Below are 64,322 nucleotides of genomic sequence, written 5' to 3'. Positions count from 1 at the left end.
CCACTTCAGTTAACTTGCTACCACAAAGAGCTGCACAAAGGCATCCTCAGCCTTAGCTCAGCATCCATGTGAGAGACAGATGTAGAACGGCTCCTGCAGGCTGCTTCCATGGGCAGCAGTGCCATGCCTCCTCTGCACCCAACACACCCCCCAACACTTGTCTCCCAGCAGTGCTGAGGGCTTACAGTCAGCACAGCTAACCTAGAGGATTTCCAGCAGATGGGGAGTCCCTCTTCCTCACACCTACTCTGCTCCTGCCTCTCCCTCATCTTTATCATGGTCCTTTGAGGCAGGACCATCCTTTCCCAGCAGCCCTCTGATAAAATGAAATAGTACACAGCAGCTTGAGCACACAGAGATGCTCAGCATCCACAAGGAGCAAGGACTGAAGAGTTACCTTCCAAATCTGGGGCAGGGCAGGACGTGTGTACGGTTTTACAAGCGCAGGGCAATCTGCCCGCAGGCAGAGCTCACAGCAGCTGTCTGCCTGATGCTGTGGTCGACAAAGTCAATTCAGACAGTGGGAGCTGCTGGTCAAGCCCTTCCCTGTGTCTGGATGCAATGTGACAGGCACAGTGCTGTGAGCAGGCATCACTTTATATGTCCTGCCTGAGCCCTCAGGAGAGTAAGGGCAGTGGGGTACCAGGGGACACAAGGCTTATCATCCCTCTCTCCTCCATTTATCCCAGAGGCTCCTTTCACGATTGCTGCCCCTGGAGCCCGAGTCCACGCTGACTGAAGAGGACACGAAGGAGGGGTCCAGCTTTGGTCCTCAGCTGCTCTCCTCCACTCTCCCCTTCCTCCCATCTGCGGCTAGAGCCGCTCGTCCATCCCTCTGGCGCAAGAACCTCGCCAGTCGCAAGTGGGCACTGCCTGGAGAGTGGGCCTGGAAGGCCATGCCCAGGGGTTGCTTCGGGCTGAAACTGGACCGAATCGGGACCTTCAGTGGTTTGGGGTGTTAGCTTTGGAGGGCCTCCGAGGTGAGAGGGCCAAGAGCGTGGGCTCGAGCAAGCGGGCAGGGAAGGAGTTCAGGGCAGAGTGGAGCGCATAGGCAGACAGCGAGGGGATGGGGCAGCGGGGCAGGCTGTGGGGCCACCACCTGCCAGCCGCCGGGGCAAAGGCCGGCACCGGGGACGCCTTGTGCTGCCGGCGCGGTGCTGGGGCCCGGCCGGGGCGAGAGCAGGCGGGCGGGACGCCGCTGGGCGGCTCACCAGGCCCGCTTCTCCGCAGTCGGAGGGCACCCAGCCCCGGGAACCTGCACGGCTCGGCAACCCGCACGGCGCACCGCTGCGCGAAGCCCCGAAGCTCCCGCCCCGAAAACGGGAGGCTGCGGCAGTGAGGAAGCGGCGTGGCGGTACGAGGAGAGCTGCCCGGCTCCGTAGCTGCCCCCCGCGGCCGCTGAACCCCCGCTCCGCCGGCAGCCCCCTCCCTGCTCCCCGTGCCCGAGGACTCGCTCATTAAACAAGCTGTACTCATTTGCCGCGTCCGCGCTCGGCGGTGGCTGCCCCCGGCCGGGGGGCGGGCGGGAGGCGGTGGCAGAGCCCGCCCGGCGCCCCCGGCCCCACGCGCGGGGCCGTGCCGGGCCCTGCCGGCGCCGCCGCCATTCCGCGTGGGGCGTGCGGCACGCGCGGCTGCGGCGCGGTGCGGCCGGGGGGGCGGACACGGGTGAGGTATCGACCGGGCACGGGACACAAGGGCCGCGCTGTTCACCCCGGCCGCACTCTGCCCCCGCCAGAACAAACACCGGGGCCTCCTGTTTGCGCTGAAGCTCTCCCCGAGCCTGCCTCGGTGGGCTGCGGCTGGGGCACCACCGACCCCGGCACGAGCTCGTAGCCCTGCTGCTGTGCCCCGCGAGCCATCACCATGAACTGGCCTTTAAGAAAAGGTTGTAACCTCAGCTGGGTCTAAACTTAGCCCCTCAGCAGCACCGGGAATAGCAGTGGTTTAAGGAGAGTAGGGTTACGTTTGAGCTGCATGACCCCTCTCTTGTCCCCCACCCCAGTACCTGCGTGGTTCCCCCAGCCTGCCCACCCCCTTCCTTATCCTTAAAGCCTTGCTCAGCGGAGCAGCCAGAGGGGCATTATTCCAGCTCCCACCACCCCTACCCGCTCTGACAGTCGAGATTTGCATTCCCACTGGTCCCACACCTTCCTCCGGGATGGGAGATTTGGGATTTGTGCGTGCTCTGGGCGTTGTACCTAAGGCGGGTGTGTCCCGCCGCACCTGCCCCACACGGAGCCGAGGGATGGAGGCGGCAGGGCTCGGTGAGGGAGCCCAGCATGGGGGGCGGGGAAGCGGGCAGCGGCCATGCCAGGAGCGCTTCCTCCTCGCAGGCAGCCAGGGAAGGCGGGCCGAGGCGGCAGACGAGCAGGATTTCCGCCGTCACGTCCCGCGGGCAGCGGCAGCAGTGCCGCAGTGCCTCATTAAGATGGTGCTCACGCTGCCTCCCGTGGCCTGCTGGGGCAGCGTCCGGCCAGGGGCCCCGTCCAGAGCACGCCGGGATAAACCCATCCAGAGGAGGGTCCCAGCCTAGAGATGGGAGAACTCCCAGACAGTACCTCCCGTGCCGGGGGGAATAGGGAGGGATCCGCTGATCCCTCAGGGTGACCCGAGCATCCCTGCAGCCCCTTTGCCCTTGCAGCCATAGAATCATGGAATGTGAAGGGGTTGGAATAGACCTTAAAGATTATCCAGTTCCAACCCCCGTGCCACGTGCACGGACGCCTCCCACTAGAGCAGGTTGCTCAAGGCCTTATCCATCCTTGCTTGGAATACTGCCATGGCTGGGGCATCCACAGCCTCCGTGGGCAACGTGTTACAGTACCTCATCACCCTCACAGTAAAGAACTTCCTAATGTCCTAAATTTCCTCCCTTTCAGTTTGTACCCAACACTCCTTTTCCCATCACTACAGCTCCTGACGAAGAGTCCCTCTCCGGCTTCCCCGTAGGTCCCTTCGGATACTGGATACTACTCAATCCAATTGGGCAGAGGCTGCAGCCGGGGCGGGTGACTACCTGCCCTATGTTACCAGGTGAAAACAGCGCATACCATCCTCCGGAGCAGCAGCGAGCCCGGCGGGACCAGCCCCCGACCTGCTATCACCCTCCCTGCCTCCTCTGGCAGGCGTACAGCCGCCCATCCCCGCTCTGGGGACACCTCCCCGCAAGGACCGGTGCCTTTTTCACCACCGCCATCAACCCCCTTAGGGTGGCTCGACGGGAGGGTGATCGCTACGGAGCCTGTGTTCCCAGAGCGGGGCCTTTGTTAACGGGGGGCGGCGGGGCGGGGGAAACAGGGGGGCTCTTCGGCAGCCGCACCCGCAGCACGGGCGCACGTAGCCCGGTCCGGCCCTCGCGCTGCCATTCGACGGCGTCGCGGCGGGGCGGGCCCCCGCCCTACCCTCACGCGGCTATAAAGGGCGGCGGAGAGGCGCTGCGCCACCTCCTCACTGCGCGCCGGGCGGTTCGGAGGCAGCAGGTAACGGGCGGGGCGGGGGAGATGCGCGGGGGGAGAGAGCGGAGGCGGCGGGGGGTGGGCGTGCGGGAGCCCCCTCCCCACACACCCGCACCGCCCACCGGCAGGGGGTGCGGCAGCCCCCGGGCGGAGCGGGGCCGCGTGGCGGCGGGGCCCACGGGCACAAAGGCGGCGCGGCGCAAAATGGCGGGGGCGGCGTGAAGGGGGGCGGTGAGGCCAGGAGGGAGAGGGGTGTGAGGGGGGAGATGGTCGCCGCAGGAGGAGGGGGGGAGGGTGGATGGTTGTGGCGGGGGAGGGGGAGAGGTGAGTTAATCGCCTGGGGCGGGGGAGTGATCGCCCGGGGTGGGGGGGGGGGGATGGGGGGCTGGTTCGGAGCGCGGGTCCCCGCTCTCCCGTTCTCCTCGGCCCCTTCCCCCCCCGGTGCCCACTCGCCCCTCGGCGCGGGCGAGGCGTTAACGGCGGCGGGTGCGGGCACGACCGCCGGGGGTGGTGGTTGCCAGTTCCCCTCAAACCCCTACCGGTGTTTCTGCCCGCAGGAACATCCCGAAGCGGTAAAGATGGTGAAAGTCGGAGTCAATGGGTGAGTGCCGGGGCCGACGGGACCAGCAGAGGTCTGGGGGGGGTTGCGGGGGGGCCGGCAAGGTCGCCTCAAGGGCGCGGGGGGAAGATTTGGGGAGAGGGAGAGGTTGAATCCCGCCGGTCCCGCTCCGCCGGCGCCCCCCGGGGCAGAGAGCGGTGCTGCTGACTCATTTCTCCTCGGATTCGGGGTGACTCACTCCGGAAAGGGCTGCCGTTGCTCGGCTGCCCCAGTTTCCCTCCCCATTCCCGGGGATCCCTGCAGCCCCCCACCAAAAGGTCTCTCGGTGGATCGTGTGTCGATGGCGGCCCCGGGGCTGTGACCTTCTCGTGCCGGGCCGAGGAGTAACCGGATCCCCGGGGCTCTCAGTAAATTTAGCGATTGACCTTTCTGGGGTGGGGGTCGCTCTTAATCTTTAACCGGGGTGCCTTGGCCTTTGGACGAGCTGCAGGACTCCCTCCCGCCCTCATGGGCAGGGAGCAGCCGATGATCCCGAGGGAAGGCTGCCAAGGACTGCCTCCCATGCCCAGCTGGGCTGGTTCTCTGTTGCACCTCCTCACCCTTGTCTTTTTCTCTCCAGATTTGGCCGTATCGGCCGCCTGGTTACCCGGGCTGCCGTCCTCTCTGGCAAAGTCCAAGTGGTGGCCATCAACGATCCCTTCATTGATCTGAACTACATGGTGAGTTGCTTTGCAGTGCCCCCTCTGGGCCTTTCTGAGTAGGGCTCCTCTGGATCTGTTCTGGTAACTTCCCAGGGCGTTAGTGGATGATGGCAGCCTGGATGCCTGACCTTCCACTCCCCCTCTCTTTATTAGGTTTACATGTTCAAATATGACTCTACTCATGGCCACTTCAGGGGCACTGTCAAGGCTGAGAATGGGAAACTTGTTATCAATGGGAATGCTATCACCATTTTCCAGGAGTAAGTATCTCTTTCCCAGTTGCTCCTCTGGAGATTGAAAGCAGGTGTCTCATGGAGCAGCTTGTAAAATTTCATCCCTCCTTAGGCGTGACCCCAGCAACATCAAGTGGGCAGATGCTGGTGCTGAATATGTTGTGGAGTCTACTGGTGTCTTCACCACCATGGAGAAGGCTGGGGTGAGTATGCCACAGAGGCACAGGAGAGAAGGGATAGGGCTGCTTTCTGCCTGTCAGGCATGCCACCATGTACAGAGCTGCTCAGGATGGGGCTATGAAGGAGATCTGAAGAAGCAAGCTTGGAAGGATCCTGAGTTATGTAATCTCTTATCTCTCTCTCTCTCTCTCTCTCTCTCTCTCTCTCTCTCTCTCTCTGTCTCCAGGCTCACCTGAAGGGTGGTGCAAAGCGTGTGATCATCTCTGCCCCCTCTGCTGATGCTCCCATGTTTGTGATGGGTGTCAACCATGAGAAGTATGACAAGTCTCTGAAAATTGTCAGGTAAGGAGAGGAGCGTGCTTTCTGGCCTGCAGCTCTCAGCAGCTGCCAGGGGTCTCACTTCACTTCACCCTAGTGGAAGTGTTGCCTCTGGCTGATGTGCCTTTATCTCTCTACCCCAGCAATGCTTCCTGCACTACTAACTGCCTGGCGCCCTTGGCCAAGGTCATCCATGACAACTTCGGCATTGTGGAGGGTCTCATGGTAGGTCTGCAGCTTGGTGCTGAGGAAGGTGACCTGCTCCAGATGCCCTCCTGTGAGAGGGAAAGCATCTGTACTCCCTGTGTCACCTGGGATGCTCTTTTTGGGGAGTACTGGCTGTGTTCTTACTCCTCCTGTGCTCTTTCTTCAGACCACTGTCCATGCCATCACAGCCACACAGAAGACAGTGGATGGGCCCTCTGGGAAGCTTTGGAGAGATGGCAGAGGTGCTGCTCAGAACATTATCCCAGCATCTACTGGAGCTGCTAAGGCTGTGGGAAAAGTCATTCCTGAGCTCAATGGGTGAGTGTTGTCCCTTCTCAGGTGTCAGGAGGAGGCCAAACATTGCTAGACTGGCAGAGGAGTGCCAGATGCTGTTCCTTACTGACTCATGTCTCCCACAGGAAACTTACTGGAATGGCTTTCCGTGTGCCAACCCCTAATGTCTCTGTTGTGGACCTGACCTGCCGTCTGGAGAAGCCAGTAAGTGTTGTGGATGAGATCCTAACAACTTCCAGATGTGCCCCTGCTTCCTCTAAGCTCTCTATTGCACCTGGAATTGCCCTCTCTGCACCCATCTTGTGCTTTATGGGAAAAGAGCATCTGCTGGGTGTTGCCGTGTGTGTCTCCTCCCTCCCCTGTCCCCAGTGGGCATTTTGTGTGAGTTGGGATCTGATCATGATGGATCTGTCTCCTCAGGCCAAGTACGATGACATCAAGAGGGTAGTGAAGGCTGCTGCTGATGGGCCCCTGAAGGGCATCCTGGCATACACAGAGGACCAGGTGAGCAGTGCCTGCGCTTATTGGCTCTTGCCTCACCTTTCCAGAAGGCTGTTGGCAGCAGCTTTGCCAGGGTCCTGGTTTGGGCACTTGGGATAGAGACTGTGGGCAGCCATATGCATTCCAATTTCTTGTGTTTCAGGTTGTCTCCTGTGACTTCAATGGTGATAGCCATTCCTCCACCTTTGATGCGGGTGCTGGCATTGCACTGAACGACCATTTTGTCAAGCTGGTTTCCTGGTAGGTGCAGCCCTGGAGAATCTGGGGGTTGGCACAGACAGGTTACAGACTTGGGTGTCCTGTTGCTTACCACTGGTGATCCAGGTGGATACACAGACCTCCAGTCTCACTGTGGAGTGAGATGAGAGTGCTTCTTATCTGAAATTACTGTAGCTACCTCCTTTCCCCCAGAGGGTAGATTGGAGTTCAGTTGTGTGGGATGGGGCAGAGGAGCTGGAAGAAGGGGTGCAAGAAATGGGTCAGCCCTGACACGCTTGTTTTCTGTCCCCCAGGTATGATAATGAATATGGATACAGCAACCGTGTTGTGGACTTGATGGTCCACATGGCATCCCAGGAGTAAGCTGAGCACACAGCCCCCCCTGCTGCCTAGGGAAGCAGGACTCTCCTTTGTTGGAGCCCCTGCCCTTGTTCACCACCGCTTAGCTCTGCATCCTGCAGTGAGAGGCCAGTTCTGTTCCCTTGTCTCCCCCACTCCTCCAACTTCTCCCCGAGCCTGGGGGAGGTGGAGAGGCTGATAGAAACTGATCTGTTTGTGTACCACCTTACATCAATAAAAGTGATCACCATCTGACAAGCCTTGTCTGTCTGTCTGTCAGGGGGAGGTGGGGGGGTGAATGTATGTAATGAGCAGCTGCAGGTGCCTGCATGGCACAGTCTCTGCCAGCTGCCATGAGAAGCTGGGGAGTGCAGCCTGCTGAGCTGCTTGTTCCACGTGGGAGAGCCCAGAGTCCAGCCCAGGAGGCAAAACAAGGTGTGGGTGGTGCAGGCCCATGCTCCACAGCAAAACTGCATGGTAGGATGGGAAGCAGCTCTGGCTCCATCCACCCAGCTCTGGATTTGCATGTCTGATGGGCGCATGCACAATAGAAGTGCTGAGCAGATGACTCGTGCATTTGGTTTGGTAAAGGGGCACAAGAAACAAATTAATTCTCCTTCCCTAGACTCAGCAGGGGACAAGGAAGATACTTGCTGGTGTTACAAGGCGGGTATTTCACTGGCTCTGCCTTTTGAAATGAATTGGCTTTGCCCCAGAGGAAATGGCTGCCTAGGGACGTGTGGGAGGCCATCAGCGGCATGGTGGTGGCCAGTCTTAATTCTGGCTTAATTCTGTGCGTAAGGAGGGGCAGTTGCAGTTAAGCTGCTGAGCAGCAAATCTCTGCAAGGTGAGTGTCAGCCCTCTGCCTCCCTGCATTAGTTCTGGAAGCATGAATGCTGCTGGGCAGCGACAGAGCCTTCTGTGACCTGTGCGCACCAGGACAGATAAGCAATGCACTGCACAAAATCACGTGGAACTCCATTTTTAGCAGCTTAACTTAGCATCTCAGGGCTGATGTGTTCTCTCCCTGGCAGGCACGGTTGGAGCTGCTGTCCGGACCCCAAGTGCTTTAGACCCTGATCTGGAAGCTGCAAGGACATAAGCTGGAGGATTTAAACTCCCAGGATCAAGGTATGCTGGACATGGTTTCCCAGAGCCGCTTATCTCCAGCAGTTGGGCTGCGTAAGAATTAAATGTTTGCTGGACTAGCGGGTGATGACTCAAAGTTATTTTGCAAAGAGAAGAGGTTGAATAACCTGCCTCTGGATAGGAACTGGGATTCTGAGCAGCTTGTTAGCCCTAGGACAGCAGAAATACTTGGATTACACCAGAAATGGCCCCGTCATTGGAGCTTTAGGTAACTCTGGCGTCAAATGGGAGCTGCCTGGTGCTGGAGCTCACTGGAGGCAGCCCTCCCATGGAGCTGGCTTTCTGCTGGGGGGGGGCTATCTAGCCTGGAGACCTGTCAAGATTGCAAATGAGTCTTGGGTTGGTCCCATCCTGTCCTTGATTGCTGTGCCTGGGTGCTTTGAATGGCTGTGCTGTGTTCAGTGCCTGCATATTGTGTGCGTGCCAGTCAGAGCCTCGCTTGATAATCTGGAAGTGCAGAGAGGCTACTGAAACATCTGAAGGGGGAGAAGGGTAGATGTCCTCTTTTCCCATGTAAAGCATATTTTGAACTGAGTTAAAAGCTGGAACATTTGAATGAGTCAAATTTTTCTCCTAAAAAGCCTTATGTTTCCTAAGTGAGATAAGACTACCTGAAAATTCTAGAGCAAATTCTTGTTATTTAACAAGCGTGAGCCCTATCCAACCTGAGATCAAATTGCTCTTGGAATGAGCAAAGTCATACAGCCTCGGGGTGGAGGAAGAGTATGTGCTCTCAGACCAACAGCTGCTGGGAATGTCTTGAATAATGGTTCACTCTGTTTTCAAATGCTATTTCAACTGCTTTACAATCTGATCTCTCCCAGAAAAATTATATGGTATTGAGGTGAAGAAAGCCAGGAATCACAGCATTTAAAACATGGTTGGTCTTGTATGGAAACAGGGAGAGTGAGTGTGGCAAACTAGTCATGCAGCTTTTGGACTGCCTGGAGGGCTTGGTTTCCTCTCTCTAATATAACCTCCCTAAAATGCACAGCTCTTCCAAATCCTTATTTTGCATCCAGACACTGTACCTACAGATGGCACCACAGCAAGGCCCCTCTGGACAGATGGAAAAACTAGCTCAGTGGCCAGCCTGTCTGAGAACTGCAACCCTGACCTAAAAAACCCCATGTAAATTTTATTTTTCCCATCAGTTTGCAAAATTGACATATGACTCTGGATGGCATTGAAATAAAGAGAGATCTGTGGCAGCTGCTTCTGTCTCTGGAGAGGAGTTTTCCCCCAGGTAGGGGAGCTCTAGGTTTGTTCTCTTTGCTCCAGTGTTTTTATGGAAAGCAGATAGAAATGCTTGGTCAGGCAAGGCAGGTGCTCAGGCAGACATGAAGAGGCTCTCATCCAGCAAGATAGTGAAAAGCAATTGTGCCACTCTGCTGGGACAAACCAACTCCAAGAGCAGCAGCCACAAGCCAGAATCCATTCTGGTTTGTGAGCACCTTGCAAGGGGAAGGTGCAGAAAGACACTGATCCTGGCTAAAGGTTGACTCTGCCTTCCCTGGCTGGCCAGGCAGCAGGGCTCACTGTGCAGAGCCATTGCAGGAGAGGGATGCTCTGGGAAAGCTCTCTGGCTGCCCCAAGAGACAGCTTCTCTGATGGGCAGCCAACCATTCCTAGGGCTGGTAAGTTCTATGTTTTATTCTCCTTTTTTTAAGACAGCTAAGGGTAACTAGCAGTGATGTTACAGAAAATTTAGTTTTATGATAACTTTGAACATTTAGAGAAATTACTTTATACTTCCTTGGCATTTTTGCACAGACTACTACACATGCATTGCTTCCCCAAGAAAGGTCCTCAGACCACCTTCATGTTGAGATGTCAGCATGAAACTTCAGCATTAAGGAAGATGCCATGTAGTGAAAACCAGCTTGAGCAGATGTGGAAAATAGTTAAGTTCACTTGAAAAATCAATCCAAAACATAACAAAATGGTAATTGTGTAAGCACAGTGACAAAAAGTCTTGGGCATTTAAAACATCCTGTATCCAGTTCTGAAGTAAATCAGTCTTTAAGCAAAGCAATTGGCAGGACCAGGGCAAGGAAGAGGAGATACAGGTCTCTGAAAGACTTATGACACAGTTACAAAAGACAAACATCTTAAAGGATGATGTTTCAACCTCCTTCATAACTGATGTCATTCACAAAATGCAGGTTCATGACTTAGGGTATGCAAATACCCCTGCAGGCTCCAGCAGTGCTCACATTTCATCAAAACCAAGCTGCCTACCTTTGGGCAATCCCAATGTGTTGTACATGCTGCAAAAACAAGTAATTTGTTACTTACTCTTCTGAGCTGAATGTAATCTCTTTACTCTAGGACAGCTGACTTACCTCCATAAATTACCTTACTACAGAAGCATCATCTTCTTGAGGGAGTTAATTAAGTGTTCCCTAGAAGGAACAGTAGGGCTGGGTTATGCTTCACAGCGTAAGATTTGAAAAGGCAGCTGTCAAAAAGCAGAAGCTGTAGTCAAAATGAAAACAAAGGAAAAACTCATAAATACTAGTAAATGAGGCTTAGTAACTGTAAAGAGAAAAAAAAAAAGAGATTATGTTGCAAATAGAAAAGGAAGGCTGAAAACCTCTTTCAAATGCATCTTGGAGATAAGAAAGCTGCCAAAAAGCCGTAAGATGGCGTGGGAGTGATTATGGAAGCTTAAGTCCATGAATGAAAAGTAAAGTTGATGTTTTGCCGTCAGAGGAGCTTTGGGGTGTTGCCAGACAGGAGATTTTCCTCAGCAGCAATGAGATGGAGCCTCGACTGAAAACTGAAGCATCAGGACTTGAGAACATGTCTGTGACATGAAGGGCAGCAAGCCACATGCGAGACTCGGTGGTCTCCAGCATGAAATGGATGAACAGGTACCTGTGCTGCAAGTAATTCACCACTCACCTCAACCCCCCCATGATGAAAAGAAATGGAATTTAGGAAAAAGCAGGCTGGCAAAACCTTTCAAAGAACTGCCTGAGGACAGGGAAGACCAGCCTCTCCAGGCTGAAAACTTGTGGCAAGGCTGGTGGCAACTGAGAGATGTGAGTGGCCAGCATCTGAGCCGATCTGCCCTATCAATCAACACTTTCAGAACAATTTGGAGCACAGGGTGCCAAGGTGTGTTGATTATGCAAAATGAACCAAAACATTCAGCCCTGAATGAGCCTGTGGAAAGGTGCAGAAGGATCTTGTGACTGAGTGAGTGGGTTATTAAAATTCTGGATGAAATTCAGGGTTGCTAAGTGAGAAATACTACATGCAGGCCTCAAAGCCCTCTTTTGACATTGCCCAAACCTCCAATAAACAAGTGAGCAACTTTTGCTGACCTTGGTCTGAGTCCTGCAACAGAAGAGGAAAATTTTAAAAAAAAAGGTGGTTTGTAATCTCTGCAATCTCCATTTTTCAGCTGCCAAATTGGGTACTGGTTTAGGTGCTGGATACCAAGTACCAAATCTCACAATGGCTCCAGCTTCCCCATCTCCTCAGAATCCTCATATGCCTTTATCAGCCTGACTAAACTGCCATCCTGACCAACATCATGAAGTGACTTTAGGCAAAAATGCTCACTTGTCTTTTTTGCTTTAGGAGCAAAGTAACTAAACTTTTCACTTTCAAAACATTTTTTTTTCCAGCCTGGAAGCATGGACAGGAGTCTTTGGTCCATCTATTCCAATTTCTGATGCAAAGCAGGACAAAGGACACCAATGTCACATGTGGGTAAAAGATGTTTAAAGACATCTTCAGTGTCTGGCTGAGAACTTGCACATGATTGCAGGTGAGCCCTGCGCCCTAGGTCTTTCCAACCCTTCTGTTCTCCCAGCAAGGTCAGTCACTATTTCTTGCTCTTGAATGTATCTATGCATGGCTATGTACATCTGGCAACAGAAATTATCTTTTGACCCTATTCAGAAATACTCTGTAATGCCTCTTAGCACTTTTGACTGAGATATTTAGCCCCTTTGAGAGTCTGTATCATTTCTACATATCAAAAATGGTGTCAGTTTTGTCTGTCAATTCCTTGTCCTTCTATAAATATTCCTTAAACTGCAGATTTTTTCCATTCCTTCATGATTTCTCGCCTCCTCCCCCCTCCACTGGCTCCTCATTGGCTTTTGTCCATGCCCTGTCAGACTAAGCACTGACGTCATCTGCTTGCCCATCCACCACCCAGGCTTTTCTTTAACTGTCTTCCCTGATGCTTTTAAAAACTGACCTCAGCAAACCACGGATTTCAGCAGCCAGTGCCTTTTTCCCAGTGTGGAGGTTACTGCGCTTCCCAAAGCGCCGTTTGCGGGAAGGCAGCGACAGCGCCGTGCTTCACTTTCAGCCTTGCTCGCTCCGACTGCCCAGGCAGCGTCAGGCTTTGTGTGGGGGCTTGCTCATCCCTGTCCCTGCAGCACCCCAGGCACCCCACAGTTACTGTGCTCCAGGTCATCTGTGCCTGGAACTGCAGCAGTGCTCGGCTGGAGATCCTGTCAAGGATCCTCCTTATTGCTCACTGCCCAGAAAGTGCTTCATCATTCCCTTCTGAGCACATTCTGCATTTTCCATGTACAGAGCAGACTTATCTGGTGAGTGCTTCTTTTTTTTTGGCCTTGTTTTGATTATTTTCCCAATAAGAAAATATTACTGTTTGGATTGATTTTTCTTTAAATGTAACTAGAACAGCATGCTAGTTCCTTGCACATTCAAGTATTGTTATTTTTCTCTGAGGTGATATGAGCAGCTGAAGACCTTTTTTCAGACAGCTGAATTATTCTTTTGTGCTGAATTATTCCTTTTCTCCTAAGCACAGTTGCTGCAGTTGTTACAAGGATTATTTTTTGTTATTGTAGGTCAAGCTTTATTACTATTTCTATTATTCTTATTTCTAAGTACTTTTGTCACATAGCCACTTACTCAAGGAAGTTCACTCACTGAAAGTTATCTTATGTTACTAAATCACAGCCTTTTTAAAAACTGGAAAAATACTGCTCTTTCCACAATCTGCAAGTTCACTTATTTCACTCTAAGGAGAAGTTACAGGACAACACACAGCTCTCAGCTGTGACATTTTGTTCTGGCTGATGTCTCAATTTGTTTCTCAGTTGATCCCTTGTCCTGAGGCAACCATCAATCTTTACCCAGTCTTCATCTGTCATAAGGACATCTAAAATCACTGCCTTACTTGGGCATTCCATCACTTGTAAATTGATGAGAAAATCCCCCTGGCACAGCATATTCTTTGGTGTCTCAAGCCAAAGTCTCCTATTGACAACACAATTTTTCTGGTCGAGCAAAGCAGGGAGGTATTCACAAAATAAATCAACATTTTTTTGGGGGGGATTCAGGAGTATTTATAGAAGGCCCTTCACTGCCTTGATGAAATTGTGCATCAGAGCATGTTTGGCTATCAGCTCTAGAGTGAATATCACTTTTGACATTGCTTGTAAACCAAATTCACAATGGCTCTTGCCCATTCCTTTATCCAACAGGTTCGACTGAACTAGCAGTTCTACCATATGGCCGTGACCCTTAAAAATATCAGTTAACTACATTTCTTCCTACCCTGGTGATTTCTATTTCCTCTTGCACTTTGCCCAGACGCAGTCTGCTCTCGAAGCTGGAAATGCTGCCTCTCCCCATCTGTTGTGACACTTGTCCAGCTTGATCATGATGGCTTTACCATCACTCCTAGCATTAATCACCATGTGCAGCAGCTTGCCAGATGTTTCCAGGAGCCTGTCCCTGCACCATCCAGGTGTATTTCCAATGAGACAGTACCTCCACTGTGTTCTGCATTAATTCTGACCTCTCCTCATGAAAGGAGCTTTCTTCCCTGCAGCCAGAGTACTTGACCTACTTGGTCATCACCTGTGAGTTCTGGGGCACCCTGTGTCACAGAACTGAGACACAGCAACCATAAATGTATGAAGAGCATGGCCAAAGGTAAAGGCTTAGGATAAAAGTCAAGCTTCCAGATCAGTCTGAGAAACAAGAACGCCTTTCATCGCAGCTTTGTCCTCTCATAACTCCTGAGTAAGAAACACGATAAATAAAATAATACAACAGGTTAGCTGGAATCCAAAGGTGTTCTGGTGAAGGCTGTCAGCATTGCATTTAGGTCCATCCAAGGAATCCTGATATGGGGAAAGATAACTCACACCACGAGTCATGTGGGATGAGTGACAAATGCTTCCAGCAGAAGGGTGCTGGGTGGAAAATACAGGGCCTTGACTGACTCGACAGACAGGTCAGGCTCTCTTAGTGATACAATCTAAAAGAGATAGGATCCAGGAATTAGTGAAGGGAGGGTGCAGGTTCACTAAACACAAGGAAGAAGATGTGGGCTACTTAGTGGTTAGGTTTCCTGAACCCACTGAAGCAAGTAAAGCACCATCCCACCCTCATGTGGTCAGGTGCAAGGAAAGTGATGCTCCCCACCCTCCTCTCTGTGGGAACATCTGCTAGTGTTCATCAAGAAATTCAGTGGGGCTGGTCAGAATCCCAGAATGGGTAAGGGTGGAAGGGACTACCAGGGGAGTAATCTGGTCTCAACCCCTCTCCTCAAGCAGGGTTGTCCCAGACCACATGGGACAGGATTGCCCCCAGACAGTTCTGGAATATCTGCAGTGGGGGAGACTCCACAACCTCTCTGGGCAATCTGCTGCAGTGCTCAGACACCTGCACAGTACAGAAGTTCTTCCTTTGTTCACATGGAATTTCTTGCGTTCCAGTTTCTGCCCGTTGTCTCACGTCTTCTTGGCACCACCAAGAACAGGAGCCTGGCTCCTTCCTCTGACACCCAGCCTACAGATACTTATGGACAATGATGAGGTCCCCTCTCAGACATCTCTTACCCAGCCTGAACAGGCCCAGCTCCCTCAGCCTTTCCTCATGAGGCGCTTCCTCACCTAATGATCTTCATTCCCCTTTGCTAGACCTGCTCTAGGAGCTCCATGTCTCTCTTGGATGGAGGAGCCCAGAACGGGATACAGCACTGCAGATTCCCCTCACCAGGGCTGAGTGGAGCGTCACCTCCCTTGCCCAGCTGGCAATGCTCTTTCTAATGCATCCCAGGATTCCAGGACATACTGCTGGCTCACAGAGAGCTTCTTGTCCACCAGATCCCCAGGTCCTTCTCTGAAGAGCTGCTCACCAGCAGGTCAGCCCCCAACCTGTGCTGGTACACGGGGTTATTTTTCCACACATATAGGGCCCTGCATTTGCCTATGCTGAATTTCAGAAGGTTCCTCTCTGTCCATCTCTCCAACCTGTCCCTCTGCAGGGCTGCACAACACTCTGGAGTACTGGCCACTCCTTCCAGCTTGGTGTCATCAATGAACATGATGAGAAAGCATCTACCCTTCCTCCAAGTCTTTGATGAGTAAGTTAAACAAGGATGGGCCTGGTACTGAACCGTGTGGGACACCACTAGTGACAGGCCTTCAGCTAGACCCTGTGCCACTGACTGTGACCCTCTGGGATCTGCTGTTCAGCAAGTTCCCAATCCACCTCACTGTCCACTCATCCAGTCCTCACTTCCTAAGTTTGTCTACGAGGACCTTGTGAGAGACAGTGTAGAAAGCCTTGCTGAAGTTGAGGCAGACTCGAATATCCCCTGCTCTGCTCTCCATCCATCCAGGCAGTTGTCTTGTGGTAGAAGGCAATCATGTTGGTCAAGCATAATTTGCCTCTAGTGAAGTCAAGCCGACTCTCCTGCTCACCTTCCTGTATTCCACATGCTTAGAGACAACCTCCAGAATGAGGTGCTCCATCACCTTGTTGGGATTGAGGTGAGGCTGACTGGTTTCCTGGGTGCTCCTTCTTGGCCTCTTTGAAGAGTGGGGTGACATTTGCTTCTTCCAGGCCTCAGGTCCCTCTCCTGCCATCAGACCTTCAAAGATGACCGCTATGGTGTTCACCAGCTCCTGAGCACTGTGGATGCATCCCTACAAGGGCCATAGATTTGTGGATATCCCATTTCCCTAGGTGATCTCTAACCCAATTCTCCCTGCCCAAGGGAGAATCTTCCTTCCAACATTCCTGAAGGGTAATAAGCTGATGAACCAGTCTGGCTAAATATTCAGTGGGAAGACCTTCTTGCCCAGTCCAGAGACACAATCCTAAAAAGATGGTCTAGGACAGATGTTCAAGAGGTCAGCATTCAGCAGCCACAGTGCTGAGCTGAATGCTGGCAGAGGGACTGCCCAGATGCCTCCTGCCACGGAGCCCCATTCAGTCTGTGCTCAGACTGTTCTTGGGCATTAAACATTCACATTAATGCACGGACACTGAGCCAGACAGGACTTGATACTGCTTCCTGAGCAGGCACTGCCGAGAGGTGTCCTGGAAAAGAGGTGACATTGGGGACTCAGGAAGCAGCACTGCACTGAGTAGTTCCTGGACATCACAGTTTCCAGCAGGGCACATGGTGGAGAAAAGCAGGCTTCATACTCCTCAAAGAATGAAAAAGGAGCCCAGAACTCAGTAGATGGAGGGACCACATCTCATTTCAGCATTAAAGATGTGGGGTCACCACAGCTGGACAGGTGCCCAGCTAACACTGGGGCATTGAGCTGTGCTTCCCACACTGAGGAACTGATGAGGCAAAGGATCCTTGCTGAATATCCTGCCAGAGAGATCTTGGAGGCTGTCAGACTGGTGGGGGAACAGAGCCTCTTGCTGGTGATACAGTTCACCAGGGAACAGCATCCTGCACACATGGGTGGTGGAGATTTTGGTTTCACTGCAGATGGAGTCCTGGCAGGCAGTGTGGGACCAGGGTCACCACGTGTGCTGGGACATGGGTGTCTGGCACCTGCTGCTCCTCTGGGCAATGACTGCTCGAGGCAGAGATGTCATCCTTCTTTGCTTCATTCCTGAAATCTCTCAGGGCATGTACTCTGCAGTCTTCTGGGTTCCTGAAGCAGTACCAAGGCAAAGGTATGCACGTCCCGGATTATGCATGGGGGAAGCCAGAAGTTGTCGGCCACTCACAGAACTCTCCACAGGAGAGAAAGAGCAGAAAACACTGCAAAGATGCCTACAGGAAAGGGGACTTGCATGAAACTGAAGAGCCTCCAGACAGGATAGGAAGTGATCCCTGATCTACTGTGTGTATGAGGCATCATCACTTGAAAGCAGAAAACTGAAATAGTAAAATATTTCCTTGGGCTTTACATCTTTTAGGTAGAAAAATAAAGAGGGAAAAGGGAAAGAAATGGAAACAGTTAACAAGGTGGCATAGAGGTGAGGGCCATGGCAGGCACTGAGGCACGCACCTCCCATCTACCCGCACACCCACAGACAGCCAGGGCTTCTGCTGCTTCCCAGTGCCCTGCTGCTCCTGTGAAACACTTTCCCAGCTTCCTGCAAGGTAAGATGGCAGTCAGGAGCTGCAGCAGACCACAGGCCGAGGAACTGCCATTCCCCAGCACCAGCAGGGCTCCACCTGCGCCCTGATTTCCCGTTTCCTGCTCAATTCTTCTGCCATTTGCAGGGACTCGCCTCCCTGCCTGCTCTAGGCAGCTCAGCTCCTGCTGGAATGCCAACACATGCCTTAACACATGGGGCAGGCACGGGCAGAGCAGCTCACCCTGCCCAACACGGACACTGTGCTGTGGTGCATGGATGCCACAGCACTCCCAGCTCAAGCACCCAGCAGCATCAGCCACTCAGCCACTTCTACAGAGAGAAACTCCTGCATCCCTCAGCCCCCATTTTATCTTCCATACATAATCCTAGAGATGATCCAAAAACTCTACTGCCATGTGCTTTCTCCTCCCTTCAGTACCTTTAGTGGGAAGCGTTTTTTCTCCAGAACTTCACCTGCCTTGGCTGTGCAGGCTGTGTCCACTTCTCAGTGATCACACTGCATCACGCTGCGTCTCTGGAGGCTGCTCGCTCCCTCCTGACACCCTGCCAGGCCCCAGCCTCCCGTCCCCATCACTGGAGGAGCCAGCCAGGAAAATGCCACAGGAAATGGTGTGACAGGGGATCCCCACTGCGGTTACACTGAGTTGGGATATGGGACTGAGGGCAGGCAGGAAGGTGCTCTGGGATGCCCTGGTGTGGCAGAAGAGGCCAGGAAACAGGAAGAGGTTCACAAGCCAGGATCAGTTCCATTTTCAATCCTTCGGCCTCTGCATTGATGATGCTCCAGGTTAAAAACAAGGCACCCCATGCAGCATCAGGGCCTGTTGAGGGCCAGTGGCTCTCAGAACAGGGATTTCACCACTGTCCCATCCACCATGGGGAGACCCACTGATGGGGGCTTGGGGTCTGGGGGACCACAGCCCCGCCTCAAGCCCCGCGGCAGCACAGGAGAGGCCACACCCAGCGAAGCTGTAGAAAAGGAAATCGTCCCATTTAATGACCTCGCCCGCGTAACACAGACGTGAGCAAAGCAAAGTGCACAGTGAGCGGGACTCGGCCCCCGCCCCCGAGAAGGCCTGGGAGGCTCAGGGTGCCCGGCTCGGCATGGGCAGTGCCAGCCGGGTGCCCGGCCAGCAGCAAGGACAGGGAGAGCCCCGGGCTCGGTCCAGTTGGCACCAGTGTCAGGTCCAGTTTGCAGGGAGGTACGGCTCTCGTTGGCTCCGTGAAGCGCAGGGAGGGCAGGGAGGGCAGGGCAGGTGTGCCAGGACGGAGGCCGGAGGAGGTGGGCCTGGGAGCACGTTCTGCAGAACGCCCCCGTGGCAGGTTTGGAGCCTCCCTGCCCGAACCACGGCTTACCCAAAGCAGGGAAAGGGAACGGAGAAGGGGCTGAAGGCGGAGCAGCCCGGGCAAGGGCCCTCAGGTCTATCTAGCTATTCCCATTTGCAGGGTATCCGGTGAGGGGGTGTGTGGGGTCTGCCAAGCACCCCAAAACGGGAGTGAGCCTGGGTGACAGACGTTTACCAGCAGTTCCACGTCCCTGACAGTCTCTCCCAGGTGTGACTCAGGCAACCCCGTGCCAGGAAGGGGGTCCGAGGGAGCCGGGCCTCCCCTCATTATCTGATGGAAGCATCGCTGGGGGGATCACGGTCGGACTCCTCGCTCTCCTCATTCGGGGCCGACTCGCTGTTGGAGGTCGGGGTGAAGGCAGGAGACTTTCTGCAGAGAAGCGTAAAGGGCAGCAGTCACAGCATCGCCCAGGGGGAGGGAAAGGACCCATTTTGGTGTGGGGCAAGAAGGACAGAAGCTGAAAAGCCCTTTGGGCATGTGTGTGTCTGCAGGAATCCCTGGGTGCTGGGAGGGTGCTCCAGAGGACAGCATTCCAGAGCATGAAGCAGAGCTGGGGGAGATGCTGGAGGGGCCTGCCCAGAGCAGGAACCTGACAAGGTGTGTAAGGCCAGGGGTCTGTGGAAGTCCACCACAGGGGTCCCCAGCCTGGAGCCACCCTGGCTCCACAGAGGCAGCTCCTCTCTCCATACGGTGGTCTGGCTTCCTATGTCAAAAGTGACTCCTGTGTGTCTCCTGCCTTCTGCAGGGGCAGCACCATGAGCTGTGTGGAGGCCAGCCAGGGGTCCAGCAGCCTCTGGGAACTGCCCTCTCTCCACACCACATGAGGGCAGGGCAGGAGCTCTGCCATGTCCTTCAGCTCCCTCCCACCACCACCCCGGCTTCAGACCCAGAGCCCGGGTGTCCCTGCTGGAGCTCACCTGTCCCCAGACTGGGTGATGAGCCGCCGGCAAGTCTCCATCTGCACATCCAAGCCTCGCTTCATGCTGCACATCTCCATGTACTCGTGCAGGTGCCGGTTCATGTCATTTTTGGCTGTGGCCAGTTCCAGCTGCTCAAGGGAAATGGTGCAGAGATGATCCCAGGGCATGTGGTGCAGGGCAGCGGGCATGGCCACACCAAGGGCTGTCACCCACATTACCAGTGACCTGCTCCAGCATAGTGCCTCCCTCCCCCAGGGACCCACTCCTCCATTTCACACCCCTCTGTGCCATGGCTCCCCCACCTCCTCCTCCTCCCACCTCTATTTGGTCGATGGTTTCCTGGTACTCCTTCTCACGGCTCTTGAACAGTGACTCCGTGTCCTTGATCACCTTCTCCAGGCTGTCATCCTGCTGCTGAGGAGAGCAGACAGCAGGTTTAGAGGCAGGGAAGCGTCCAACATGAGGAACCAAAGGCAAGAGAGAGACAAATCAGAGAAAGAACTGGCAGCACAGGGAAAGAGGAAGAAATATATACAGTGTAGTACAAATAAGACAGGAGTCAGTCCTGTCAACGTGGACTTGAGAGACTCAGGACTCTCCACACTGGGCAGTGACCACACCAACCCAAAAAAGCCCAGCATTGCACTGAAGATCTGGAAACCATTCCTGAGCGTGATCCATCCCCAGGGGCCTGCCAAGGGCCAAAGATTTGGCATGACAAGGGCTTTGGCCAGACTCCAAGAGCCCGCTGCACAGTTGGGTAGGTGGGCTGGTGAACATGAGCAAGGATCGCCAGAGAGCAGTCCAGGCAGAGGCAGTGTTCTGTTCTGGATGGGCTGTGGCTCTCCCCACGTGTGCACCCTGCCCTCAGCACACCCCTCAGGCTACAGGTCCCTGTCTCTGAAAAGGAGACCTCAACAGGGATGCTGTGATGTATTCATGCAGAAAAGGCAGGAAAGCATGGTGTACAGGCCTGCAAAGGCAAAGGGGCTGAAATCTGGTCTTTGAGAGAGCATCTTCCCAGGCTCAGACAGGATTGAGCGTCCCAACCCAAGGAGAGCTCAGGGCCCCGACACCGCCGTTACCTCCCCCTGCACCTCTGCGGCTGCAATGGCGTATCCAGAGAAGTCCTCCCAGAGGAGCAGCGTTTCTTCTGTCTCCTCCCACGTGAGGCTGTCACAGTCGTCCTCAAAGTCATATTCCCTCCTGGGCACAAGGGAACAGCATGTCAGCACCCAGCAGGAGAGCACAGCAGGCAGGGGGCTGTGTCGGTGCCAAAGCCTTGCACCCGCTCACGGGCAGGGCTGCAGCTCTTGGGGGTCTGGCCAGGGAGAACTCAGGTGTGCCCAAACCCAACAGCTGATGGGGAAGGGGCTGGCTTTATGGTCAGGAGCCCCAGCAAATCCAGGCACAGATTCCCAAAAGGCAGGACAGGGGGCAAGAGGAGGGGAGCTGGACCAGCTCCCACTGTTGGCATAGGTGGGCTCAGGTCTCCCAGGGAGTCACAGTCCCACTGTGCCACAGAGCACAGGTGACCACTCTCCACAGCAGCATCTCTCATCTGGCCCTCACCCGGGAAGGGAAGGCACAGAGCACCCCTGCCCTCCCCACCCCAGGCCAGCAGGGAGCCTGGTGCTGGAGCCTGGCTGCACAGCACAGGCAGAGGTGCGCAGCAGCCGCACTCACAGCTGGTTCAGCATCCTCTGCATTTCCTCATTGATACTCATGGCCGTGGTCTCGTCCTCCTCCTCCTCGTCGGGCTTCCGGGAGGCATCGCTCTCCGACAGCGAGGTGTCCTCGTCGCTGACCTGCCTGCGCTCCCGCTTCCGCCCCACCGAGGCTGGGACCTTAACGGGAGACAAGTGCAGAGACTACAGAAACGAGGCCGGGTCCGAGGGCAGGAGCAGGGAGTGGGCAGGAGATGGAGGGGAAAGGAATGGTGGAGGGACAGAAAGGCAGGGAGAGAGAGAAAGACAGAAAGAAAGGAAGGAAGAAAAGAGAGAGGAGAGAGAGAGAGAGAGATGGGCTCGTTATGATCAGGTTAAAGATGGGTGCAATGGATAAAACATGGTTTTAGCATTTTCTAAAATTAAAACTAAGCAACTAAAGATGGAATCTATGAATTTGATGAGAAAAAAACAATGTGGTTTTACTGCAGAAAAACTCAAATCACCCACCACCCCAGTCCAGAGACAGGGAAACACAGTGACAGAAACAGGAAAAAAGAGACAGTCTGAAAAAGGTGAAACATGTCAATATTTATAGGCCGACCTTTTTAAAAGAAAGTTTAAAATTTTTAAAATTTCTCAACTGAATGGAACTAACCAGTTGCTTCTGTAGGGACAAAGAGCGAGACAGAAAAGCAGCAACATCCAGAAAGAGAAAAGAGACAGAGACAGAGAAGAGAGACAGAGAGAAGATGACAGAGAGGGGAAGGGAAAGGAGAGAGATGGAGTTAGAGACAGACACTCAAGCAACTTGTCTCCCTCCTGCAGCTGCTCCCCTAGCACTGGGGGGTCCCCGGGCCAACACAACACATCAGCACGAGGGTGAGGGGACTCTTGATGTCCAAAGCAACATCTGGAGCATTCCACCTCCACTCTGTGCCCTTCTGCCTGGTCCTCCCGAGAGAGACAGAAAGCAGGGGACCAGAAGGAGCAAGGGCGAGGGTGACCAAGCATCTCCCCTGGCAGGGGGCTGGTGTTGTCTCTTCTACCTCCTCCTTTGGGATCTCTCCTCCCCAGAGCTGGTGGCTGAGTCGGGAGCAGCAGCGGGCGCTCCTCACCTGAAACATCTTGATCATGTCCTCGCAGTTCCGCTGCTGTGCCACGTCACACAGCTTGGCAGTGATGTCAATGCGACGGCAGATGTCCATGTCCACCTTCATGGCTTTCTCCTGGATCTTGGTGTCGAGCTCCGTGATATTCTGAACCCACGGCACCACAGGAAGGGGATAAGGGAGGAATATTAGGCAAGACAGATGGCAATCGGTGCCCCCACGCTCCCCCACATGCAGGACTGCTCCCTCATCCCTGCTTTGCTCGCTGTGCCCCAGACCAACCCTGCCAGTGCTGGATGGAACTGCTTTTCCACACAGCCACACCACGTGGGTAGGACACTGCTGTGGGGCTGGAGAGGGATTGGGGACTCACATTGCTCATCAGTCCCTTGAAGACAACAAGCTCTGCCTTGAGCTGCTCCACCTTCATGGCCAGCTCCTCCTGGCAAGCTTCAGCCTCCTGGGCTTCCTGTGCCGGGGCGAGAGAGATGTGCAAATCAGCACCAGTGTGGGACATCAGGGGTGCAGGGCAGGGGGAACAGCCAGGCTCACCTCCTGCAGCTCAGCCACCCGGTCCTGAAGCTGGACACGCACCGTGTACTCCTCTTCCCATCTAGGGAGACAAACGCCGCTCAGATCCCATTGGCCTCGCCTCGCTGGCTGCCAAAGGGAGAGCACGGAGTGGCAGCTGCTCACCCCACAGCCATCCGAGAGGGGGGACCACAGCACCGGCCCGGGAAGGAGAACGTGCCCAGGAATGCATGGCCTCTTGTTTTCGGGCCATGGCAGCTGCCAAGCCCATCGTCCCCCCAGCCACAAATGCTGTCCCACCCACCAGGGCCCGCCCTGCGCTGGGGGGAGCTGGGGACACTGACCGCAGGCTCTGCCGGCAGCTGGGCCGCACACCCACGGCCCCTCACAGCCATCAGCCTCTGCCCTGAGCCCCACAGCCCTGGGCCACAGCAGCTCCAGCCCTCACAACAGCTCTGCAGATGGACTGGGGAGCTGCCCCCATCTGCATCACTTCTGCGACCACGTCTGTGTGTCTGTGGCGCTGCAGTTTAGGCTGTCCAGCAGCACAAACCCTGATCCTGACACAGAACCACCCCACAGTGAGAGTGACCACGATGTGCACCAAGGGCTGCTCCTCTGCCTGTCCCAGTGCAGAGGGCAGGGCCACGAGAGTCCTTGGCTCCACTGCTGCATACCAGGTTGGATTAAAGAACACTGTGTCATCCCACAAGGGATGGATTGTGCCACTTTATGCCAGGCTGTCCGTGGGTACTGGGCTCTGCAGCTTTGCAAAAAGCAGAGCTGCAAGGCGCCCAGCCTTGCTGTGCAAAGACACATCCCCTAGCAATTATTATATTACATTTCAGGGCATGAGCTCAAGCTCTTGGGTCTCGCTGCAGTGTTGGCCCAGCCCACAGTCTGTTGGGAGGCCATCAAGCCGTGCTGCCCTTGGCTAAATGATGACCCCATAGAGCAGGGGGCTGGGAAGTGCTGCTGTGCGGCGTGGGGCAGGGCTGCTGCATTCTTACCCAGCTCCTGGCTCTTCTGGGAGAGCCAGATTTTTCTGAGAAAGCGAGATCACTCTGGGATAACAACCAGAGCTGGGCTCTTCCTGGTGCTGCGAGGTCTGGTTTCTATTTAATGCCTGCAAGCACCAACACAGACACTGCGACTCTGCACAAAGATGTGAAAAATCTCTCCTCTCACTTACCCAAACCAAGTTTGAACAATAAATCCTAAGGTCTAGGAGGCCAGAAAGCATATGAAAAGCCCTCACATTTGTTATCTTGGGGTATCTGGACAATCTGACGACGTGGGAGAGCCCTGGCTTGTGAATTTCTGAGCTCTTAAAGCTAGCAGTGCTGCTCCTTACTCAAACAAGGACAAAAGTGTGCACTCCTCGTGCTGGTGTTGGAGTTGGATCCATACCACAGCTTCAGAAGGGGAATCAAAGAGTGTTCCCATCCCTTTGGGGAAAGAGAGATGAAGGGAAAAGAAAGGAGAAAGTTAAAAGGTAGAATTGCCCTTATATGGGAACTGCTCAAACAAAGCCTCCCTCCCCAGGGACAAAAACGCCTTCTGCCAGAATAAAAAAATTTCAGCATCTTCCTTGGTGTGGCACTGCCTCTTTTTTGGTCCCCGCCTCCCTCTGGGTCCCTATATATCCCAGACTCACTGGGGACCTAAGGCAGAGCTGCAAATCCTGGTAAGAGCTCATTTCACACCAATGCTGTGGAAGAGAGTGGAGGCCACATACACACCGGCTCAAGGCAGGAGAAAACAGCGCTTCACCCCACCAGGGACAAATCCATGCACCCATCCACTGCAAACCTCTCTCCCTCCTCTCCTGCCTGGCTCCTTCTGCCCTGCTCCCTCCTGCAATGCACCACTCCTAATAATAACCTGCCTGCAGCACTGCGCCCGCAGCCGCCGCAGGTCGCTGCCAGCTGGAAGCAAGGCTGCCCCGCACAGCCCCACGGCCACCCGTGTGCCAGGGGGACAGGGGGGTGCTCCTGCACTGCTGCACAGCCACAGACCTGCCCAAAGGCAGGCAGCGAGGGCAGGAGGGTCCCAGCTGCACACACACCTGACCACCTCCCTGCCAGCTAGGGGACAGCTCTCCCAAAGCCAGGGATGTGGAAAGATGCAGGGCTGTCCCTGCCAGGTGTGTTCCTTCAACAAGTTCACTGAGAAAAATCAACAATTCCCCCATCCTTTAAGTCCTGCTCGCTGCCACAGGCACTGGGGTGCTTTAGCCCATCCTGCAGGGTCACTGCACATCGGAGCTTTGGGCTGCTCGAGGCTGAGGCTCCACTTATCCCCCTCCTGCCACATCTGAACTATGCTGGAACTCACCTCAATGGGGATGGCCCTGCAGCCTGGCACAGCTCCTCAGAGGGCAATTTAAACAACAAAAAACCTTCTTGAAGCATTTTAATAAACAAGGGGGCTTACAAGAATGATGGAGAGACTTTGTACCAGACCTTTTGCCTGCAGTGACAAGAGGTGAAGGTTTTAAACTGAAAGAAGGTAAGTTTAGATTGGACATAAGGAACAATTTTTCATGATGGCGGTGAGACACTGGAGCAGGCTGCCCAGAGAAGTTGTGGATGGCCTATCACTGGAAATGTTCAAGGTCAGCACTTTGAGCAACCTGATCTAGTGAAACCTCACAGCAGGGAGACAGGACTGGGTAACCCCTAAAGGTCTCCTCCAACCCAAACCATTCTGTGACTCTAACACACGGTGTTGTAGCACTGCTCACTCCACACCTCCAGGGCGTCCTTGCAACACCCAGGATTAGAACCACTTGTGACTACAAGTAGTAGGTGTAGCAGACAGCACAAACGTGATGAGACTCCCAGATCCCCAGCACTTAGCAGGTCTGTGTGATACTCACAGGCACCCTTTGCCCCTATCCAAGCCACCTAATTTCAGTCTGCTCCTCCCAAGTACAGCTCCTGTGAGCCTCTCTCCTGCTGCTGCAACTATCCTCATCGCTCCCTACAGCCCCCACAGCCCTCCTGGATCCCTGACTTGAATTCCAGGCCCTGTGTATCCAGAGAGAAGCTCCTGCTGCACTGCTCCAAGTGCAGTGGGGTGCACAGCAGCAATGCTGTCCTGAAAAAAGCACAAGCTCCAGCCCCCAAGCCAAGGGTAGGAGAACTGGGAAGTCCTGTGTTAATATGGCCCCTTCCATCTGTCTCCAGGCAGGTGGCAAAGGCACGACACCAGCTGCACTGTCCCCATGGCAGATCACAGTCCACCGTGGCAGGGAACTCTCAGCTCCCAAGGGATGTTGGTGTCAGCCCCCAGCATGGAGAAGGGTGTGGAAATGGAATCCTTCTGTCCCATTCCGCTGTTTGGGACCTGGCTGTACCCGTCACAAAGTTCCCAGTGCTGGATAGGGTCTGGGGGTGGGGTCTGCTTCACCCCAGCTCCTGGTAACACGCTCCAAAAATAGATCCCACCAATAACATTGGCTCACAGCAGCTTGTGGTGCCCCCCCATCTCACCCCCTGCTGCCTTCCCTGCCGCTCACTTGCCAGAGCAGGACAACCCTGCTCAGCTCTCCGTTCTCCCAAAGTTTCAGCAGCACCAACAAACCCAACCTGGTCCTCTCTGGCTGACCCACTCTGAGGCTCAAGCTTTCCTGGCCAAAAAACTGGCTCCAGCTTCCCACTCTGTGATCTGAAAGCGCAATGCAAGGAGTGCTGCTCCCCTCTGGAGAAGGAGCCTGACCACTTGATAATAAAAGGCCTTAGATACATGCAGCACTTGGTGGGAAAGAAGAAATGCCAACTCTTCCTTTCCATGTGCCTTGCTCAGTGCCTTTGGAGCATCTGAGAAGCAAGTTTGCTCAGCCTAAGCCTTATAAAGCCAAAAGCATAAGGTGTCATCTTAGACCCCAGCCCCGATCCTGGCACTGGAGCTGTGGCCGTGCAGAACGGGTCGGTGGCACAGCTCCCGTGGGGAACTGGGTGTGGAATCACAAACTTCCTAACTGCTTCTAAAGCGCCACAGCGTGACTTCTGAAAAGCCCGGAGCAGTGGCTCGGGGGGTGTCAGCCACAGCGCCGCTCTCGTCCTGACCCCGCCACGCCAGCCCAGCCTGAGCTCATCCTACGTGCGGATCCGGGAGCAGCCTCGGGAACCGGCCTGACACAAAGGGAGCCGCGGCCACGCTGCTCGGGAAAGAAGAACCGGCCAAGAGATTAGCTCTGCATTCTGCTTCACCCTTCTCCAAGGCACATGCCAAGCCACAGCTATTTTGGGTCGGGAGGAAAGCCCCCGAGGAGTGGGGTGTCCTGCCTCGGCTCTCTGCTGCCGAGGGGCCAGCTGGAGAGTGCTGGCGAGGGAAAGGGCCTAGGAGAGGCCGGCCACCCTGCTGAGGGGCTTCCCGACACCTTCCCACACATCCAGAGAACTCTTTCCTTCCCAGCAGCCGTCTCCAATCCAAACCCGCTCGCTGCTGCATGTCCACCTTGCTCACCTACTTTCAGGTGCTCCTCCTCCCTGAGCATTTCCAGATCCCCTTGGCTTTAAAACACAGCTCCTGGAGTTGTTCCTTCCCTGCCTGGAAAAGCATTTCTAATCCCTCATGCCAGGTTGGTAAGATGGAAAAAGGGTCAAGGAACATCCCGAGAGGGTTCGCACACCGGGTGCCAAGGGAGGGGACCCAGGCACAAACAAATGCTTTCAGGGCTCCACATTTGCCCCATGCTGCCTGCAGCCCGTGCTCCCGGGAAGTCTGGCCAGGACTTCTCCTTCTCCTTCCCTCCCTGTTTCCCCCTCACATGTCCCACCGGGCAGAGCCCTGCAGCGACAGTCTCGGTCCCGCGGGGACGCCGCTCCCGCCGCCCCTTCTCACCTGCGCTTGTACTCGTCGCGCTCCCTCTTCACCTTGGCCAGCACGTTGTAGAGGGCTCGGATCTCGGGGGTGATGGTGTCGATCTGCACGCCCACGCCGTCGGGGTGGACCCAGGAGACGCCGGGTCCCTGCACCAGGGTGGTCTCGGGCCCCGGGCCGAGCCGCCGCGCTTGCGAGAAGGACCAGATGGTGCCGGGCATGAAGCGGGAGCCGGCGGAGTAGGCGGCGGGCTGGCCGGGACCCCCGGGGCGGGAGCCGGGGGACCCCAGCGCCCGAGCCGAGCCCAGCCCCAGCCCCGGCGCCAGCCCCAGCCCCAGGGTGCGGATGGGACCCACGAAGCCGGTCTGCACCGCCTGGTCCCGGCGCGGGGGTCCGCGGCCGCGGCCGCCCGCCCCCTCCTCCAGCGCCTGCTGCAGCTGCTTCTCCAGCTGCCGGTTGCGCCGCTCCAGCTCGTGGACCTTGGCCAGGAAGCAGCGGAACCGCAGGTTCAGCGTCTTGAGGACGCTGATGTTGGAGCCCAGGTCGTTGCGGAGGGCCATGGCGGCGGGCGGCGCGGGGAAGGGGCCGGCGGGCGGCTCCCCGCCCAGGGGCTCGGCGGCGGGCGGCGGCGGCGGCAGCTCGGGGCCCGCCAGCCCCTGCTGCTCCTGCGGCAGGAGGAAGAGGTTGGGGCCGAAGAGCGGGTTCATGGCGGCGGCGGGACGGGGCGGGGAGCGCCGGGCGGGGGGATGCGCCCGGACGGCCCCGGCGGCGGGGGCGCGGCTTCCGCTGCGGCGGGGATGCGGCGGCGGCGGGCACCGAGAGCCGAGAGCCGCCCCCGCTCCCGCCCGCTCCCCGCCGCCGGCCCCGGGCGGAGCGAGCAGGCGAGGGGACGCGGCAGAACCTCCCTTTCCTCTGCCGGCCCCGTCTCTCCCGCCCCGCAGGGTTTCGGGGCGCCCCGGGGCGAAGGGACGCGGCCCGGGCCAGCAGGATTCCCGGAGGGAAGTCCCTCTCCGGCACCGCTAGCTGAAGCCCCGCCTGTTACCGATTTCCGTAACTAGCCCAGCCGCAACACAGTGTGCTTCTGCCTCCTTTTTAATATTTTATTCTTTTTTATTTTTGGTAGAATTTAGCGCTTTCCCAGAGCTGCCCCCCTTGAAGAAGGCATAACTTTGCCTCTGCGCCCCAAAGCCCCTCGTTATTCTCTCTGGAGCCCCCCCAGACTGCCCTGTGCCCGCCGCCCGCCCACGGGCAGCTGCCGCTGGACAATGGTGAGCCAGCGGGCAGAGGAGGTGTGTGGATGGAAGAGCCTCTCAGATGTCACGCTTGGCCTGCAACCGGCTTCCTCCCTCCTTGTTCACAAAGCAGCCTCGGCTCTTGCTTCGTGTCCCTTATTCCAGCCTGCTTTAGGTCATTCCCTCTCAGCCCCTGAGCCCGACGCCAGGTGAATTCTGCAGAAAGCGCTGGCGTCGCCCCTCACCCCATTATCCGGTGGGAGGAGACTGCGCACAAATCGATCGCTACATAAATATTTTATGGCTGTGGACACCTGTGTTCCCTTGCTGTCTGTGTGCTCCTGGCCCGTTCCCCCAGGATTTGAGGAGCTGAGCCGAGCGTGGCCCTTGCACAAAGCAGCCTCTGATGTCTCAGCTGAGGCATCGGCAAGGGGTGAGCGAGCAGTGGGATGGAATTCAGAGATGCCCAGCACCACACTGGCTGAGCTCTGTGGAAGGAGCTGGGCATGCTCCAGTGGGGCTACAGCCCTTCCCTTGGCATCGGAGGTGTGGCTCAATCCACACTGCCAGGAACATCCTGGCTTCACTGAGGGTGGCCAGCTTTGTGAGTCTTGACCAAAAGTCTGCCTGCTGCACGCTCCCTGCTGCTCCTCCTGCAGGGCTACAGGTCTCCTCCATCCCTGCATTACTCTTCTGCCATCCTGACCTGGGAGCAGTCCAAATCAAATTTGTTCCCCTCTCCTGCCTTGCCATGTCCAGCATCAGTTGTATCCAGTGGCCTGCCTATCTCCCTTGTCCTGCCCACAACACAAGGCTCCCCACAGCAGCCCCCAAATGCATTTATAATACTTCCTCTCCCACCAGTAACCATCTGCATCCTCCCTGGCACCCCCATGACCTCTGAGATGGGCTTATGTTGGGGAAGAAGTGAGCTTTCCTCTTTGTCATCTCCTTTTTAACTCTTCCTCTTCTCAAGCAGATGTTCCTTTGCTCTGCCTCTGACTAGGGAGGCTGAGCAGTGGCAAACAGAGCTTTTGTCCAGGGAAAGGAGGGCAGGAAGGCTTTCCTCATGGGCAGGCAGAAGAGATCCCCATCTTCCAAAAACCAGCACTGCAACAGCAGCTGGTAGGGAGCAGTGTGTCTGGCAGCAATGCTACCAAATTAACACCCAGGGAAAAGAGAAGGACAGACGGACAAGAGGGATCCCAGTCAAGAAGCTGGTAGTGATAGTTCCAGCTTGGAAACCTCCCAGCATGTGACTTTCAGCCGCTGCTGACTCCCTCCTTCCTGCTGCCACGTCCTGTCACCCGCCCCCCACGCTGCCACAGCCTGCCCGTGTGCCTGGCAGCCGTGCCAGCATCCTCCCCCTCACCACTGCTGCTGTACCCCTCCACACCCTGGCACCTGGGCGAGCAAGGTCAGACTGGGGGCATCTGCTGCTGCTGCATGCAGCACAGGTGAGAGCAGCACCACAAACTGGGCAGCAAGTGCTTTCCAAGCTCTGCTTGGCCTCTCCTGTCCGGCCAGGGAAACCCAGCAAGTGGAGCTGATTAATGAAATGCCAGTGGAGGAAGGCATTGCCATCCATCAGAAAAAGCTTTTTTTACCAGCAGGCCAGCACAGCCCTGGAGCAGGTGGTGGGATCTCTGTCTGTGCTGGTTCCTGGGGCCCAGCTGTGCAAGTGCAGTGATGTGAGCTAGTGCTGGGGCAGACTCCCTTACAGCAGGGACTTACAGACCTCCAGCACCTCTTCCCACCAACATCCTGCTGCCTCCTGGACAGGAGGCAATGTGGAGCCTCCTTTTTTCTCCAACTTTGTTTGCTTAGGATACTTGCTGGGGTAAAGGATTCCTACTGATGCAGAAGGTGGCTGGGGCAAAGGGCCACCTTGTTCTAGTTATTCCTGCAGAAGCCCAGAAATTAGAGACAATCCTGCTACCCAGGGGACCACAGCACTCCTCCTCTGGGCCTCAGTCTCACTGCAGCACAACAGCACCTTCTCCTCATCTTCCCCTCCTTGTTCACCTAACACCTGGCACTTCTCCAGACCCTTCCACTGCTCCTGCTCCCACTTTATCAGCTCAGGGTCAACAGTGGCACTGCTGGGCTGCAGCTGCTGACATGCAGAGCTGCTCGTTGCAGCTCTTAAAATCAGTCCTGTAGCCAATGTGAAAAAAGTCACTTGCAAACATGGTGGTATTTATCTTCCACAGATTTTAAGGCCAAGGAAGAAGCACTGCATTTTCTGACTCAGTGCAAATTCCTGTAGTTCAGATCAGGTACTCATGTGGGACTCTGTCTCTAATTGCTGACAGCACAGTAAAAAGAGATTAAGCCTCTACCACTATCCTCCATGGGCAAATCAAGGTAGGTTTCCAGCTGCAAGCCCCTATTGAAATCACCTGTCTCCCTTGCCTTTGCCCAGCTGTAACATCCATTATCAGGCTGAGATGATCCTCCTCTCCCAGATCTCAGAAGCTCTTGGTAGCTAACATATCCTCCTTGCAAAGGTTCTTCACAGGTGAAACCTGTCCAGATCAGCCCCACAGCTTTCACAGAGGCTCCTTTTGGAAGGCACAGGCCTCCTTGGTGTGTCTGTACCCCATCTCCCTGCTCCCCTTTCCCTCCAAGTACCTCAGTGGTACTTTGTCCCTTGCACATCACTGCTGAAGTATTTCTGTGTAAACTCTCCACATCTTCCAACTTCCAAGATTCTTCACTGAAACTGACCCATAAAATTGTTTCTATCCACAACCAGAGGGAGGTGTTGCAGTGCACACATGACATCTGGGCCTAGCAAAGTCATCAGCCCAGTCAGCTGCCCGGATTTGGGTGCAAATGTGGAGGAATTGGTGCAGAGGAGCAGTTGCCAGCAGCAGCTGGGTGATGGCCACACATGTAACACACAGAAATGTTCCTATCTAACAGCAAAGGAGGGAATGGATTTTTTTCTAAATATACACAAACACCAGCCCAGGAGAGAGTTTTGGAGCCAGATCTTTGTGAGAAGGCAGCTCTAGGCAGTGCTAGAGCCCAGGACCCAAGTGACTTTGCCTTCTCAGCAGTTCCCCCTGAGCCCATCAGGCAGGTGGGGCTTGCAGACATCCTCCCCAGGAGCTCTCCACATCCTCCCCAGCAGGGATGGACAGCCTGGGGGAGTAGGATCCACTGATGGGACTTTGGCCATTTGTGGGTTCAGCCCCTACAGAAGTGTCTGTATCTCTGGGTGTTATGTGCAATGCAGTGTGTACAGGAAGATCCAGATTTCATACCCAATATGTCCCTGGAATGTGCAGGGCAAGGTTTCAGCCCCTTCCTCAGGATACAGGCAGACATGAGGCAATGCAGCCAGAGGCAGCATGCCTGGCCCAGAACAGACATTACAGCACATGACATCACTGGAGTCAGTGACCAACCCTGTCACTGCTGGAATCTTTCCATTACATACTCTTGTCCCCAGAAGTCATTTTCCTTCCTGCACCAGCCCAAGGGTGCAGCAGTGCAGGGCTGCCTCTCCCAATGTGCTGCTGGAGCCTGCAGGGCAGGAGCTGCCAGCTAGCTGTCTTCTTTGTGCCCTGATAAGTCTTCAACAGCTTGGGGAGAAGGACAGCAATGCAGCACAGAGGAACAGATATCACGACTCCTCTCAACAAGCTTTTAATCTGTGACAGCATTTTTACCCCTCAGATCTGCTTTCAATCTGTGCTCTGCCTCAGTTCTTGCTTTGCTGTGTCTCAGCTCCTGCAAGCCTCGTTATCAGCAGCTTTCAGATATTAAAACACATTAAAGGAAGGTACTGAAAGATGATCCAGCAGTCACATTCTCCAGAAATCTCAGCTTTCAGGTAACAAAAGATTCCCAGAGTAACGAGGTGGCTGCAAGCACAAGCCTAATGTGACCACAGCCTTGTACCAGAATGCAGAGGAAACCACCAAGCTTTGTCCCCAGCTGCTGCATCCCCAGCGCTGCCTCTGAAGCTCAGTGGTGGCATTTCAATGTAGCATTCAACGTTATCTCTCTGAGCAGTGATAACTGCAACAGCTGAAATCAAGAGCAGGAGATCAAACCACCAAAGAGAGATGAAAATTTATCCCATCTCTTCCCAGCTATAACAAAAGGTTTGCAGGCATGCTGAGTGATTGGAACAATGTTCAGCAAGAGAGAAGTTTTCTTGACACACTTAAAGCAGCAGCTATTCCAGCATTTCAGGGCTATAATTCAACCATAATTTGGACATTTGCTGGAAAACAGACAGTTACCTTGAGATTCCGGCCAGGAAAACCCTGTCCCTGCTGATGGGGTTATCAGGATGAAGTGGTTCTCAAGCTGAGGCTGCACACTCACATGGTTACCTCAGCAGGCAGCAGCAACAACCCGGGACAGATGCACATTGCTCCCAAAAGGACAGGCCCAGGGCTGAAAGAGGCTCTTGCTGCTTTTCTCACCAAAACTTAGGGTACATTTGTCTTCTCTGAATATTTCCCAGTTTTACAGCCTTTATGCAGATGGGGGGTGCTAGAAATGCAGTATTAAAGCAGTAATTCTTTCCCTTGGGTGCTATTGCACCTAGCATTTATTTAATTATTCTGAAAGATGCCGAAAATCTTCCCTCGGCTCCTCTGTATCCAACAATCCAGACCTCAATACACAAACCCAAGTGAGATAGTTGCATTCAGAGGCTCCTCCCTGACCTAATTCACATGGGGAAGCATGGGGAAAAAGTTAGTTTTCAGCTATGAAGATATTTGTTTAACGGCTATTCAACACAAAATTATAAAGTCAGTTCTCCCCTCCACTCCAAACAGGGTTATAGTAAATAAATCACACAGATAGATAAGGCCTAAAAAGCAGAAGATAACCAAGGTCTGTAACAAAGACCAGGGCTCCTGAGACACTGAACCATTACAGCAATCACTCAAGTGCAACCTTGAAGGGCTTCAGCCAGAAACTTCCCAACTGATAAAAAAGCAGATTTATCATGGGCTTCATGGGAAAGGGCAGATCTGTGGTGGGATGTTTGAGGTAAACTGCAGGAGCATGTAGAGGTTATTGTGCAAAGTTTTAAGGAAGATTATGGGAGAAAAACTTACTATGGGGTGTTGATGGGAAGGATCGAAGGAGGCAAAAGGGAGACATCAAGCTAAATCAGGGAGAACTGAGCATGGCAAATGCAGAGAGGAATCAATAGGAGCCAGTCACACGGAAAGTGGCTGCTGGTTGGTGTGCCTGTGTGGCTGAGCCCTGCTCCCAATTGCCACCATCTGTCCTGGCCTGGCATTAAGCTAATCCCAGCACGCATGCACGCTGCTGGACCCCTAGCTAACTGCAAGCAGGAAAGGAGGCTGAGAACCAGGCAGCAGACAGAGCACAAGCCTCAGGACCAGCTGCCAGTGACCCAGCAAAGTGTGGGCAGAGAATCCACCAGCACAGTCCAGGTTTGATGGGCCTGGGAGCAAGAACAGGATTAGGCCTTTTTCGCTGTTCATGTCTTTTAAGTGCGGTTTTGTGTTTCCCTGGGCAGCCACCACAGCAGGTTCCCTCAGTTTCTGCTGATCACTCTGTGCCTGCTGGCATCCATAGCGAGAGGAAAGCTGCAGCCTCACATGCAGCAGACCAGGACATTTAAATAGAAACAGCCCAGACCACTGCTCCTGTGTCTCAAGGAGAAGCAGCTGCAACTGGGTGAACAAAAAGACAAAAACAACTTCACGGTACAGCTCCACAAACCAAAAGCAATCCCTGCTCAAGTCTGGGGGGCCAAGAACTGAGGGACTGCTGGGGATGAGAGAAATGGTGAAATGGGGACAGTCACAGAGTGAACTAAGTGACAACAGGGAACTGGGAAGCACTGGGTTAGAACCTTGGCCAGACAAAGCACTCAGCTGACAGCTCCACACAATACAGCCTTCATGCAGGCAGCAAGGATTTCAGCTCCCACTCTGCTTCACAAATATGCCCAGTGTAGGGAATAAGGACAGGCACCAGAAATGCCAGAGCATCTGCTGGGAGTAAGAGGGGTTTCTGCTGCAAAGGAATAAAGGGACACAGTAGAATTCTGTATTTCGTGTTCCAATGAAAAAGAACAAGACTTGAGCAAGAGTATAAAACTTTTAATGGGTCAGTGCATCAGTCCTTGATGCAAAGGGAAAGGAGCAAAGGGGGCTGTCATTGTCCCAGGTGCTCAGAGCTGCAAGATGATCTGCACAGAGCAGCAAAGTGGGGGTACACACAGAGCTGCAGCAGCCTTTGCCCTCCAAGGAAGGGACCAACACGTGGAGAAGCAGTTCCTCTCACTGTCCATTCGCTTTCACTCTATGCTTCTTCTTCCTGGTAGGGACTTTAGGCTGCATCATTTTGGGAGAAGGCCGCGCAGCCTTCAAGGGTCTCCTCTGTGCTTGCAATGAATGTTTCTTCTTCAAAGCAGGCTGGGGCAGCTTCTGCTCTTTGTCAGCTTTTGAGCCCTCAAGTTTCTTCTTCAAAGCAGGCTGAGGCAGCTTCTGCTCTTTGTCAGCTTTTGAGCCCTCAAGTTTCTTCTTCAAAGCAGGCTGGGGCAGCTTCTGCTCTTTGTCAGCTTTTGAGCCCTCAAGTTTCTTCTTTTTTGGTGGAGGCTCCGTGACGACGGTATCAGGGACAGCGGACAGAGCTGCGGCTTCCACAGCAGGCTCTTCATCTGAAAGGAGAGAAGGGCACTGTGAGAAGAACCAGAGTGGCTTCTGCAGGGGAAGCAGCCTGCGAGGGCAGGCCCAGCCAGCTCAGCTGAGCTCCAGCAGCATGTCACCTTTCTGTGCCTGCGGGATGGCATTGGAGAACTTCTTGAACTTGGCGATGAAGAACCCATCCATGTTGTGCGTGTGCGGGTAGAAACGCCGCGTGCACTTGAGGGACGGGTGGAAGCGGCGGTCCTTGAACCTGGAGGAGGAAGAGGGGTGAGGAATGATTAGAACCCTTCTGCTCAAGCCTGGCCACCAAGGAGCTGTCACACGTGCAGCTTGTGACCTGGCACTCACCTAGTGAAGCCCTCCTTGCCAAAGTCCAGGCCTGTGGGCACCAAACGGACATTGCGTTTCTTCAGAGCATAATCCACAACCCACTCGTTCTCCTCCACCTGCCGGAGGCCAAGCATTAGGATCCAAACCCACCACCTCCTGAGGAGGAGGTGAGCACAGCAGGTGATGGCAGAAGGCACTTACCATGATGGAGCAAGTGCAGTAGACAATGTAGCCCCCTGTCTCTGAGGCAGCATTGACTGAATCTATGGCGCTAAGAATCAGCTCCTTCTGCAGGTGGGCACAACGCAGGATATCCTTCTCATCCTGAGGGAGAAACAAAGGTTAGGAGGCCACAGGCACAGGGAAGCATCCCAAGCTTCTGCTGTGGATGAAGGAATGACAAGAGAGCAAAGCACATAAAATGTACAAGAGTCTGGAGTCTTCTGCAGAAGTAATAGCAAAATCAGCCCTAGTACAACACACAGCCCTGGTACGTGACACAGAATAAGAAAGAAAAGGAAAAATGTATTGTAGGTATCTCTCAAGAACAAAGCTGCCCCCAAAGGTCTTCCTCTCATGACTCATACTTGAGTCTGCACTTGCCACCCACCTTTTTGGTTTTGACAGCGGGATCCTTGGAAATGACGCCTGTTCCGCTACAAGGAGCATCAAGCAAGACACGGTCAAACCCTCCAAGAACCTACAAGCAGATGTAGATTTGGAATTACACTCACAGGTGGGGACTCAAAACAAGGCCAAGACTAGAAGGGGAACCAGAAGACTGGGAAGGCAGGAAACACTCCTTTTCCCTCTTCCCTGTCCACCTTCCTGCCTCTGTATCAAGTAACAACCACACTCCCCGGCAGCTCTGCTACTCCTGCTGTGGCAGGTGACTCTGGAGAGCACAGCTTCACTCAAGGGACAGCACAGCAGCTCTGGGTGAGCACTGCAAACAGGAACATACCTTGGGGAACTGGCGTCCATCGCAGTTACTCACAACAGCGTTGGTGACTCCCAGGCGGTGCAAATTCCCTACCACGCTCCGGAGCCGCTCGGCACTGCTGTCGTTAGCCAGGATCATCCCTGTGTTCTTCATAAGCTGAGCTGCCAGAGGGCAAAACACACCAGCAAGGGCTGAAAACTTCTTGTGCCTTTGTCTCCAGCAACAGCCACCCCCTCCTTTCCTTGAGTTCAGTCTCCCTCTATTCCCCCTTTCTGTGTGGACCAGCGCAAACTCCCCACTTGCCAGAGCATCCCTCCCAAGGCTCCAGGGTGGTACCTATGTAGCTGGTCTTGCCTCCTGGGGCACAGCACATATCCAGGATGCGCTCGTTCTCCTGTGGAGCCAGCGCCATGACAGGGAGAAGGCTGGAGGCTCCTTGCAGCATGTAGTGCCCGGCCAGATACTCTGGGGTGGCACCTGGGCAGGGAAGGCAGAATGGAAGAAGACGAGATGTGAGAGAAAGGGGAGCAGGAGCGGGTGAGCTCAGCCCTGCAGGGTAAAGGTGATCTCACCGATGGGCACAGTGGAGTCATAAATCACAAGTCCTGTTTTGGACCACTTCCCCAGGGGGTCAAGATTCACACCACGGTTGATGAGAGCCTGCAAGGCAAGGAGAAGGGACTGAGGCGCTGCTCTGGGGGACAGGCAGCTCAGGGCACAGCTACGGGCTCCTGCTCACCTGGGCCAGGTCCCGCCGCCGCGTCTTCAGCGTGTTGGTGCGAATGGTGACAGGGCGCGGAACCTCGTTAGCCTCCAGGAAGTTTACCAGCTGGAAGGGACAGAGAACAGAGACGGAAATGGATTCTCAGGGAGGCACCAAACCCCCAGTGGTCAGCTAGGGGCAGGGCAGGATCCCACCTCAGGGAGAGGGAAGATGTCCATGAGCTTGGCGAGCAGGAAGTCGCTGTAGGAGTAGTAGGCGGCCATGTCGCGGCGCAGCAGCGCGAGGTATTCCTGCCGGGAGCGGCCCTCCTCCCGCTTCGCCCCAAAGTCCTGCAGCACCTCCATGTTGCCCTGGATGCGCTGGTGAATGACGTGCAGGTCGGGGGGCTCTGCAGGTGGGAACACCGTCAAGGAATCACCAAGAGCCAAGGAACCCACACAGGGGCTCTGTACAAGTACATGTGCCACAACAGAGCCTGCCCAGAAAGGCTCTGCTGGAATACTGCTTCCATCAGAGCTCAGCAGGTGCAGGGTTCAAGGGATTAAACCAGACCAAAAAAAGTTCACAAGGCAGAACTAGAGAGTGTTTAAAAGAATTACTTTAGATAAATAGAGAAAAATAGAAAAAAAAATCAACAAAAGAAGTGTTATAATACTGAAAGCATTACCTGCAGCAGAAAAACAGACCAGAAATTCTCCAAGGGCAACGAAGTGGTACAGAGGAGAGTAAGAAGGGAGGTGGGAAAGGAAAATCACCAAAGTCCAGCAGCAAGCACTTTGGATGCTAGAACTGCTGTCATTAGAAACTCTGGGAATGGGATGCACAAACACCCACCAGGAAAATCAGGGTAGAGAGGTACAAACCACATAATAAGTCATCCATATGTATTTAGGACTAGGAAGGAAATTAGGGCAGGTTCCAAGCCCCATACAGGGTGTCACAGATTTCCTAACTGTGCTATGGAGAAGCACAGCATTATACACTATCTATTAGGACAGCTCAGCTAAAAATACCTTGTCATGCACAGACACTTTTGCTAAGCAATATGCATGATAAAGTCCAAGTGAAGCTCTCTGATTGTATCCAGGCCCCGTGCTGCATCATGCACATGGCTTATGGATGTCACAGATAAAAAGGATATCCTCCTTCTCAATCTCTTCACTAGTTGGCAGTTTAAACTGTTCATCTATATCCAGGTTGAGCTGCAGATCTGGGCCCTCTTCTTCCTTCTGTCCCATTTTCTGCTTGCTTGCCTCCTCTGCTTCATCTTCCTCCTCCTCTTCCTCGTTGCTGTCATCTTCACTGAGGCCTTCCCTAAGGACAAAGAACAGGATCACACAGATGCTTCTCAACAACCATTCCTTAGATGGCACAAAAGACAGAGAAATAACAACACAGGCTCCTCATCTACCCAGGAAAGGCTCTCCACACTCACCTCTCAGGCTTCTGCTTCAGGGCAGCTTTTTCAATAGGCAGCAGCTAAATAGAGACAAAACATTAATCAAAAACATCCACAGTTGTCCCCTTGCTTCCCACCATCTGTGAAATTTACTTGCTCTGTTTAAAAGGGACAACAAACACAAGCACTGAATGTTATGCTGGAATCAGCTGAGAAACTTGAAATCATTCTTGTGAAGGAAAGAAGGGGAAAGTTCCCCACCACCTCTCCACCCCCTGCCACTAAAGCCATCCTTTCCCCCCAGGCCCAAGGGGTCCTTTCAGCCAACACCCAAATATTTCCTGTTTAATTAAGGGCAAGAAGTTCCTACCTCTTCTTCCTCAGATGATGAGGCACCATAATCATCCACCATCTCCTCGCTGCTCCCATCCTCCTCCTCCTCCATCTCCCAGCCCTCTTCCACCTCACCATCACTGGATAACTCCACATGGTTTCCTTTAGGCTGGGTTTTCTTGGCTTTGGCTGGAGCCAGCCACTTGGAATTGCTATCACTGAAGCCAGAACGGCCACGGGCAGCTTGCCCTGCTGCCTTTACAGCACGTTTCTCCTTCTGTGGGGACAGCTGCTCTTCAACTAGAGGCAGAAGAAGCAGTCAAAAGTTAGGCATTGTTTCCAAAATCTGCTTTTCCAGTTGTTACACAGAAAGGCCTTAGTCCAAATCCTGAGCTGCCTGTCCAGAGGGAGGGACTGCTTGCCCTCTACATCTCAAAGTGCCAGGCATATTCTCACCTCTCCCCAGTGGACCCTGCAGGAGACCTAACTAGAATTACCAAATTAAAACACTGCCACAAAACTCTTATGCTATTTGTTCTGACATATTGCAGTATCCTCTGCCCCGAATCCTTGTCTATCCTTCCTTCTACTTGAAGAGTTTCCTGGGCTACACAAGATGTAACACAAAGACTTAAAAGCCTCAGCCATAAAAGCAGCCTACAACAACCTTGCTGTGAATGGAGGTTAAGTAAAAAAATGGATTTAACAGGCAGAAGAGAGACCTTTAACAAGTTCCTCAGACAACACTGCCTCCTGACATGGCAGCCACCAGAACTGAGATAGAATTCATTGTTATTATCTAGGAGAGAGAACCCAAAAGAGGGCCAAGATTATGAAGGGCCTGGAAAGGAAGCCTTGTGAGGAGCAGCTGAGGTCACTTGGTGTGTTCAGCCTGGAAAGAAGGAGACTGAGCAGAGCTCCTTGCAGTCTGCAGGCTTCTCACGAGGGGAAGAGGAGGGGCAGGCACTGATCTCTCCTGTGGTGACCCGGGACACGACCCGAGGGTACAGCAAAAACTGTTGTGTCAGGGGAGGTTTGGGTTGGATACCAGGAAAAGATTCTCCACCCAGAGGGTGGCTGGGCACTGCAACAAGTTCCTATGGAAGTGATCACAGCACCAAGTCTGAGTTCAAGAAGCGTTTGGATAACACTTTCAGGAACATGGTGTGACTCTTGGGGTGGTCCTGTGCAGGGCCAGGAGCTGACTTAACTATCCTTGTGGGTCCCTTCCAATTCAGAAAACTCTAGGATTCTGTGATTTAAGATAATAAAATTCCACGTGTAGCCTGCCTTGACAACGACGCCAGAGAAGGACGGCGGCGGCAGCGCCCGGGGGAAGCAGGCTGGGGACTGCGGCCCGTCAGCCCGGTTCGGACCCGCTCCCGCTCACCTGTGGGCTCCCGCTCTCCCTCTCCTCCTCCTCCTCTTCCTCCTCCGAGCGGCCTCCTCCCGGCCGGGCCGCCGCCCGCTCCCAGCCGCCTCTTCGCAGCCCTGCATGGCGAGGGGAAGCGGCGATCAGCCCCGGCCCGGTCCGGCCCGCCCGCCCCGGCCCGCCGCGCCGCCCCCCTCACCTCCTTCTGCCGTGACTGGAGAGCTTCTTCCTGCCGCTCTCGGGCTCTGCGGGAAGACACGCAGCGGTCAGACGGCGGCGGGCGCCGCGGGGCGGCGGCGGGCCGGCGCAGGCCGCACTTACCTGGCGGCAGGAAGCGGGCCAGCTCCACCTCGGCCCCGCGCTGCTTGCGGGCCTTGCGCCCGGGGCCGCGCTTCTCCTTCCTGCTCGGGTCCAGCTTCCGCCCCATGGCCGCGCTGCGGACCCCGCGCGCCTCCGCCGCCGCACGTGCCGCGCTCCCCGCCGCACCGGCGCACGCGCCCGCCGCGGGCCCGCCCACCGCGATCGCTGATTGGCCCCTGCCGGCAACGTCAGCGGCGCGGGCCGCCCGCCCCCGGACGCGTGGGGCCGCGGGCCCGCCCCGCCGAGAGAACGGCCGTACCGGGAAGGGAAGGGAAGGGGCCGGCCGGGCCCGGGAGCCGCCGGGAGCGGGGCTCCTGCCGCAGGCACTCACAGGCGGGTCCTGCAGCCGGGACAGGGGGTACACAGCCCAAGGCCGGCAGCAGAGAAAGGCTTGGTGCACAGGCAAGGGGAAAGGAGCTACAGAATCAGAGACTGTTCAAGTGAGGGCGCAGAGGTTTAAAGATCATCTAGCCCAACACCATGCCAGGGGCAGGGACACCACTCCTGAGACCAGATTCCTCAAGGCCTTATGGCACCTGGCCTTAAACACTGCCATCTACTGCCCTTCTCAGATGTGTAGGATACCCCAAAAGCTGCTCTGATACTGCAAAAAGACATGACTACATCTTCTTTCAATGCTGTGACCACATACTTACCCCAGTACACTCATGATACTAGAGACAACAAAATAAAATACAAGGAAACTTTATTTTTTCAGTTTTATCAACGTTTTGCTCTGTTTTTTGTTGGTTTTTCATTGTTGTTTGCTTTTGTCTTCAAGCTGCTTATTAGTTGACAAGTCCGGTCAGTTTTTGTATTAAAAAGGATTTTGATGGAGGTAGCTTTGTCTCTGTCCTGGCTTTTGCTTGGTCTTGCCTGCACACTTGTCTCAGTAAACAAACTCAAAATAAAATTAAGAACGAAAACTGGAATTCCAGGCGGAGGCAACGAGCAATGCAGCCAGGTTCTCCATGTAACAGACATGGCGCTGGGGCCTCCAGTCACTATGTACAGAGTCCATCATACATCCATCCCCCTCTCTCCTAAACACACTGCTTGCTCCAACGGGCTGGCTGCAGAGGAAGGAGTTTCTTCTCCTTCCAGAGACCTGAGCAGCAGCTTCCATGGAGGGAAACAGCACCCAGTCAGGAATGTCAGGCAGAGGGGTAGAGTGTGAAGGGGTGGGCTAGGGGAGTCACTTCAGCTTGGCCGAAAGGTCAACAGCACTGGGCCACGAACTCACTGCTGCTGGGCCACCTGCAGGGCGAGAGAGGAGGAGCTGAGAACTCCCGGGCTGGTCAGGGAGCCCAGCCGGGCCCTCCCCCCGTGGCTCCCGTACTGACCAGAGCGGGTACGTACTTGTTGGGGCGGGGGCGGGGGCTCGCTGCTGCGGTTGGCCAGGCGGCTGAGGATGTTGCGCTCCGACATCTGGAGGCGCACTGCCACGGGGGGGATGCGGGCAATCGTGGCGGGCAGACGGGTCACATCGGCCTTCATGTCACTCAAAAGCTCCTCCAGCTGCTTCAGAACTACAAGAGAAAGGGACATCTGTTCGGACGGGAAAGGGACACCCCAGAGGGGACAGCACTGCTGAACACCTATCCCGCCCCTGTTTAACACACCGCATTACCTTTGTGCAGCACGGCATTGGCTGGTTTATTCCCCGCCATTGATTCCTTGGATAGGTGCTGGTGGCTCTCAGCCAGGCATTCCACCTCTGCAAAACGTGTGTTCAGAGCCATGGAGGGGTGAGATGGGTCTTCGGACATGTTCAGATAGGCAGCTCGCCGCAACTGCTCCTCGATCACCAGCGCTTGCTCCAGGAGCTGCAAGGTGAGGCAGCAATGATCTTTCAGCAGCTGCCTCAGAGGGAGCCTTGTCTGTGCCCCCAGTCTCTCCTGATCCAATTCTCCACCAGCTCATAAGGTGAGATTGTGTAGCTGAATCTCTTTCCACCAGACAGTTTTACTGACTAGCCCAAAACAGTAAGGGCTTCATGAAGCAAAGTCAGATACACATACTGGGTTTAATAGACTACTGCAAATCCTCTAGTATCCTAATTCCTCCTCTGATTCTTTTTACCCATTCTTTATGAGGCAAATGGGATGGAGATTACTCCTTGAACACAAGGGAAAAGTATTCCATCCTATTTATAGAGAGAATCTAGAATCTTGTAAGTATTTGGAAAAATCAGCTGGAATCCTGTCAGTGCAGCATGTATCATTCAGTCTGTAGTCAATCACTGTTTTGCCGAAGACTGAGACCTACATGGCTTTTACCTGATGGCAAATCACTCCCACAACTAAGCTATGTTCACTCCTAAAGAGGATGAAGCAGAGGCTGAAGGCAGCCCTTCCAGCAACCAGCGCTCTGTTCAGGTACACGGAGTGTGTTGTAGCAGACTGAGCAGAAGCTGTGATGAAAACAGCCACTTGAACCTTAAGCCTCTTGCTTACCAGTTCTTCAATAAACATTTGGACAGACAGCACTTAATCAAGCTAATTTCCAGAAAAAAGGGAGCTCGCTCCTATCATGGAGCAACTGCATGCTCCTGAGACATACTGCTTCTTTATTACCCTAAAACAAAAGGTATTGCATACATCTTTCAGTTTCTTGGTGGAAACTCAGAAGTGCAAGAACCTGTTCTTAGAGATCCAGGCAGTTATCACACTAAAGAGAAATCCTTACCTTAAATCTCCTTGCCAAAAACTTATTCTTTATTTCCAGGAAGTTACCCCTGTTCATCTCACCCTTGAAGGGTTCATTGAGGATGGCGTAACGTGGATCATTCTGAATATCCTGCCAACGGGCATAGCCATGACTGAGATGGGATGAGCTCAGGCAAACAAAGGCAGTGAAAACAAGGGAATACACAGCCCAGGCAGTACTGTTCTCCAGAGGGAGTGGGGAAAGGGGGTACAGAGAGGGGATGAACAGGAGCCAAGGAAGGGGAATGAGAACTATGTCCTGCTAAGTCGTAACTATGCTGCAGGAAGCTCCCCCTCCCACCATCCCTTTCACTCTTGTGAAGATAAAGCACTCTCTCACTTAACCTACACCAGTCAGATCCAGAACGGTCACTTTCAGCGTGACAAGTCATGTACAAGGTGGGAGAATGTGTCTGTCATGGCAAGGATACTTGATAATCCCAGCTAGGAGCCAGTAGTCGTGACGCCGATGCCAGATCTCATAGGTCTTCTTGGTGACAGTGGCAGCCCGCTCCTCATTCTGCCAGAGGGAGTGTAGTTCTGCAAAGGCAAGAGACACCAGAACAGGTGGAAGTTATTTCACAAATACAAGCAGGAGCTTATAAACAAGTTCAAGTAGATAAGGATCACATACCAGTGAAACCACCATCTGCTATGTTGAACATGAAGCGCTGCTTTACTGCCTTCTTGTGCCTTTCATCCACTGACTCTTTCAGCATCTCTCCGTTCTGCAGCATCACCACATCTCTCTTATCATCGTCCTTTTTCTCATCTGTACACACAAGAAATTTTTAAAACAAACATGGCAGATACTGCAACAAGTTGGACCCACAATGAATCCTTGCAGAAGAAGGGTTAAGGAAAAGAAGGGAGTTGTCATGCCTCACCTTTCTCATCCAGAGTGATTATGGGAGGGTCAGGAGGATTCTCAGAAGCTGCTCTGTCTTCCACTTTCTCCACATCAGCTGCAGGAAAGAAGGGGAACATGAGATGCACAGGAACATAGCAAGTCCACAGTTTTGTTCTTCGAGCAGTGAAACCCAATACTATACTGCAACTTTCCACTGATTTTCTACATTCCAGTCTATTTCTTTAGGATTAAGTGCTTTGTACCTTTGCTTTCTACTTCCATTGGTTCATCTGGTCTTTCCTTCACTTCCGTTTCCTCTACTTTCTTTTCATCCGCTTCTGTGGAGTTCACTGGGGATTTTGCTTCCTGGGGCGGTGTCTCCACAGGCTGAGCACACTGCTGAGGACAGTGATCAGTGAGACACAAAGTATAGCAGTGCACGACACCAGAACACAGTCACAGTCGTTTGAAAAGCAAAGACATACACAAAACTGTGAGGCTAGTTCTGAGGACCAGAGAGTTATCTTCAAGTATCACTCTAAAAACTCATCTCTGCCTCAGCTAAAATGAAGAGGAGGCAGAAGTAGAGAAATTCACAATTACAAGGCAAAAAAAGCCAAAACTCACCTCCATAGGGGCCTCTGTTTCAGTAGCAGAGGCACTGAGCTCCTTCTCTGGTTCAGAAGGCTCTCCTTGCTCCTTAGCACTAGCTCCTTCTTCTACTTTTACTCCATCTTCTGTGTATTCCCCATGCCAGAGCAGCACAGAGACAAAAGAGAAGTAAATCAGTAAGGTCCTTCCCTGCTACCAAGACAGACCACTTCTTTGTTCCCAGAGATCAGGCCCATCAAAATGGAACTAACATGACTCCCTTTTCCTGCCCACTACAAATGCTGGGCTTCTCACTGATGCCAGCTCATCCAGTGTCCTCTCTTGCCTTTAAGGGCTTGCACATGTCTTTGGCAGCCCTCCTAACATGAGAGTCAGCTGATCTGCGTCCAGCCCCAGACCCCAGCACCACAGTTCTGGTGTGGGGAACAGCCAGGCCAAGGCCAGGACGCAGGGCTGTACAAGAGGGAGCCCTTACCAGGGGGAGGAACAGGGGCCGGTGTGTTCGGCTGCGTATCCCCTGGTGTCGAAGGAGTTGGAGTTTTGGGGGAGGGTGAGCTGGGCTGTGACAGTTTCTTGTTCTCCTCTATCTCTGCCAGTTCTGGCATACTCCAGCGGCCGTTCACATGCTCAAATTCCTGCACCTGTACAAGGAGAGAAAGATGTATCACTGAAGGAGTCTCATCCTTACACCTGCAGAGGCAGAGCACTGAGCACACAACAAAAGTAGGTGCTAAAGAAGAGGTAACTCTCCAGCTCAAGACCCCGGTGACTACAGTTGTATGTATGGCCAGCAAAGGCCACACAGCTCTGCCAGGCACTCACCTTTTTGCGTATAAGCGACATGACCCCAATGCGAGTAAGGACGTGCTGCCGAGAAAGACCTTCCCGCGGGACCCCATCTGCAAAGGTCTCGGCACCATCAGCTCCAGGTTCACATAAATGGCGCATGAACAGCGAGACATAGGCCCTGCAGGGATTGAGAGACAAGCAATTCGTCCATAAATTGCATTATCTGGAGACATGCACTGTCAGACCCCTGCCAGCACATAAGGGAAATTACCCTGAGACTCTTAACTCATAGTAAGAAGTTCTGGACCTCCAGGCTCCTTCAAGGGAGAATTTCCTAACAGAATCACTATGTACATAGAGGACACACAGCTTACTCAAGAATCTTGAGCCAGAAACAGTCAAACGCAAGAAAGACTCTGTGAGAGTATTCCCTACATGATTGTAGAGCCATGCTACTCCTATAAAAGCATTTAGTTTTGGTGACCGAAGAGTCAGATCCAAGTAAGAGTTACCAACAATGCCAGTTTATACTTCAATCTCCCACACAGAATCAACCAATATGTTAAGGAAATGTAGTCTCCAAGAAAAGGCCCAATTCTAATTCTTCCCAGACAGGTCTAGCTGCTATCACAGTCTTCCATTCCTGCCTACAGCAAACTCACTTGAACTCCTTCTCTGACTTGCCACGGAGGTCCCGAACAAGCCACTGAGTGGTGAAGGCATCCTGAGGTGGCATTCCATAGCGCATGATAGCATTGAGGAAGGCCTTCCGCTGGCGAGCGTTGAAACCCAGCACCTAGAATGAAAGAACAGACATATAGCAAGAGGAATACAGGAGCAGCTGGGGTGCAAATGCCTTCCCTGGCACAACTTACCTCGATGTTCCCTCCCACACGGGCCAGTAATGGAGGCAGAGGCTTATCCTTGTCATTTCTGAGGCCCTTGCGGCTAGGCCGACGAGCTGCTGAAGAGAGAAATGCAGCTAAGTAAAGAGACAATGCACACAGCGCATTTCTGGGAGAGTACTGCCCCAGCAGGAGAGCACCACAAAACGTGTACATCACCCAAATCAAGTCCCAGCTGTTCCCACACTCAAACCAGCCCAGGAACTGTCTCCAGTAGAACTTACCTTCAGATCTCTCATCAAAGTCCTCGTCCCCTTCTTCAGAAGCAACTGAATAGTCTGACTGATTATCTGACTGGTCATCCTGCCAGTCTGAAAGAAAAACAGCACGTGAGCCTGAGACGCTACTCCGTTACTTCCCAGCAACACATACTTACACCTGCTTTTCCCTCAGGCTCCCGTGGATTTGTACCTCTATCCTCCTGTGAGCCATCGTTGTAGTTCACTTGCTTGCGAATACGTTTGCCCTTGCCCAGATTCCTGGCCAAATCCTCCTGCTGTTGCTCATAATGGTGACGGAGCAGCTTCTCCCAGTAATCAGGATCTACCGATTCCTCCTGCTTGATAATTTCCCGTTCAACCTCCTCTTCCTCCTGGCAGAGAGGTAACCAACTTAGGGCCCTATGATCCAAGTCCCAGCCTGTCATAGCAGATATATGCCTGCCTGCTTAGCCTTAAAAGCTTCAGAGCTCAATTAACTTAATTGATCCTCCATCACTCAGGAGAATGTATTAGCTGCCATCCACCTCATACTCACCCCCATCTCCTCCTCACGAACCACATACTGGGCCACCTTGAAGGAGCTGAGATATTCATTCATGCCCTGAAGTTCAGTATCTTCTGTTTCATCCTGGTTCCGATCCAACAGACGCTCAATTGCTTTGTCATCGTAGTGGATGACACTACTGTCCTCACCTTCTTTGTTATCCCCTGAAGGAAGAGTACAGGCACCATTGCTGTATGGATCTCAACGGACTATGAAAGGGAATGCCACACTAGACCCTCTCTGTGGAGCTATAATCAGCATTGTGTCTACAGTCTCTCACTAAATAAGGAGCCAGATGTCCCCACCCCCTTCACTTCTACTCCCAGGCACTCACCCCCCTCAGTAGCTTCATCCTTGAAGAGCTCTTCAGTGCCAAATTTGAGAATGTCATCAAGCTCCTGCTTGGACATGGAGCCTGTCTTGGAGCCCAACCCTGGTCTCACTACCAGGTGAGTGAGCATCATTTTCTTCTTGGCCACCTGAGTGATACGCTCCTCCACCGAGGCCCTTGTCACAAAGCGATAGATCATCACCTTCTTGTTCTGTCCAATTCTGTGCGCACGGCTGAAGGCCTAGAAAAGAGACGTGCTCAGAACCATCTACAGCTGCACAAGCAGCAGGTCTGACATACCCCACCTACCTCCACAAGCCTCTCCCACCTGCCCTCACATTCGCTCTTAGCTTTAGTGAAGGCTGTGCTCTAGAAGATTCCTCCACTATTTCACTTCCCATCTCTACCCATCCTCACTGCTCCAATTTTGCACATTACTAGAGGGGAAGATTCACACTCTTTCACTCTTTCTGATGATTTAATGTTTTCTCTTCATCAGGATTACTCCATAATGAGTGATCCCATTCAGACTCACCTGGATATCATTGTGGGGGTTCCAGTCTGAATCGTAGATAATCACAGTATCTGCTGTGGCCAAGTTAATACCAAGACCCCCAGCTCGAGTTGAAAGCAGAAAGCAGAACTGCTGAGCTCCAGGAGCTTAGATTAAAAAAAAAAGAGAATAAAAGTAATCAAGAGAGTGTGCAGCACTCAAAGAAGAATTTGTAATTGACCCACATCACCTGACAGGGAATTGCTACTAATGTAAGATTCCAGGAAAGCAACAGAAGCTTGGGGCATAACAATCCCATGAGTATTAAGCACATACAAGGCAAGCTTTCATTTTACAGAAAAAGTAGGTAACTGTATACCATTGAAGCGATCAATAGCCTCCTGACGCATGTTCCCTGTGATTCCTCCATCAATCCGCTCATATTTGTATCCTTCGTGTTCCAAAAAATCTTCCAGAAGGTCCAACATTTTAGTCATCTGCATGTAAGAAAAGCACCAGCACAGAGAGTGAGGGACACGTGGATACCAGATCAACAGACTTCTTTCTCAGGAGAAGTATTCCATGCCTAAAGGTTTTTCTCCATATACCTGAGAGAATATGAGCACCCTGTGACCTCCTTCCTTCAGGTTCTTTAACATCTTCTGGAGCAGCAACAGCTTTCCAGAGGCTCGAATAAGTGCACTACCATCATACATGCCATTTGGCATTTTTGGAGCTTCCTAAAAAGAAAAAGAGAAAGAGGGAATAAGGTGCAAAGCACAAAAACAGCTTGGAGGGATGTAACTTTGCCTTAGCCCCCAGCTGATGCTGGCTCCACTGACCTTGGCACAACCACTGCCCGTATGAAACATCAGTGCTACCCTGTCCCTGTTCTCTTGCCATTTGACTCCTACATACCCTCCTCTTTTCTTACTTAGTCCCTACTCTTTCAGTCTTCACCACCTCACACGAGTCAAAAGACAGCTCCTACCTATAACATAAATGTGCTAGAAAAGAAATGGCCTTTCAGCTTGCTGGATCTAAACAAAGACAGGATGAAAAAAACCACATGGAAGCAAAAGGAGAGAAATGGGAATCCCTCCATGCCTCACCTAGGGAGCTAACTGGCTTATAGGGAATTTGCTCATACAGAATAAGTTACTGGACATACCATAGCAGCCACAGGAAAGAGGTAAGGGTGGTTACAGCACTTCTTCAGATCCATAACAACATTGAGCAATGAGACTTGGTTACCACCACCCCGTGCATTCAGTGCCTCAAAGTTTCTTGTCAAAATGTATTTATAATATTTCCTGAAAACAACAAAGAAAATAAAACAACTCAGCCAGTTGTCATGAGAATGACTAACCTACTCTTCTCTTGCTAAACTCTGCAAAGCTTCTGGCATTACTACCTAAGTGAGTGCCACTGGCAGAGCTATCTCTTCATCCCTTACACCAGAGCTCAGGATTAGCCCTTCCTCTGCTCTAGTGGCAGCCACTATGCAGAAAACCCTGCAGAGTAAGGATAAGGCTGCTTCAGCCTCCTCTTTGAAATGGCAGAGCAGAGAAACAACAGCTCAACAGCAGGTGCTCTCTTCATCCCCACACTCACTTCTGCATGGGACTCAGCTCCACTCTGACAATGAGCTCAGTCTTAGATGGCATATTCTTGAACACATCAGCCTTGAGACGCCTCAGCATATGCGGGCCCAGCATGTCGTGCAGCTTCTTGATCTGATCTTCCTTGGCAATATCCGCAAACTCTTCTAGGAAGCCCTCCAAGTTACTGCAGGGAAACAGACACTCAGCAAACGGCACAGAGGAAAAAGAGCAAAAGAGCAAGCGAGGGGAAGGGAGTGACAAGACAGGCAGGCTGACTGGCACTGCAAGACATACTGGAATCTCTCGGGCGTCAGGAAGTTCAGCAGGTGGAACAGTTCCTCCAGGTTGTTCTGCAGGGGAGTTCCTGTAAGCAGCAGCTTGTGCTGGAGGGAGTAACCATTCAGCACACGGAAGAACTGGAAAGGAGAGAGCAGGGAACAAAGTGGGAAAATAAACCAAAACACACACACACAAATACACCAAAGGCTCATTAAGTCATAGGCTTACAAAAAAAAAAACTAGAAAGTTGACACCAATCTAGGGTTCAATTTAGATCACATCAGCTGTTTGGACAAGAGTTCCAAGTACTTCACATTCCAGCCAGGGTTACTAGACTGATCTTATTTGGATCATTGTTCTGCATAACTAAATCATGACTGCAGCAAATCCTCTGAGCCATCAGGTGCAAGTAGGTTTCCTTTGCTCTTACAAGTTACAATCTCTTTCAGACCACAAATCATTTCTAGACTGCTGTACTATGTATTTTTTCCTTGCTAAATTAGTGTTCCACATTCCTACAACTACTCTGCCTTGAGAATTCTAGAAATAACTAAGTCACTCTTCCTATTCATATCACTCCTGGCAGTCTTCCAGAGACCTGAACAAGCAGAGGAGAAAAAGAGCTAAGGGTTTGCCAATGTGTTTTGAAGGTAATTTGCACTGGCTTTCACAAAAATGAAGTAATTCCAGACAGATGTAGTGAGCAGTTAAAAGTACTGCACTGAAAAGCACAAGGGTACCATGTTCACCTGTACAATTTAACACTAAAGCAGTAATTTATTATCAGTTTGGCCATTTCTTTGCTTACCTTACACTTAGCATGATACAAGGTCAAACTTAATGAAAGCAGCTGTACTAGATGGCAAACAAAAAACATGCCACTTGTGTTTTGGTTATTGCACCAGAAGAGTACTTCTAGTGGCTTCCATAGGGATTTATCTTTCTATGTAGTTATAGTTAAAATATTTTTATTTTGGAATCAAAAGTGGAAGTTATTAATTATATCTGCAAAACTTTAGGAGATGACCCAAATTTGTCAAGAAGCACTGACCTAATCTATCTTGCAGCCAAACACCTATAAGCTGCTCTTATAGGACAGGAAACTGCTGTAGAGAAATATTTAATGGTTCTGCATAGTGTCATAGTGTGACCTTGAGCCTTTACATCCTCTTTCAACTAATGAATATTAATAGTAAGCATTCATTCCTACTTCCAATGGTTTCAATGCTAAGCACAGAATGGCATCCAGTCTTAGTGCCTACAATAAAACAAGATCTAGAAACTGAACTGCATGCACAGCTGTGATGTCTCAGGAAGATACCTCATGCCAAGATCCAAAACACTAAAGCCATTTAAACAAAACAAACAAAAAAAAAGAAATCAAGGAGCAATTTTCTTTTACAGTCTCCAAGAACCTCTAAAGCCAGCTTTCCAATAATAATTGGTTTTGGCGTACTGAGCACTGGAATCCAGCTGAAGACAGGCAAATCAATACCAGAATTAAGGCACAAGGCCCACCTAGGGAGGGGCTGGATTAACAAAGTACAGTCAAGTCTACTCAATTCAAACAAGCTTAGTTAAGGTGCAGGCTCATATTAAAGCAGCTATATGGCTTTCAGCACCTACCGAGGCATTTTTAAACACCTCTGCCCACCTTCAGTTTCTGTAACACCTAATTAGTTCTGTTACAAAGCCAGATAAACACAGAGAGCAAGCCTACTCTGGAAGCAGAGTAATTCTGCTCATGGAGCATGTTTTATGCTCAGCATGGTAAACCTTTACAGAACAGAGCTGGTGCAGGTATGTGATGCTTTCAGAGAAATCATTTTCTATTTGAAAGCAACAACCACATCCAGGTGTTTCTGTTTTTCAGTCTAGACCAACTGCCCATTCACCTGGAAAGAAAGCTGTTTTAACCAGTGATCTGTATAAGTAAAGTTGTTGCCAATGATGACTGATCTCCAAATACAGGCTGTTGATTTTTCTTTTTATTAACACATCAAATTTACTACTGAACAAATGACTAAGAGCTGTCTCTCTCCCCTGCAACATATGCCATGCCCATGAGCCACCTATGCTTCTCTGTACCTTAGACTGGTTGTTCTTCAGTCTGTGAGCTTCATCTACAATGAGACAGGCCCAGTCAATAGAGCCTAGTATGGCCATATCAATTGTGATCAATTCATAGGAGGTGAGAAGCACATGGAACTTGACAGCAGCCTCCTTCTGCAAAGGAAAAGGATGAACATGTAATGGGACAGAGGATGTGGTGTTCCTCCATAAAGTCACCCCGATGAGCCGCGGCCAACAGCACATCAAAAAACTTTCATACCCGCAGTGTCCTGTCACAAGACTCAAAATGCTGCCCAAACCATTTTAGCCTTTTAATTCCCTACTGCTCTCAACACATGTAAGTCTCCTCAACTCCCTCAGTACCTGCTATTTTTGGACAGATTCCAAATATTCTAACAAAGATGTTTAACAAGTAAGTAGTGAGTAGAGGCATGTTAGAGAATTGAGATTTGGAGAAAAGTGGCTCATCAGAAAGCTAAGACTTCTAAAGATAGTGTACCATGAAACTTTAAATTACTATTAATACTTAAGGCTGTTCTATTTCAAAGGAAGGAAATGAGTCTGCCTCTGCCACTGAAAATGCTCTAGCTGCCATCTTGGTTTTACTAGGAAGACTTCAGTTCTACAAGAAGTAGCCACCTAGGTCAGAGTCTTCCTTCATGTCTGGGCACAAAATGTAATTTCTCACATGTCTGGGTATGGCCTGTCATCCAATTCCTCAGGATGAAAAGGTTCATACTTTTTTTGTATATTTGTGTTTTACACACAGCAGCAATTCTGACATCAGCTTAGATCTGTAGAACTAAAGATGCAGAACTTCACAAGTTAAGTAGGCAAGACAGAGAGACTTGCCTAGGGTCAGTACTACCTTAGTCAACTATCTTTCTCCACTACTAAATCAGTTCAAACTAGCAGGAGTATTTAAACAGTCTATAGCAAGAGTCAGAATGTCCACTTGTCATCAATTTGCAATTATTTCCCCTTGGAAACCACAAGCATAATCAGTTCTCAGGGACAGCAGAGTATCTGAATCTCAGCTGCTCAAATTTAGTTGACTGCATCTCAATTCAGGCTTGTGTTAAAGCAGAGCTCTGTACCTTCATTCTGGATGCTTTTTTGCCTCCACGTATGGCATTATCCTCAAAAGTGAACTCATTCTCACGGATGATGGCCCGGCTGTCTTTGTCCCCAACGTAGGTCACTACATACATGTCTGGGGCCCACATCTCAAATTCTCGTTCCCAGTTGATGATTGTGGACAGTGGTGCACTCACCAAGAAGGGACCCTTTGAGTGGCCCTACAAATAGAGTCAGTAAGAGCATTAGATGACTGCAATCACTAATACAGGCAGCCTCTCCCTGAGCAATGACCTCCCAGCTCTCACCTCTTTGTATAAGGAATACAGGAACACTGCAGTCTGCACAGTCTTTCCCAGACCCATCTCATCAGCCAAGATTGTATCTGTGCCCTGGGCCCAAGAGAAGCGCAGCCAATTCAGCCCTTCCAGCTGGTAGGGATGCAAGGTCCCCCCTGTTACATCGAGGTACTCCGGTTGCCGGTCATATTTCACTGTTGGCTGTAGTGGAAAGAAGGAAGAGTTTCTTCAGATAGTTAACAAGAGTCCTTTCTTAGCCACCCTTATAGTCACTAGTACAAATGAGGCTTCACAAATGACAACCAGACTAGCAGCAAACCCAATTTCCGAATGGCCAAAGGCATCCAACAAGAAGCCTTTTCTTTTTTTTTTGTAAAACCCTTTTCACCAAGAGCTAGGGAGTCTGACCCAATGGACACGGTGGACCTTTGTCTGAAGGCTCCCTAATGCCACTTATTCTTCGGGCTATGAGGGAACTCCAAACCATATGTTGTTCACTCCTCAGTTTCCTATTTATCTGCAGGCTCCCCAAAAGAAGCAGCTCTATCAGATGGCTCCAAAGCAAAAAGCACTAACTCACATCTACTGTGGGAGTCTCAGGGGGTCTCTCCAGTTTCCGCATCTTCACTTTCTTTAACTTCTTACCAGGCCGGCCCTCTTCACCTCGCATCAGCTCCCTATGCAGACACAGGCCCAAGGACACGTAAGCTTAATGGCTTTTTATTAACAGATGGAGCAAAAATTATTGCAGAGAACAGAAGATCAATCACCCAACTCAAACAGGCTCAAGAGAACAGGGCTGGAACCTTCATGGTAGAGAGGAAGAAGGTCCCTGCCCAAAGGGCATAAGGCACAAGATGCTTCTTGCCCATTTCCATCTATTAATCCAGCTAGTGCTAAAGGCTCACATACTGAAGTACTTTCTCTTGAGGGAAGGGAAAGGAAAACAATCTCTAGATACTTCTACCTGTGATTCCAGTAGGCTTGCTTGTAGAGGTCATAATCTTGAATATCCACATCTTCACTTTCCCAGGATGCCTGGTCATAGGGTAGGTCTCTCCATTTAATCAAATAGTGGACATTCCCCTTCTTATCCACACTGCAGAAGAAACCAGTAAGTCTCAAGCACAGTGAGATGGCAGTACTCCCCCAATCCATTCAAATGGAAGGGAAGAACTCTTAGTGAAGCAGCAGAAACAGAACAACAATGTCTGTCATACCAACAAAGAACTCCCACTGTTTCTCCCAGTCATACTGCAGTTTAGCTCATCCCCTCTCCCTTAGCCCTGCTTAAGGTCTTTGTTGAAAATCCTCTTTGTTACACCCCCTACCTATGATTAAGGATCCTGTGGATCATCATCCACTCTGGCTTGATCCCATATCGATAGAAACGCTCCTCCATCTCAGCATATTTGGGGTCCTTGTTTTTTCTCTTTCGGCTTTTCTCTTCTTCCCCTCCAAAGTCTCCCGAAGGAGGCTCATCCATATCATTTTTGCGTTGGTAGTTACGAAACATGACCTGGCAGTGCAACTCCAGCTGCAGTCAGGACACAAGCAGTCAGTAGGTGTTTCAGCCTCAAGTGTCCACCCTCATGCCATGGTTAGGTTCCTGCACTCACCTGCAACTCGGACACCCAGGAGCAGTGCCAGTAGGACATGCCCTGCCATTTGACAAAGAACTGCCTCTCAGGCCGACCCTCCAGAGGCTTTGGTGGTGGAGCATTGGGGTCTGCGTCGGGCGGACGTGGTGGCGCAGGGCCCACTGGGGGCTGACCCCATTTCCAGATCAGGATCTTCTGCACCTTTCCTTTCAAAGCTGGGCACTGGGAAGTTAAACAGAGCTTGATGCATCACAGTGTATGTACTCTAATATGTAAGCACTGAAGAGCAGAAAGAGTCACTTTTATGGTTTCACTACACAGATAGAATTTGCTAGGCTTGATGAGCCCAGTAGTCTGTCCAACTATGACTTCACTGAAAGTCTGTGCAAAAAAAAAATCTGCTGTAGAACTAAGGGCCCAACATATGCAGGGTTTTTTTGTTCCTCACCTTATGAAAGCAATTAGCATCATTTATACTACCTATTTCAAGAAATTTTTGGGAAAGCATAGTATTTCTCCTAACCATCTACTAAGAAAGGTCTTGGCACTACAAAGCTTACAACAGTGCAAAACCAGTTTGTCTCAGTATCAGTTTGAATTACTTTAAGCACTGAATTTGCTTGCACTTGACATCCTGCCTCTACACACATACAGGAGCCCAAAAAAGTGATCCATGGCATGCTGGACCATATTACCCTGCATGTGGACAAATCTCTTGAGACCCAAAGGCTGTAGCCTGGCTCTTCCCACTGTCTGGAGAAAGCAATCAAGGCACAATACAGCTACAAAAAGTCAGGCCTTTAAGCTTTGTGACAAAAGCGTGTGAGGAGACAGTCTTCAAAGGACCATGTATTTCCACGGAAATATGATGATCCAAAGGGATTAGATCAATCACCTCTTGTAGCAACAGGACAATGGTACAAGCAGAAACTCACAGTGCAGCGAGGACACAGCCATTCTCCATTGGGAATCTCAGGCAGCGGGGGATTCAGACAGTGGATGTGATAGGAGGAAGGACAGGCATCACAGCACAGCAGCTCTCCTCCATCCTTGCAGACTCTACAGAACTCCATATGGTGGTCATCCTCTTCCTCAGCATCTCCCACGACATCCTCCAGGATTTCCTCACCTTCAGAGTTATCCTCCTTTGCTTCCCACTGAATGCCCTCTTTTTCCTTTGGGAGACATAAATCAGAAAAACAAAGTCATTATTTCATTACCACAGAAACAACCCCAAGTCACTTGACATCCCCCTCATACATGATTTCTTGCATCATTTGGGGAATCCAATACTCACACAGTGTGGGCAGCTCCACTTGCCCTCTGGAGCTTTCTCCATGTCTGGGTCCAGGCAAACCATGTGGTAGGCACGAGGGCAGGTATCACACAATATAATTTCTCCTCCCTGCTGGCACACCTCACAGTAGTCCTGGTGATCAGTCTCATAGCCATCCACAGCCACTGTGGAGTCCTCCTCACCTGCAGAGAGTGATGAGGAGTTACTGCAGTACAAGCCACAGGTACAGGTTTCCTACAGCCAGGGAGAGTTTTCTCCCAAAAGCCTACACAACCATCTAGAGATCCAGAATACAAAGCTCTTAGTCCATAGAAGTAAACAGAGCGAGAAGGAAGACCTGGAAACAGGAGCAAAACAAGTCCCTTTGTGCCCCCTTCCACCCATGAAATAAAAGGTACAGTTAAGGCCAGGAAAACTCATTACTGCATCTGTTTCCCTAACAAAGAACTCCTGAAAACTTCTGAAAACCTTTTCCTTATTCAAAATAACATCAAGTTCTTCCTTCACAATCAATTCTCCCTCAAGTATGCTATTAAACATCAAAACTCCACACAGACTTCTCTCTCATCTTCCTACACACTTAGCTGTGCTTGTCTCCAACTGGTTACAAATATCTTTACCTTTCTTTTTCTTCTTCCCAGCCTTGAGTTTTTTGCGACTGCGGCTACTACGGCTTGTAGATCCGTCTGACACAGAGTAGCTGTTGATGCTGGCATCATCAAAGTCTGACTCCACATCCAGATCATCATCTTCACTCTGAGGCAGGTAAGAGAAAAGATTTCTTACTCTGACACACATGCTGGGGAGCAGCTATCAGACACACCCCCAGGATTACTAGCACATCATGACCTCCTCCTCACAAGGTCAAGAAAGGAGCATCACTCACTGATGATCTTTTACGCTTGGAACCAAATCCTCCCAGTTTGATTTTCAGTGGTGCCACCTTCTTTGTTTTAGGTTTCTTGATATCAGGAATACGAGGACTGGCCTTTGGCTTCCGCCGGGCATTGGGTCCTGGGAACACAGGAGGCAGAGTCAGCAGGGCTATGGCCTTGACACCAGTCACATTTTATCCTCCTGCCAGACTCTTCACTCACCTTTGCCCTCCTTTGTCTTGGCTTTCCTGAGTGGCACATCTACAGGGGGCTGCGGCAGGACAGCATCCACGTTTGTCACCATACTCTCGACTACTGCAACGGCTGCAGCTGCAGCAGCTGCCACAGATGCACCTGAACTTCCCTTGAAGGGGTTGTTGGTGCTAAACTCCCTCCATTTGGCTCCCAGGACCATCATCATCTTCGACACTGCTATTTTAGGGTTCTTGGCTGCAATAAGTGGCCTGTGAACAGTTAAGGAATGAAGGAAAGGTTACTGAACCACTCTGAAATCTAGATTATTCCTCCCCACTGCCACCCCCATCAGCACCTTTATCTCAACTACATTACTTTCTAATCTTTGATCTCAACAGTCAATGATCTCCCCACTCTCATCCTTCACTATGTGAAAGATGGAAATTTTTGGGTGCAAAAAAATGGCATTTAGCATAGTAGGGAAGAAAGGGGACTGGGAGAACTTGCACCATCTCAATGACTGAAAGCAAAAAAGCTAGCAATCAATTATTTTACTGTTGCTTCAGTTTTCACTCTAGGTACTACACTAGTGTGCACTGAGGCTTCAAAATCAAGGGATCTAGTTTTGCTAGTTTTGTCCCATCTCTTTTTTTGTTCCCAAGTCATTTCAAGTGTAGGCTTGCAGCTCACCTGACAAACTGGCTGAAAGCTTTGTAGTTGGTGAGTGTGCGGTAATCCTCCTCTGTGAAGATGTGATCAATATCCTCCATGCCCCAATCTTCCAGGAGCTGAGCAGATGACTTTGGCTCCTATGAAAAGAGAATCATGGCAACTCTAAAGAGCAGAGCTTCCACACATCTCCCACATTCCACAGATGACCCAGGGAATTTTTTTTCCCCCCACATCCATTTATCACTACCATAGGACACAGCTGCAATAGCAGATCAGCGGAAATGGAAAAAGTATTTGGATGCAACATAAATTCCATGTGTGCTTAAAGTAGTAGAGAGGGAAGACTGCAAGGAGGGAAAAAGGTGAAGTCAAGAGGGTCTAGTGGAAGAAGAGACTGCACAGTCCCAACTCCCTGTGCAAACACTAAGGTAGAGCACAGTGATTCCCCCAAATCAGATACAACATGGGAATGAGAAGCAAGCAGGCAGCAGGGTAGCTTGTTACCTTTGAGTCATCATCTTCTTCCTCCTCTTCCTCCTCCTCCTTGCGTTTAGCTTTGTTTTTCTTTTCCTTCTTGGGTCCTAATTTCTTCTTTTTCTTCTTCCCAGGGGTATAATCACTGCCCTCACTGTCAGAGCGCAGAACCTCTTCTTCTTCCTCCACAAACTCATTCCCCTCACCAGAGCTGTCCCCCAGCTGGGGAAGGAGGGAGAGATCAGCCATGAGAAAATACCCTGGATAAGCACTAAATACTGTTCTCTCCCCAAGCTCCACAGGATTCATTCAAAAGATTGCTGCTATCAGCCAACAACAATAAGCACCCTCACCCTGTACATCCATATTTTAGAGTGTGACCTTAGGCATCCTTTTTCTTACCTCCTTCTTCTGACGCTTGCTGAGCTTAGGAACTTTGGGTTCCTTCAGTTTCTTGGGCTTCTTCTTCTTTTTGATTTTGGGAGTGTCAGCCTCTGACAGAAGCTCTTCTTCTGGCTCTTCTTCAGGTTCTGGATGTGAAGAGGTGACATGTCTCATTCAACGCCCTTCTGCGCAGTACAGCATAGCCCCCCTTGTCTGCTTCTTGCTACGTACTTACAAGCAGAGGTGGTTACAACTCTTACTGTTCACAACAGATACTCAAAAACTGTATCCTAAGGTACCACCAACATGGTTTATCCCCCTCCCAACACCACCTCTTCCCACAATCTTCCTTCTCCAAGCAGAACCGCACTCAGAACTTGGGAACAAGAAGTTTGCCATAACCCAACAAGAAGACGGAAGAGCATAAAACAGATGGCCACACCTAAAAGGGGCAAAACAGTGAATTCATGTGAGAACCTGAGTAGGATACTGTTTCAGTCCATGGATCTCCAGGAAAAAAACATCTAGCCTCTTCAGCAGTACAGAACATCCTACAGCTGCATGCAAAATACAGGCCAGTAAGCCACTACTTTTCCTCCTCCATAGGAAAGTTGTTACTCAGCAACTCTATTCTGATCCAGATTAGACAGAACCTTCCCCCAGCCCCAGCAGCTAGCAAGCCGCCTGCCGGGCCCGAACACACGTGCCAGCTCCCCAGCAGCAGGGCACACTCCCATCTGCGTGCCCCCGTTCCTGGCTGCCCTTGGCCCGAGGGGGCAGAGGCAGCCAGACAGCCCTTCCTTCTCTTTGTGGCAGGCTGCGGGAGCAGCGCGGCCACCCGCCCTCCCCGCCGCCCCGCCCACTGCACACAGCCAGAGTCACTCCTTCTCCCTCCAAGGGAAAATGGCCTCCTGACCACCCGAGCTGGGCAGGATGGAGGAAGCCACAAGTCAGAGGAGCTACTGCAGCCGGGGTTGAAACAGCACAGACAGACGTCTCAGAACCTGGAGTCCCATGCCTGGCCTCTGCCATATTCCCAGCCAATGGATATCTCTTTGCTGCCATGGTACTGCAACACCAGGTCCTTCAAGGATCATGCATCTTCTCCCCCAAGTTCTGATTTAGAGCCTCTAATGACCCACCCTTTCCAAGGTATCACCTAAACTGCTCCATCTTGCAGGGACTTTACCAGGTTTTTTGCAAACATATTTTCATTACCAATAGTCCCATACTGCCCAAGATCTCAGAGGTGCCAGAAAACTCCAGAGACGAGGCTTAAGAAAAAAATGCCAAACAAACAAAAACCCAAAACTCCACAACACCATCTTCCCTCCTCCAGTTACATTTCTCCCATATGACACAACACTCCAGTACGAGTTAGTAGGAAATCCCACACTTGTCCTACAATTGACTACATACATCACTCATTTTTCACAAGGAAGTGAAGAATCCAGATGCATGTCCACAGAGCAGGTCATCAACAGCAGCAGTAACAAAAAAAAAAAGCAAACCAGAAGAAATCCCAGGGCTCTAACTTAAGTCTCATATTGATGATGAGGATGCAAATACAAGGGGAAAAGCAAGATGCAAGGACTAAAGAAAAGCAAAGGTGAGCACGCAGCACAGAGTAAGAATCCTCAATAATTGGGTGTGGTGATGAAGGAAAGTGGGTCACGCAACAGCCCAGGGCAGTTTTCTCTGGACGTCAGCCGGTCTTAGCTCCCAGATGAAAGCAAGCCAGGCAACCTGCCCTTTCACATACTACCTCCTCTTCCCCCTCCCCATTCATGAAAATTGAAATTCACAAGCATTTCGGTACCCTGTCAGAATTGGACGCTCTGCCTCCACCCTCTACACCTCCTCCAAGCACAGGCCCTGACAACCTGCAATGGCTTGGAACAAAGTCAGCTCCACCTGACACAAAGCCTCGAGCCTCTCACTTCAAAGTAACCCTGGGACTTGGACATCAAAAGCATACCTGTGACTTGCAGCAAAAAAAGCAAAACCAAAACCATTCCCCAACACATCATGCACTTCACATATTCAGCTTGAGACCAATATTATCCCCACTCCACATGCATGCCCTGCAGGCTCCCCATACCTGGATGCTGGGGGATAGCGTTGTTCAACAGGATCTCCATCTCATCATCATCACTGCCCCCTGAGCATGGTGATGGAGATCCAATGCCCGAAGCCATGTCCTCCACACCGGGGGAGGCCTGGGCTTACACAGGTTATCTGTCGTCTTCTTGCCAGTCTGGCAAGTACTTCACTGAAAAGAAAAACAGAAAGTTACAGCAAACCTGAACTCCGGTCTCTCAAGCAATAGTGCTACTAAGAGGATCTGTGAGAAAGCTTAGACAGCAACTTTACTGGCTTTGGAGCCTATGGATAATAGAACCACCGGCAGGCAGCAAGTATCAGTTTAGAGTTGTGATAAAGCAGGCTTTGGAGACACTAGATATTAAACTGAGTCAGCAACTCATCGCTGGCAAGGAAGCCAAAACAGCTGTCCTAAAGGAAAACTCTCCCGTCCTCTGCAGCCGGACGCGCTCGGTTATTTCTGCCTTGTGCCGGGAGAAGGCAGCGGGGCAAGCAAGGCAGCCGGGCTTCCAAGGGAGCCCCGGGGCCAGCGGGGTGGCTGTCAGCGCGGTGCCCTGGCCAGCAGCCCCAGCCCGCCCCGGGCTGGCACTGCAGCGCTGGCCCAGCCCCTGCCCGGCCGCCGGCCGCACACAAAAGGCCGGGCGGGCTCGGCGGCCCCGCTCCGCCGCCCCCGCCCGGAGCGGGGCTGCGCGGCGCAGGGCGGGGGCGGGGGGCACCGTCTCCCGGGCGGGGGCGCGGGGCGGGGCCGGGGAAGTCCGGCGGGCGTGCGGCGAGGGGCCGCCGCTCCCCGGGGGCCGGCGCAGGCCTGGGCTGCGGGCACCGGCGAGGCGGTTGCGGGGCGGGGGAGGAGGGGCCGGACCCGTCCTGCGGCCGCCCGGGCAGAGGGACGGCGCGTCCCCGCAGGAGCTGCGGCCGGAGCCGACGGGGCGACCGGCAGCGAGACGCGTGTGCCGGCCCGGACGCCCCAGGAGGCAGCAGATGATGGCCTTGCCCGCCCTCGTTCCCTCCCGGCTCCTCACCCGGCTCCGGACCCCGGCTCCTCTCTCGCCGCTGCCGCCGCTGAAGGGAAAATGGCTCCGGCCGCGGCACCGCCTCTTAAAGGGGAAAAAAACCCGGCTAGGCCCCGCCCCCTCCCGCCTACATCCCATAATATGCCCCAGGACCCCGGCAACAGGCCCCGCCCCCGTCTCCCCGGCAAACACACACCCCCTTCCCCCCCACCCCGACATCCCATAATACTCACCCTCCCCTCAGAACTTCCCACTCACTGCCCGGCCCGGCATCCCATAATAATAACCACCCCTCCCGCCGGTAACATCCCATAATACTGCCCCCCACCCCCCCCCCCCCCGCCCGCACCTTCACCCCGAGAAACATCCCATAATACTCCCCCACGCTCGCACCCCTTCGCTCCGGCATCCCATAATACTGACCCCCACCAAGAAACATCCCATAATACTGCCCCCCCCGCCCCGCGCGGGACCCCGCGCGCCGGGGCAGCGCGCCCCCCCCCGCGCCTCCCGGGGCTGCCATCCCATAATAGGCACGTCCCCCTCCCGCGGGGAGAGCGCGCTGGGGGGGGGGGGGGGGAAGGGCGCACTGTGAGGACCCCCCCCCCCAACATCCCATAATAGTCACACCCCGAGCACGCACATCCCATAATAGTCACACCTCCCCACCTCCCCCCCCCCGCCTCGCGCCCAGGCAGGCATCCCATAATAGTCGCCGGGAGCCACCGTCCAGCCCGGCATCCCATAATACTCGCGGCCGCCCGCCCCGCACCCGCACCCGCGGGGCTCCGCCGCCGCCCCCCGCCCGCCCTGCCCGGGGGCGCGGGGCCCGCACCGGCCCAGCCCCCGCTCCGGCACGGGGCACGGGGCCGACCCCTGGCACCGCGCGGCCTCCGCGCACCTCCCGCCCTCCTGCGCGCTGGCACCGGCCCCGGGCACAGGCTCCGGGCACCGCCCTCCCACCGCCGACCGCCCCCGACCTCGGGGCTGAGCTGAGCGCCCCGCTCGCTTCCCTGCCCCGTCCTGCCGTGCCCATCCCGCACGCTCCGCCCGCGGGGCCGCAGGACCCCTCCAGGGCTGTGCATGCCCGGCGCGGTCAGTGCCACCGCCGGCCTGGGTGCCCGCAGGGACTTTGGTGCCTCCCCTGCACCTCGAGGCTTCCTGGCTGCTGGTACTTGCAGATGTACCTAGCCCAGAGATACGCGTTCTCCCAGGCAACTACAGACAGGACCAGAGCATGCAGTCTCAAGCAGTGCCAGGAGAGGCTTAGGCTGGGCATCAGGAGGAATTTCTTCATGGAAAGGGTGATCAGGCATTGGAATGGACTGCCAGGGAAATGGTGGAGTCACCATCCCCAGAGCTGTTTAAGGAAAGGCTAGAAGTGCCATGGTGGTGTGCGGTCAAAGGTTGGACTTGATGATCTCAAGGTCTTTTCCAGCCTAACTGATTCTGTGATACACGGCGTGTCCACATACTCCATTCCTCCCTGTCACCCAGCACCCTGCTGCAGCCTCCAGCAGGAAACTCAGCATCGATTTACACAGACGGGAACGGTCCACAGGTATAAGTATACTCCAATTATGCACATGCAACTGTATCATTAATTTCCCATTAAACAAAATCACATCCCATAATGCCGCCTTATCCTC

The 64,322-nt window shown here is 52.7% G+C and overlaps 4 protein-coding genes and 1 non-coding gene across 16 annotated transcripts; 1 reads left to right on the top strand and 4 right to left on the bottom strand.

The window, feature by feature from the left end:
• The first annotated feature begins 2,245 nt into the window (after window positions 1–2,245).
• GAPDH (glyceraldehyde-3-phosphate dehydrogenase) lies at window positions 2,246–7,264 on the top strand. Its single transcript, XM_058045559.1, has 13 exons — window positions 2,246–2,521; window positions 2,880–3,479; window positions 4,013–4,056; window positions 4,634–4,733; window positions 4,869–4,975; window positions 5,061–5,151; window positions 5,355–5,470; window positions 5,590–5,671; window positions 5,820–5,971; window positions 6,073–6,151; window positions 6,368–6,451; window positions 6,591–6,688; window positions 6,961–7,264. The coding sequence occupies exons 1-13, from the start codon at window positions 2,246–2,248 to the stop codon at window positions 7,028–7,030; spliced, it is 1,899 nt and encodes a 632-aa protein (XP_057901542.1). The 3' UTR covers window positions 7,031–7,264.
• An 11,224-nt stretch (window positions 7,265–18,488) lies between these two features.
• On the bottom strand, window positions 18,489–28,632 carry IFFO1 (intermediate filament family orphan 1). 7 transcript variants are annotated; one of them, XM_058018724.1, is made up of 10 exons: window positions 27,947–28,632; window positions 23,117–23,177; window positions 22,938–23,033; window positions 22,571–22,711; window positions 22,057–22,119; window positions 21,472–21,656; window positions 20,871–20,991; window positions 20,104–20,199; window positions 19,783–19,913; window positions 18,489–19,234 (listed from the first exon to the last, which is right to left on the bottom strand). In XM_058018724.1, the coding sequence occupies exons 1-10, from the start codon at window positions 28,630–28,632 to the stop codon at window positions 19,132–19,134; spliced, it is 1,683 nt and encodes a 560-aa protein (XP_057874707.1). In that variant the 3' UTR covers window positions 18,489–19,131. The 7 variants fall into 7 exon arrangements, with proteins under 7 accessions (XP_057874707.1, XP_057874701.1, XP_057874702.1 ...); XM_058018718.1 differs by lacking the exon at window positions 22,057–22,119; XM_058018719.1 differs by lacking the exon at window positions 22,057–22,119 and having other exon boundaries at window positions 20,104–20,196.
• A 6,614-nt stretch (window positions 28,633–35,246) lies between these two features.
• On the bottom strand, window positions 35,247–41,383 carry NOP2 (NOP2 nucleolar protein). The gene is made up of 16 exons (XM_058045199.1): window positions 41,239–41,383; window positions 41,117–41,162; window positions 40,936–41,036; window positions 39,583–39,845; window positions 39,249–39,292; window positions 38,955–39,127; window positions 38,008–38,207; window positions 37,829–37,918; window positions 37,662–37,749; window positions 37,426–37,566; window positions 37,111–37,250; window positions 36,757–36,846; window positions 36,348–36,470; window positions 36,165–36,262; window positions 35,936–36,066; window positions 35,247–35,827 (listed from the first exon to the last, which is right to left on the bottom strand). The coding sequence occupies exons 1-16, from the start codon at window positions 41,342–41,344 to the stop codon at window positions 35,448–35,450; spliced, it is 2,214 nt and encodes a 737-aa protein (XP_057901182.1). The 5' UTR covers window positions 41,345–41,383; the 3' UTR covers window positions 35,247–35,447.
• A 583-nt stretch (window positions 41,384–41,966) lies between these two features.
• CHD4 (chromodomain helicase DNA binding protein 4) lies at window positions 41,967–62,758 on the bottom strand. Of its 6 annotated transcripts, none has more exons than XM_058044984.1 (40): window positions 62,683–62,758; window positions 61,662–61,832; window positions 59,579–59,706; window positions 59,207–59,398; window positions 58,721–58,839; window positions 58,058–58,299; window positions 57,847–57,974; window positions 57,581–57,716; window positions 56,961–57,142; window positions 56,599–56,838; window positions 55,682–55,885; window positions 55,394–55,599; window positions 55,030–55,161; window positions 54,643–54,739; window positions 54,072–54,263; window positions 53,784–53,984; window positions 52,702–52,839; window positions 50,629–50,750; window positions 50,345–50,518; window positions 49,902–50,043; window positions 49,339–49,470; window positions 49,110–49,227; window positions 48,773–48,897; window positions 48,241–48,478; window positions 47,898–48,070; window positions 47,553–47,733; window positions 47,366–47,452; window positions 47,112–47,200; window positions 46,899–47,032; window positions 46,270–46,414; window positions 45,923–46,088; window positions 45,463–45,572; window positions 45,099–45,234; window positions 44,873–44,950; window positions 44,620–44,757; window positions 44,417–44,525; window positions 43,966–44,098; window positions 42,908–43,103; window positions 42,621–42,806; window positions 41,967–42,534 (listed from the first exon to the last, which is right to left on the bottom strand). In XM_058044984.1, exons 2-40 carry the CDS (start codon window positions 61,756–61,758, stop codon window positions 42,473–42,475), a joined length of 5,808 nt encoding a protein of 1,935 aa, XP_057900967.1. In that variant the 5' UTR covers window positions 61,759–61,832; window positions 62,683–62,758; the 3' UTR covers window positions 41,967–42,472. The 6 variants fall into 6 exon arrangements, with proteins under 6 accessions (XP_057900967.1, XP_057900971.1, XP_057900968.1 ...); XM_058044988.1 differs by having other exon boundaries at window positions 42,637–42,806; XM_058044985.1 differs by having other exon boundaries at window positions 45,099–45,231.
• Window positions 45,758–45,896, bottom strand: LOC131080780 (small Cajal body-specific RNA 11). The gene has a single exon (XR_009114213.1). It is a non-coding gene; the product is annotated as a small Cajal body-specific RNA 11 (non-coding RNA).
• Window positions 62,759–64,322: the final 1,564 nt, after the last annotated feature.

This window comes from Melospiza georgiana, chromosome 2 (assembly GCF_028018845.1).
Source record: "Melospiza georgiana isolate bMelGeo1 chromosome 2, bMelGeo1.pri, whole genome shotgun sequence".
NCBI classification, from domain to species: Eukaryota; Metazoa; Chordata; class Aves; order Passeriformes; family Passerellidae; genus Melospiza; species Melospiza georgiana.
This window is presented reverse-complemented; position numbering and strand designations above follow the sequence as displayed.

Excerpts from the sequence above, each read along its gene's own strand:
- GAPDH (XM_058045559.1), top strand. The coding sequence starts at position 2,246 with ATGGAGGCGGCAGGGCTCGGTGAGGGAGCCCAGCATGGGGGGCGGGGA. Across the intron at positions 2,522-2,879 it reads ATAAACCCATCCAGAGGAGG|TTTGTACCCAACACTCCTTT; the intron begins GTCCCAGCCTAG and ends CCTCCCTTTCAG. Across the intron at positions 6,152-6,367 it reads CCTGCCGTCTGGAGAAGCCA|GCCAAGTACGATGACATCAA; the intron begins GTAAGTGTTGTG and ends CTGTCTCCTCAG.
- IFFO1 (XM_058018724.1), bottom strand. The coding sequence starts at position 28,632 with ATGAACCCGCTCTTCGGCCCCAACCTCTTCCTCCTGCCGCAGGAGCAG. Across the intron at positions 22,712-22,937 it reads TCAAGGGACTGATGAGCAAT|AATATCACGGAGCTCGACAC; the intron begins GTGAGTCCCCAA and ends CCGTGGGTTCAG. Across the intron at positions 21,657-22,056 it reads TTAAACTTTCTTTTAAAAAG|TCTCTGCACTTGTCTCCCGT; the intron begins GTCGGCCTATAA and ends TCGTTTCTGTAG.
- NOP2 (XM_058045199.1), bottom strand. The coding sequence starts at position 41,344 with ATGGGGCGGAAGCTGGACCCGAGCAGGAAGGAGAAGCGCGGCCCCGGG. Across the intron at positions 39,293-39,582 it reads CATCATCTGAGGAAGAAGAG|CTGCTGCCTATTGAAAAAGC; the intron begins GTAGGAACTTCT and ends GTCTCTATTTAG. Across the intron at positions 36,067-36,164 it reads GGCAAGGAGGGCTTCACTAG|GTTCAAGGACCGCCGCTTCC; the intron begins GTGAGTGCCAGG and ends TTCCTCCTCCAG.
- CHD4 (XM_058044984.1), bottom strand. The coding sequence starts at position 61,758 with ATGGCTTCGGGCATTGGATCTCCATCACCATGCTCAGGGGGCAGTGAT. Across the intron at positions 47,734-47,897 it reads TTCGTGAGGAGGAGATGGGG|GAGGAAGAGGAGGTTGAACG; the intron begins GTGAGTATGAGG and ends CCTCTCTGCCAG. Across the intron at positions 42,535-42,620 it reads ACAAGTACGTACCCGCTCTG|GTGGCCCAGCAGCAGTGAGT; the intron begins GTCAGTACGGGA and ends CTCGCCCTGCAG.